At 40.7% G+C, this 54,520-nt stretch overlaps 6 protein-coding genes across 13 annotated transcripts; 3 read left to right on the forward strand and 3 right to left on the reverse strand.

The window, feature by feature from the left end:
• Positions 1-21,372: 21,372 nt before the first annotated feature.
• Positions 21,373-24,447, forward strand: LOC112198487 (GDT1-like protein 4). 2 transcript variants are annotated; one of them, XM_024339613.1, is made up of 13 exons: positions 21,374-21,534; positions 21,622-21,690; positions 22,206-22,265; positions 22,380-22,427; positions 22,582-22,670; positions 22,750-22,786; positions 22,877-22,912; positions 23,192-23,260; positions 23,344-23,388; positions 23,469-23,530; positions 23,641-23,713; positions 23,829-23,921; positions 24,088-24,447. In XM_024339613.1, the coding sequence occupies exons 1-12, from the start codon at positions 21,517-21,519 to the stop codon at positions 23,889-23,891; spliced, it is 669 nt and encodes a 222-aa protein (XP_024195381.1). In that variant the 5' UTR covers positions 21,374-21,516; the 3' UTR covers positions 23,892-23,921; positions 24,088-24,447. The 2 variants fall into 2 exon arrangements, 1 of the variants encoding a protein (XP_024195381.1); XR_002935993.2 differs by lacking the exon at positions 23,469-23,530 and having other exon boundaries at positions 21,373-21,534; positions 24,088-24,440.
• Positions 24,448-24,897: 450 nt separating this feature from the next.
• LOC112198488 (ATP-dependent Clp protease adapter protein CLPS1, chloroplastic) lies at positions 24,898-26,688 on the reverse strand. Of its 4 annotated transcripts, none has more exons than XM_024339618.2 (3): positions 26,581-26,688; positions 25,747-25,897; positions 24,898-25,474 (listed from the first exon to the last, which is right to left on the reverse strand). In XM_024339618.2, exons 2-3 carry the CDS (start codon positions 25,845-25,847, stop codon positions 25,213-25,215), a joined length of 363 nt encoding a protein of 120 aa, XP_024195386.1. In that variant the 5' UTR covers positions 25,848-25,897; positions 26,581-26,688; the 3' UTR covers positions 24,898-25,212. The 4 variants fall into 4 exon arrangements, with proteins under 4 accessions (XP_024195386.1, XP_040374476.1, XP_024195384.1 ...); XM_040518542.1 differs by having other exon boundaries at positions 25,747-25,911; positions 26,581-26,687; XM_024339616.2 differs by having other exon boundaries at positions 25,747-25,991; positions 26,581-26,682.
• A 1,445-nt stretch (positions 26,689-28,133) lies between these two features.
• LOC112196077 (lysine histidine transporter-like 6) lies at positions 28,134-31,598 on the reverse strand. 3 transcript variants are annotated; one of them, XM_024336365.2, is made up of 9 exons: positions 31,473-31,598; positions 30,671-30,776; positions 30,421-30,566; positions 29,923-30,306; positions 29,089-29,482; positions 28,895-29,000; positions 28,711-28,802; positions 28,541-28,609; positions 28,134-28,450 (listed from the first exon to the last, which is right to left on the reverse strand). In XM_024336365.2, exons 2-9 carry the CDS (start codon positions 30,695-30,697, stop codon positions 28,352-28,354), a joined length of 1,317 nt encoding a protein of 438 aa, XP_024192133.1. In that variant the 5' UTR covers positions 30,698-30,776; positions 31,473-31,598; the 3' UTR covers positions 28,134-28,351. The 3 variants fall into 3 exon arrangements, with proteins under 3 accessions (XP_024192133.1, XP_024192134.1, XP_024192136.1); XM_024336366.2 differs by lacking the exon at positions 31,473-31,598 and having other exon boundaries at positions 30,671-30,821; XM_024336368.2 differs by lacking the exon at positions 31,473-31,598 and having other exon boundaries at positions 30,421-30,563; positions 30,671-30,818.
• Positions 31,599-31,655: 57 nt separating this feature from the next.
• LOC112196076 (mediator of RNA polymerase II transcription subunit 25) lies at positions 31,656-41,269 on the reverse strand. Of its 2 annotated transcripts, none has more exons than XM_040517921.1 (15): positions 40,950-41,269; positions 38,488-38,518; positions 37,864-37,927; positions 37,110-37,240; positions 36,344-36,553; positions 36,179-36,244; positions 35,629-35,839; positions 35,327-35,394; positions 34,397-35,182; positions 34,178-34,231; positions 33,725-33,753; positions 33,443-33,511; positions 33,246-33,330; positions 32,681-32,767; positions 31,656-32,347 (listed from the first exon to the last, which is right to left on the reverse strand). In XM_040517921.1, the coding sequence occupies exons 1-15, from the start codon at positions 41,045-41,047 to the stop codon at positions 31,802-31,804; spliced, it is 2,535 nt and encodes an 844-aa protein (XP_040373855.1). In that variant the 5' UTR covers positions 41,048-41,269; the 3' UTR covers positions 31,656-31,801. The 2 variants fall into 2 exon arrangements, with proteins under 2 accessions (XP_040373855.1, XP_024192132.1); XM_024336364.2 differs by having other exon boundaries at positions 31,656-32,326; positions 40,950-41,267.
• A 4,393-nt stretch (positions 41,270-45,662) lies between these two features.
• On the forward strand, positions 45,663-48,381 carry LOC112198274 (programmed cell death 6-interacting protein). The gene is made up of 6 exons (XM_024339368.2): positions 45,663-45,988; positions 46,395-46,562; positions 46,813-47,074; positions 47,169-47,335; positions 47,521-47,670; positions 47,810-48,381. Exons 1-6 carry the CDS (start codon positions 45,944-45,946, stop codon positions 48,161-48,163), a joined length of 1,146 nt encoding a protein of 381 aa, XP_024195136.1. The 5' UTR covers positions 45,663-45,943; the 3' UTR covers positions 48,164-48,381.
• Positions 48,382-48,496: 115 nt separating this feature from the next.
• Positions 48,497-51,619, forward strand: LOC112198275. The gene is made up of 7 exons (XM_024339369.2): positions 48,497-48,853; positions 48,940-49,065; positions 49,165-49,323; positions 50,014-50,132; positions 50,390-50,581; positions 50,672-50,762; positions 51,422-51,619. The coding sequence occupies exons 1-7, from the start codon at positions 48,581-48,583 to the stop codon at positions 51,512-51,514; spliced, it is 1,053 nt and encodes a 350-aa protein (XP_024195137.1). The 5' UTR covers positions 48,497-48,580; the 3' UTR covers positions 51,515-51,619.
• Positions 51,620-54,520: the final 2,901 nt, after the last annotated feature.

The raw sequence follows: 54,520 nt of genomic DNA on the forward strand, positions 1-54,520 counted from the left end.
TGCACGGAGCAGAGGGTGTTGGGTTGCGAGCCCAATCTTAGCACCCAGGTGACGGGGGTCAAAGTACCTGATCAGGGTTGTCGTAGACTGTTGACTAGTCCCCGTGTCCCGTAGGGACATTCTGACCGTAACTCCGCGTGGCGGCGTTGTCAGAGAGGCGTGGCCTCGGGATCCGCCGCTGGCGGAAGTCCCCCCGCTAGATGTAGCAGGAAGCAGCGTCAAGTAGACGTGCTTGGTGGTATTTTATTGAGCGGTGTTGCGCTGAATAAAGTACGCAGCTTGTCAGAAAGGGGGTCAGCTAGCGGTGCGCTGTGTAGCGGAGGACGCCCCGTTTACCAAATGAGGAGAGAAGCTCCGCTGGCGGGGTTTCACTCAGTGGACAGTCACCTGGGAGATGACAAGTGAGGATCCGCTGGCGGGGTTTCGCTCAGCGGAGGCTCCGTCACCTGGAAGATAAGTGAGGATCCGCTGGCGGGGTTTCGCTCAGCGGAGACTCCGTCACTTGGGAGATGCAAGTGAGGGTCCGCTGGCGGGGTTTCGCTCAGCGGAGACTCCGTCACTTGGGAGATGCAAGTGAGGATCCGCCGGCGGGGTTTCGCTCAGCGGAGACTCCGTCACTTGGGAGATGCAAGTGAGGGTCCGCTGGCGGGGTTTCGCTCAGCGGAGACTCCGTCACTTGGGAGATGCAAGTGAGGGTCCGCTGGCGGGGTTTCGCTCAGCGGAGACTCCGTCACTTGGGAGATGCAAGTGAGGATCCGCTGGCGGGGTTTCGCTCAGCGGAGACTCCGTCACTTGGGAGATGCAAGTGAGGGTCCGCTGGCGGGGTTTCGCTCAGCGGAGACTCCGTCACTTGGGAGATGCAAGTGAGGATCCGCTGGCGGGGTTTCGCTCAGCGGAGACTCCGTCACTTGGGAGAAGCAGAGACTCCGTCACTTGGGAGATGCAAGTGAGGATCCGCTGGCGGGGTTTCACTCAGCGGAGACTCCGTCACCTGGGAGATGCAAGTGAGGATCCGCTGGCGGGGTTTCGCTCAGCGGAGACTCCGTCACCTGGGAGATGCAAGTGAGGATAGATCCGCTGAGCGGGGTTTTCGCTCAGCGGAGATTTGCCATGGTTGGGGGTTTACTTGTCAGGTGGTTACTTCCCTTGGAAGCTAAAGAATGATGACGGTTGACACGTGGCTAACTCCCAGAGGGTTAGCGTCTGGAGGCTTGTCTCCTAAGCCTAGCCGTCTTCTCGTCATTAATGCGAGTAATGATGGATTTCGTAACCGAGGCGACGCCTCGGGTAATCCAGGGAGTTAGTGAAGACGTGGGACACGTGTACGGTTGGTACGTGATGTAGTTTTGTAGCGGACGGCTCAGGATTACTTGATGTTGACATAAAAAGGGGGGAACTGAGCGAGATTTGACACTTCTGGAAAATCTTCAAATCTGAGTTGCCTCCTTCGAGCCTTGTTCGTCTGCGAATTGCGAAGGAGATCCCCGGGTTTGCGTGAAGTAGTCGGACTGGAGAGGACGAAATCTGTCAGTGAAGACGAGCTGCACTCCAAAGTCTTCGACGTGAGGTTGGTATTTCGGATCCTTTTCCTGTTTCATTGAATCTGCAATGGTGGTTTCTGGGTTTTGGTATCTCTGTTAATGGTATGATATTGCTTCTGTGTTATTCTCGGAGGGTGTAGGGAGAGATTTGAGGGAGGTTATGGTGTTTGACAGAAAGTTGGGGTTTTGGGTTTTGCTAGACGGTCAAATCTGGGTTGAGTGTGCGGTTGTTTTTGTTTTGGTATTTTTGTGGGTAATTGTTCTTGACATCTTTGGCTATATCTGATGTGAGAGTAGGCTAGATCTGTATTTGTGCTAACTGATGTGGGTTTTAGGGTTTGGGATGGCCAACGTCATAGAGATTTCGAGCAGTGAGGATTCCGGGTCTGACGTGTCGTTCAGCGTGGCGGATATGACTTTTATTGACTCGTTGCGTCCGTCTACCCATGCAGGAACCTCACTGCCAGAACCGCTTGAAGTTGAGCCACTTCAGACCATCCCCTGGGAAGTAGCTATGGGTCGTGGTTCGCGTCCAGAGAGCTCTAAGGCGGGTGAGGTTGCTAGGCGCGACGAGCGCTTGGCGAGCAATAGTGCTGCTAGCGGCTCCGCTGGCGAAGGGGAAGTGCCGGGCCAAAATGTCGAGTCGGCGTGGTACCTCTCAGATGGCACCGCCGTCGACGAGGCAGGTGGGCGGATGGATGCCGCCGCTGTTAACCGGATGAAGCGGACGTTCCGGTTGCCGGGCTCGGTGAAGCTGCGCCCCCCGACAGCGGATGAGAAGGCCTCGATGCTCCCAGCGGGATGTGCTGCCGTGCACGAGGCCATATTCCGCCAAGGAGTGACATTCCCGCTAGTGCCCAATCTCCAAATTCTTGTGTGCGAGTTTGGCCTTGCCTTTGGGCAGATCTGTCCCAACATGTGGCGGTTGATGTTGGCGATGAACTCCTTGTGGCGCTTGTCGGGGTGCGAGGGGCCTACCGTGGCGGAAGTGCTTCACTTCTACGAGCTAGTGTATGTGAAGCGCCGAGGTTGCAGAGGGTGTGTGAACCTGAGGCGACGCCAGGGAGCGCCCAAGTTGATTGAGAATCTAAGGGACTCAATGTCCTACTGGCGGGGGACCTTCTGCGTCGCCACAGATGGCTGGGAGTACCACACCAGGTCGAATGTGGAGGGGCCGACGTTTAAGACTAAGTCGGAATTCCAGCCCATCCGAGGTTGGCAACTGGTTTCCGCTAAAAATAACTGGCGGGTTCAAACTTTTGCAAACCTGCGGTTTTTGCTAATGATTATTGTGTTTGTGCAGCGGGACTAAGGTACATTTTGACGCGCGAAGAGGAGTGTCGCGTGGCGAGGATCCGTGGCTGCTGGCGGAACCGCAATTTGCTTGACTTCCGTCTTCTGACCGGTTGGGAATTGCTGGTCGACCTGGGGCTAACTCGCTCTATTGGTGAGAGCATTTCCGCCACACCTCTTTTTTTTGTAAGTGATCCGGACTGACGGGTGTTTGTGCTTTTCTTTTCAGAAACCCCGCCCGGTAACAAATCTAGTCGCGACGCTTTCGAAAAAGCAATGGATCGCGCCGAGATAGAGAATTTTCTTGAGGCTATGTATGCCGAGGGGCTGGCGGCCCAGCAGACGGTGGTGAACCCGGAGACGCTGGTGCTGAGCCAGTCCGAGGTTGCGGTGGAGCTGCCGATGCCGCACCACTCCCATCTGGGTGAGGATGGCCTGCCGGTAGTGCAGGCGGACGCCCAAGCGGGCGGCGGGGAGAGGGGGATTGTTGGTACAAGGCCGCCGGAGCGGATGCCTACCACCCGGCGCGGTCCTCAAAAGAAGACGGTGCAGCCGACGGAGACTGCCACCGAGTCCCGGGGTGAGCCGCCGGTGCGGGTGACGAGGACCGCTGCTGGGACACAACGGGCACTGGAGAAAAAACGCCGGCAGCCTGACTCCCCCGTCGAGGAAGAGGAAGAAGAGGTGGTGATCGGAGTCCGCCAACAAAAGAAGGCTCGACAAGCTGCGTCGAAGGTTGCAGTGGCGGAGGGAGAGGCGGCAGCCGTCAGTGATCTGGACTCCTTTGCCGAGTATGCACCATTCATGACAGAAGGGGAGCGGGCATTCCTTTTCCATCTGTGCGAGCGGCTGGGGTTCGGGGGTCTGGCGGGCATATCGCGCCCAACGGCAATTGACCAATCGCCCTTCAGCTCGGCGTTTGGTCAAATATCTGCGGGGTTACATGATATGTTCGAGGCGGCGTCTAAGCAGCCCCGGATTGAGGAAGAGCTCAGGGGAGAGATCGGAGGTCTCCAGAGGGAGTTGGCGGAGGCCAAGGAGAGACTGGCGGAGGTCGAGCGGGCACTGGTCAAGGCGGAGTGTGACTATGCGGACGCCCGCGGCAAGCTTAATGCGGCCATAAGGCGGGACCTGGAGAGGAATGAACGCGTCTCCCAGTTGGAGCAGGAGATCACATTGCTGCAGGAGCGGATAGCCGCTAAAGATAAGAAGCTCATTATTGTGCAGCGGGAGTCTGCCGCCAGACTGGATGAGATGCAGCGGCTGGACGGGGAGGTTAACCGCCTGAAAAATGAGCAGAGTTCTTCTGCGGCCGCCGCCGTTGAAGCGTTCAAGCTGTCGGCGGAGTATAAAAAGACATTGACCGAAGCGGCGAAGTCTGGGGCCCGGGCCAATATAGACATGTTGAAGCGGAAGGGCGCCATTGACTTTGCAAAGGCGTCACAGCCCGACGTGCCGGTGGTCGAGAGTGTCCCGCCGGAGACAGAAGTCGTGCCTGCCCTTGCGGCGGGTACTCATTCGGGCAGCGGGGAAAGTGGCTCCCATCCGCCGGAAAGGTCCCAGCAGACTCCCCAGCAGACCCCGTCGGAGGTGTCACGTGCCGGATTTCTGGAGGCACACACCCGGGCGGATGGTACAATGGAGACTCCCAGTCCGACAGCTCGAGGGTCCGATCAGGCGAGCCGATCGGTCGCGCCGCCGCCAGTTGAAGCCGTAGAAGCCGAAGACAACCGCTGAAGCTAGCTGAGACTTCCATAGGTTTTTTTTTTTTTTTTTTTTTTTTTTTTTTTGACACTTTGTAATAATGAACTATTTTGGGTGGGGAGTCCCAGCCCTGAAATGAAATTTCAGAGTTTGACGTTTGTCATGATGTGTTTGTACCGCTAGAGTTTTGACGTAGAGATTTTTCTTTTGCCAAGCAATGAAACATTAAAGGAATTAAAATTGGTCCAAGTGCACCACGTAGCGGACGTGGTCCGCTGACGATTCCTGGCGTTGCCAGTTGCCCTCAGTGCTAGACTTGGTAACAATGGTTTGAATAATTCCTCGTTTCATTGATAGCTGACTGATCAGCGTTTACAAAAGAGGGGTAGTACCCGTTGGGTAGCTTCCCTTAGCTAAATATTGAACAAAAATTTAGCTAAGTCAAGATGCTCTTGGGTAGCGGCATGACTATTTGTAATAATACCGAAGGTGTTCGGTATTCCAAGGGTGGGTCGTTGTGACGCCATCCTTGTCCATTAAGTAGAAGGTGCCTGGGCTAACGACTTCCACAATTTTGTATGGACCTTCCCAAGTTGGGCGAAGCTTTGTTGGCGGTGGAATGACTTCCTTCATTACCCAGTCCCCCAGTTGGAGGTTCCGGGCCTTGACTCTGGCGTTGTAGAAACGCGATACCCGCTGCTTGTTTTGCAGGTTGCATAGGTGGGCCTTGTGTCGCTTTTCCTCCAGGAGGTCCTTGTCCAGGTTGATGCCGTCAGTGTTGGTCTCTGGGCGGTAGCCCTCGACCCTGGCGGTAGGTTGAGAGACCTCAATAGGCAGGACAGCCTCCGTTCCGAACATCATGCAAAAAGGAGTTTCACCAGTTGCGGAAGTTGGGGTTGTTCTGATGGCCCATAGAACTTCCGGGAGTTTCTCCGCCCATAGACCCTTTGCTTTGTCGAGTTTTTTTTTCAGCAGCTTTTTGATTATCTTGTTTGCTGCTTCGACCTGACCGTTGGTCTGGGGGTGGGCGACAGATGCAAAACTCATCTTAGTACCCAAGTTGGCGGTGAAAGAGATGAGCTCCTTGTTGTTGAATTGTGTGCCATTGTCGGTGATTATCGTGTGTGGGACACCGTAACGGCAGTAGATGTTCTTCCAGAGGAAGTGAATTACCTTGGCGGTAGTTATTGCTGTTAGTGGTTCCGCCTCTATCCACTTGCTGTCGTAGTCGATAGCCACTATGATGTACTTGAACTGGCCCTTGGCGGTTTGAAATTTTCCCATCAGATCCAGACCCCAAGTTGAGTGGATCCATGGGGCGACGATGACCGATAGTGGTTCCGCCGGTGCATGCGGGATGTCAGCAAATTGTTGGCACCTGTGGCATGATCTTGATACCTGGCGGGCATCGTCGCCGAGAGTAGGCCAAAAATAGCCTTGTCGCATTGTGCGATTGGCTAAGGATCTGGCGCCTGAATGGTTTCCGCATTCTCCGCTATGAATTGCTGCCAGAACGACCTTTCCCTCCTCTGGGGTTAGGCAGCGGAGGTTGGGATGGGTGAATCCCTGGCGGTACAGCTTGCCGTTCTGGATGTTGTAGCGGGTTGCCCTCCGCTGGAGTTGTCGCGCCTTAACTTTGTCTTCCGGCAATGTGCCGTTGCGCTTGTACTCAATGACTTCGTCCATCCAGCTGGTATTGACCTCAATGTTGAAGATCTCCGCCAGGGTTTTTGTGATACTTGGCTTGTCAAGACACTCCACTCTTGTGTCCGCTGGACTCTGATGTGGCTGGGCGGTTGCCAGCCTTGCCAGTGAATCAGCCTTGGCGTTCTTTTCCCTGGGGATTTGTGTGATGTTATGAAATTTGAATTTCTTGAGGAGTGTCTTAACGTACCCCAAGTACGCCGCTAACTGTTGGTCCTTGGCCTGGAAGCTGTCATTGACCTGGTTAACGACCAACTGGGAATCACTGAAGATGTTGACGCTGTCAGTCCCTGAATCGATGGCGAGGAGTAGGCCGGCAATGAGTGCTTCGTATTCCGCCATATTGTTGGAGGCTTTGAAGTTGAATTTTAGTGCGTATTCCACATTCAGCCCCCCAGGTCCTGTGAGGATGACTCCGGCGCCGCTGGCCTTGGCGCTGGCGGAGCCGTCCACATGCAGGTTCCAATCTGATTGTAGGGGAGCTGGCTCCTTAGCGGTGACCATTTCCGTCCCGGGCTCATTCTCCTTGCTGGGATTGGGCTGACGCTCAGTGAGCTCGGCGATGAAGTCCGCTACCGCCTGGCCCTTCATGGCGGTTCTTGGCTTGTAATCTATGTCAAATTCACTGAGCTCGATGGCCCACTTGCTGAGGCGCCCTGAATGTTCAGGGTTCTGCATCACCTGTCTTAGTGGTTGATTGGTCAGCACGTGGATTGTGTGCGCTTGAAAATACTGGCGGAGGCGTCTGGCGGCAACGATGAGTGCAAGAGCTAGCTGTTCTAAGGGTGGATACCTTGTTTCTGCCCCGTTCATGCCTCTGCCGGCGTAGAAAACTGGGAGCTCGTCCTGTCCCTCCCGCCGGACAATGGCGCAACTCACCGCTGATATCGATACCGCTAGGTATATGAACAGTGTCTCTCCTTGCACAGGGATAGAGAGTAGTGGGACTGCCGCTAGGTAATCCTTCAAGCCCTGAAACGCCGTCTGACAGTCTGGGTTCCAGTTGATAACTTTCTTGTGAGTCGTTTTGAGGAGCTTGAAAAATGGGGCACACCTGTCAGAAAGCCTGGAGATGAATCGAGAGAGAGCGGTTAACTTGCCCTGGAGGCACTGGACGTGTATCTTATACTCAGGGTCCGCCAGGTCGAGTATGGCCTGTACCTTGTCCGGGTTAGCCTCGATTCCTCGTTCACTGACAATATAACCCAGAAATTTGCTGGCGGTGACGCCAAAGAAGCATTTTTCTGGGTTGAGGCGCATGCCATAGGCCAGGAGGATGGTAACTATGATCTTGAGATTTGCCACATGTCCGCTGGCTTTTATACTTTTGACTAACATGTCGTCCACGTAGACCTCGATTATCTTGCCCAAATGTTCAGCGAACATAGCATTCATCAGCCGCTGATAAGTTGCACCGGCGTTCTTCAGACCGAAAGGCATGACATTGTAGCAGTACAGCCCTTTGTCGGTGGTGAAGGTGGTACACTCCTGATCGCTGGGATGCATCTTGATCTGATTGTAGCCGGAGAAGGCGTCCATCATGCTGAGGAGTTCATGCCCGGCGGTCGCGTCGACCAGCTGGTCAATGCGTGGCAGAGGGAAACTGTCCTTTGGGCATGCCTTGTTGAGATTTTTGAAGTCGACACACATCCGCCACTTGCCGCTAGGCTTCCTGACCATGACCAGGTTGGAGATCCATTGGGGATAGATTACCTGGCGGATGAATCCAATGCCCTGGAGTTTGGCGACCTCTTCTCCTATGGCGCGGTATTTCTCCTCGTCGAAGGCCCTTCGCCTCTGCTTGATGGGATGGAAGGATGGCTTAATGGTTAGTTTGTGTGTGATGATTTCGGGAGAGATACCTGGCATGTCCGCATATGACCATGCGAAAACGGCGGCGTTATCCCGCAGGAATTGAGTGAGTTCTGCGGCCACCTCTGGGTCTAGCTGAGCTCCTATGCGGACTGTCCGCTCTTGGTGCTCGTCAGAGATGCTGATGACCTTCAACGATGTTTCCGGATTGACCGGTTCCTTCCTTACATATTTCTCCTCCTCATCCCTAGGATCCTCGAAGATATCTGGTGGCGGTGCCTGATTTCCTACCGTTAGGATTTCGTGGCGGCGGGTTGACCGCGCAATGGTGGTAGAGTAACATTCTCGTGCCAGTTGCTGACTTCCCCTGACACAGCCCGTGCCGTTGGGTGTGGGGAACTTCATGAGAAGCATGTATCCGGCGATGATGCATTTGAGCTTGTTGAGTGCCGGCCGTCCTATGATGGCGTTATACGAACTGAAACAGTCCACAATTATAAATTCGGTATGTACCTCCGCCATACATGGACTGGAGCCGATGGTTAATCGCATGTAGTCAGAACCCAGCGGCTGAGTGATATCGCCGGAGAAGCTAAGCAATGGCTCATGGTCTTGTAGTAGTTTCTTGTTCCGCTTAAGGTTGTTGTAACAACCGCTGAATATGACATTGACAGCAGATCCGCTATCCACCAAGATTCTTCCTACTGACCATCTGTCGAGAATGGCATCGATCAGGAATGGGTCGTCATGGGGTAGATGTACTCCGCGCTCCTCCTCCTCTGAGAAGGTGATGGGCTCCCAACCAGACTTTGGGAGTTTGGTGGATCTCTCGTAGCGGATGTTACAGACTTCCTTTGGGTGATTGGCGCGTGTGTAACGCTTTCTTGCCCTGTGAGACATGTTGGTGATTGGAGCCCCGCCGTCGATGGTGTTGATGCGGCCCAGTGGCTCAATGTTGGCAATCACAGGTGGCGGTTGGCGCACCTTGAACTGATCCATCTTGCCGTCACGGTATAGGGTCTCAATGGTTGTTTTGAGAGCGTTGCAACTGTTGGTATTGTGACCGCTGTCCTCGTGATACTTGCACCACATGCCGGTGTTTCTTGGCTTACCCCTTTTGGGGAATTTCGGTGAGGGTGGTGGTGGTATTTGATCCTTACACTGATTGTAAATTTCCTCGTACGAGGCTGTGAGGACGGTGAATACTGCATATCGCTGAGAGGACTCCGTCTGCTTGTTGCGATTGTCCCCATGGGATGGGCGGTTGCCCTTGTAGTGGTTGTCCTTCTGCCTCTTGCTTTGATAACTGCCCTGCTGCCACTCCCTCTTCTTGTCAGCTGGCGGTGCAGTGGGGGCTTTGCTGGCGGTCTCCTGATGGCTGGAGGAGGGTTGAGATGACTTTGTTGGTGCTGCTGGTGGCGGTGGGGTTTCTCCATATGTGATAAACTCTGCCTGGGCATGAATGACCGCCTCACTCATAAGGTGATCGTACGCCGCATTTGGATGATTGTAGTTGAGGTGATAGAGGAATGGTCCCTTGAGGAGTCCCTGCTTGAAAGCCGCCGAAGCCATTGTTTTGTCGAGATCGCGGCACTGAGATGCTGCCGCTCGCCATCTTGTGACGAATGCCTTCAATGATTCGTCCCCTCCCTGCCTGACGCCAAACAACTGGCTCGTGTTGTGATGACCGGCGGACAACAAGATGAATCGAGAGAGGAAGGCATGAGATAATGCGTGGAATGAGTCGATGGACCCTGGCGGACACTCGAAAAACCAACTCATTGCCTCACTATCCAGCGTTTCGCTGAACAAGTGGCACAGGGTGGCGTCATCAAATCCCTTGTTGTTGGTGACCTTCTTGAACGTGTCCATGTGGACGAAGGGGTCGATCTTACCGCTATAATGTGACATTTTTGGGGTCTTTGCAAACGCTGGCCTGACGGCTTGCAAAATTGTAGCGGTGAATGGGCCTGGTCTGGATGCGAAGAGTGGGTTTGGGGCTGGCGCCGGGGTGCCTGCCTCCGCCAGGATTAGTCTCCGCTCTAACTGCTGCATCCTCTCCAAAATTTGGGTGGTCGCGTCGCCAGCGGGGCCCGCTTGGGCGTTCCGCGGAGCGAACCCTCGCCCGGGAATGGGTAGATTACCCTCAGTCCTTATTCTTGTCCTCGAGTGGTGGGTGCGCAGCGATGACTCCGCCTCCTGCTCTAGCAGTTGTGGGATAGGGGGTGGTCCCATTCCTGCCAGCTCAGGTGGGTTTAGTGGTACTTGCATTTGGACGATGGGTCCCATACCAGCGGTAGGCCGGCTGTGCCTGGTGCTGTGTGACTGCTCACTTCGTGCGGGGTTGGCGTTTGCGTCCAGTGTTCGCCTTAGCTCGTCGAAACGTGTCATCAGCGTGGCCACTTGGTTTTGGGTCTCCGCCTTCTCCTTGCGTTCCTGCTCGCGCTCTCTGTTTGCTTTGTGGAGGTCCGCCAGCGCCAGCTCATACAAGGCAGTGAGGTCCTGACCTGGGGGACGGCTGCTGCTTGGATTTGTTTCGCCGCTAGGGTTGACCGGGGTGTTGAATAGTGCGCGGTTGATGCTTACCGCTGGGCGGGCGGGTTGGGGAACGGCGGACTGGTCTGCCTGTTCCCCGATATTTCCCCTGCTACCGTTAGTCATGGTAATTGTGATGGGATGACCTTCTGTTCAAGGATTCCCACAGACGGCGCCAATGTTAATGTTTAAAAGTCTAGCGGTAGCTGGACCTTAGTTAACGCTGATCCGGCGGGCGGATCGATACCTATGTTGTGAGTGGTTCCCGTTACCTGTCAAATAAAATACAATGGGCGTCAGAGGGAGACCGCGTCGGGCGGTCTTCAACTCTCCGATGCCTAAGTTAGTCAATGTATTTATGTTGACAAAGTAACAGTAGGTAAGTATTGAATGTGTCATAAATGAGGAGAGAGGAGAGGACCTTTTATAGGTGAGGAAGAGGATGATCTTCTCCTTGTTTTCGATGTGGGACTGATGTGCTTCAGTTCCCAGTTTCAGTAGCTTCTGATGCTACCTTGACAGGGCGCGTGGCGGCGCGTCGGCGGTGCTTTGGGGTTGATCCGGGGCTCAGGTGGTAACCTAGCTAGCTGTCTTTACGCCAGTCACTCATGAGGTGGGCGTTGGTACCCCTGGCGGTACCCTGAGCGTGGCTCATTATAGCTAATTATGCTTGCAAATGCACATGTATGTACACAAAGTTCCTGATATCCTTCTTCATGTTTATATATAAGATTACAGAAGTCATTTTGAATTTATTTCATCCACCACTTCAATGCATCAATAATGCATATATGCAAACTACTAAAGCAGACAATCTTTTCTCACACATATCTTGGGTATGAGTATGAAAATTAATATGATCATAAATGGTAAAGCCTTATACAATATATCATATTTTGTGAGTATATTATTAATTTTCTCCAATATTTTTAAAACAAGTGAATTCGAATTCATGACAGCTTAGACTAGGGTATAAACTAAAAATAAACACAAAAAGATTATCATAAACTTTCATAAAAGAAAATTAATTATCACAAACTGTTATGTATTCTTTTATGCATGTGACATAAGTTGCATGCACCCATCAATATACATTTTGTATGATTTATACGACTCATCTCCTTTGTATTGCACTATTCGATCAACTATTTTCTTGGCACTCATAAATTAACCCACTCTCAACTCCAGTCGTCCAGTTCACTCGACTTCGACTAAGGGCGTATTCAATTATCCAGTTCGTCACCTCCTCCAGTCCTCCTCCTCTAAACTCTGGCAGAGCCTGGCTTCTCCACTTCAAGTCTCAGAGATCAAGACATCAACAATCCCAACTCCAGTCGTCCAGTTCACTCGACTTCGACTAAGGGCTTATTCGATTCTCCAGTTCGTCGCCTCCTCCTCTAAACTCTGGCAGAGCTCGGCTTCTCCACTTCAAGTCTCAGAGATCAAGACATCAACATCAAGTCGTATCTACTTCTCTTACTCTCCCTCTTCAATTTGGGGCAATGAATTCAATGTAAGATTTTGTTTAATTGAATCAATCCAATTTGGGGTAATTTATTGGGTTAAGGATTGATGTGAAATTCAATTTCGTAGGTTGTATTGGATTGAAGATTTCATGGATTGAAGAATGAAGGTTGTCTCTTAGTCTAGAAAACTGGTATGCAGCATTCTCTCCGTCTTCTTGGATTTGCAAATCTGCAATTTATTGTTGAATTGATGTGGGTTTAAATGCAAATCTGAGTTTCTGCTGTGCAAATGTGCCATTCTTGTGGGTTTAATTGATTATTTAGTTAGTTTAGGTTCTTGTATTGCATTGCACGTTTATTTTGTTGTTGATTTTGTTTTTTAGTTTTGTATAGATATGCATTTGAGGGAGCTCACTACGTTCCCCCTGACTAGATGTACATTTTTTTAAAATTAATAAAATTCTCTCGCACTGTCGAGATTCTCCATAATATATATATATATATATATATATAATTTTTTTTTTTTTTAAGAAATCCAGCCCGCCCAAGATTCCAATCCTGGATCCGCCATTACTTGGAATAACTTATATACATATTAATTATAAGATTCTTCTGCTAGACGCAACATAAGCATGTCATGTACATTAGACATGCACAATCACTAGATTTTATCATTTTGTCAATTTGCTGATTCCGCCCTTCACCTTTTATTATTTTGCTAAACCTATCACTCCATCTACTTGAACATTACTTAAATTTCCCGTCAATTTTAGCGTCTTTCGTCAATTCAACCCCCAACACGAGAGAGATTAACAGTAACAAGAGTAAGGGTTATTGACAAGTTGTGGCTGTCGTGCCATGCAAAGTCGTAGTATAATTTGGGTAAATATCCCATTAGAAAAGATAATCCTTTATTTAATTAGACTAATACAATTTGTTTGGCTCCTAAACCCTAATATCTTTTGGCTCTCGTGAAGATAATATTCTTGTACTCATATCATTTGTTTAATTTGCTTTTAAATTGTGCTTTCCCTGTCCAGGTATTATATATATACTAGGAAAGGCAACCGAGCGATGCCGTGGGAATTGGATTTGTTAGTTGTTAACAATTTTTTATGTAGTGCTTAGTTGTTAAACAATTTTTTTTGTAATTCTGATAAAAAATGTAATAGATCATAGTTACATAAGTTTGAGAAATACAATTTTAGATTGTGGCTGAAGCAGATTATAGCCGATTCATAAACTAAATCTCTATAGTGCAAGTTTTAATAAGCTGCTTGAACAGATTACACATTTGCGAGAACTACAATTACAAAAATATGATTAATGAAACTCTTCCATTTTTAAGATTAAAAAAAAAAAAAAAAAAAAACTTACTTTAGGTATCATTTGTAGAAATTTACAAATACAAAACAGAATTGTTCTCCTATAAAAAAATAAAATATAAAAAAAAAAAAACCGAAAAAAAATGGCCAAAAAAAAAAAAAAGACATATTATAATTTTAGTTAAAAGTTGGGGGCAAAACCGTCATTTCACTGTTACATGAACAGTGAATATTGATGAACAGTATCTGCTAGGAGGCAGAAGGGAGGAAGATTGAGGGAAAAAAGGGCAGTGGCAGAGTCGTAAAAAAAATTCAAATGAGGGCAAAATTGTCTTTTTAATAATGAACAGTAATTAATGACAGTTTCGTAGTTTTCTATAAATTCGAGGAGTAAAATAGACTGTTCACTGTTCTTAGCACAGTGTAACAGTGCTTCCGCGCTTTATATATGTATAATATGTTAGGAAAAATCCTAACTGTAATACAAATATATGGTCGTTTTCAGATCAATAATTAAGGATTTCAATAAAGAAAAATGCATGCAATAAGGACAAGAGGGAGATCCAAGCTTAACTTTTGCAGTAGATTACACTGACGTACTAAATCCCTAAACTTGATTAATTTGTACTATCTTCTTGTCTTATGACCTTGCGATTGCCAACTGCTATCTTATCATAATATCATTGATAATTATATTGGTTCCCTATGTTCTCCGTCACTGAAAAGTTGCCATCCTCCATTCCTCCTCCATCTACGTAGCTGGTCGATATTTGTTTAAGTTAGCCAAATAGGGTTTGTATATGGGATTGACTTGCATCCAAATAATCGCTTTCGATTCGAAGGGAATACAAAGCTAGCTGGTAGTTGGAAACTTGGAATGTTGTTGCTTAATTAATTCAGGGTTGATGGATACTGCTAATTTCTTCTGGTTTTAAACTCAGCACCTAACTAGAAACGTGAACTGGTTATTAGATCTATCAGCCGTGCTCTAGGCTTATTGTCAATTGTATTTATATTTTTCATGCGTAAATATTCTGGTCAAATCATAATTTTAATTGACGTACGCATTTTGAATTTACGACTTTTAAACGGTATGTCAATATGTGTAACAACATTTGTTAGGGTTTGTTCTAAGTCATTAATAAACCCTAGTTATTAGGGCTAAGTAGTTAGTGTTTGGATCATTCATGTTTTAATGTACCACGTTTTAAAGTCATGCTCTACGTGGGTTGTTGTTTGTTTCAATTTTCTTTGTAAAGGCTATATATGTCTGTACTTGATAATAATGAATAGGGAGAATTCCACAAATGGTCACTCAACTATGACTCATTCGACACTTTGGTAATTGAAGTTTCAAATATATCACTTTGGCCACTCAACTATTACATTGTCAATCACTTAAGTCACCCAAAAAGTATTTTTTATAATTTTTTTTAATGAAAAAAATTAACAAAGTGACTTAAGTGATTGACAGTGTAATAGTTGAGTGACCAAAGTGATATATTTGAAACTTCAGTGACCAAAGTGTCGAATAAGTCATAGTTGAGTGACCATTTGTGAAATTTTCCCTAATGAATATGCATAAGGTATTCTCCCATCTTGTGTTGTTCAGTTGTAAGCTTTTGGTACTTCAAATCTGGTATCAGAGCTCCCTCAAGGGGCCTGATTGGAAGAAACAAGAGAGTGATTAGAGAAGATTAGAAAGAGAGAGAGTGGTATGTGAGGAAAAGAAAGAAAGAGTGAACGAAGTATGGCAGAAAGCAATGTCGTTTAGCCAGCGATACCAAGGTTTAATGGAGAACTTCCTTCGATCGAAGGAGTACTGACATCTTGTGGAGGTTGGAATTCCTGCAGCAACAAAGAATGAGGCTGAATCAACTGAGGGACCGTGTAAGACAAGAGAAGATGCAAGGTTGAAGAACTTGAAGGTCAAAAACTATTTGTTTCAGGCCACAGACAAGACGATCAAGGAGACCATCTTGAACAAGGAGTCTGCAAAAGCCATTTGGGATTCAATGAAGCAAAAATACCAGGGCTCTACCCAGGTAAAACGTGCTTAGTTACAGGCTCTTAGGAGAGAATTTGAAGTTCTTGGTATGAAGGAAAGTGAGAAGGTTGATGAGTATTTTGCCAGAACATTGACTACTGCAAATAAGATGAAAGCACATGGAGAAAGGATGGAGTAGAATGTGGTTGTGGAGAAAATCTTGAGATCGATGACTCCCAGGTTCAACTATGTAGTATGTTCAATTGAAGAGTCCAATAATGTGATCACCATGACCGTCGATGAGCTTTAAAGCAGCATGTTAGTCCATGAACAGAGAATGCAAGGGCACAAGGAAGAAGAACATGCCTTAAAAGTTAGCAATACTGAGAGAGGTGGAGGAAGAGATGAGTACAAGTTTGAAGGAAGAGGAAGGGCTCGTGGAGCTTTCAGGGGAAGAGGCCGAGGCAGAGGTCGACAGTCCTATAACAAGGCCCTGATAGAATGCTACAAAAGCCACAAACTAGGGCATTTTCAATATGAATGCCCTAGTTGGGAGAAAGGGGTGAACTATGCTGAACTAGACGAGGACGAGGAGATGCTCTTGATAGCCTATATGGAGGGAAATAATTCAAAGTGTGAAGATGTATGGTTCTTGGACAGTGGATGTAGTAATCACATGAGTGGCAACAAGAAATGGTTCAGCAATCTCGATGAAGAATTTAGACATTCTGTAAAGATTGGTAATGATACAAGGATGGCATGCTTGGAAAGGGAAACATCAAGATGGAGGTCCATGGCAGAACTTAGGTAATCAGTGATGTGTATTACATTCCTGATTTAAGGAATAATTTACTTAGTGTTGGTCAGTTACAAGAAAAGGGTGTAGCCATCTTGATCCAACATGGAGAATGTAAAGTTTATCATCCAAGAAAGAGACTTATTATGCAAACTCTGATGTCAGCTAATTGGATCTTTGTCATTCTTGCTAATGTTGTGTTGTCTGAATCCTCAAATTGTCTCCAAGCAACCACACAAGACCTAGCTTACCTGTGGCATTGTCGATATGGGCACTTAAACTCCAAAGGGCTGAGAACTTTGTACTACAAAAAGATGGTACAAGGGCTGCCACTACTCCAAGCCTCTACAAGGGTTTGCACTAATTGCATGGTAGGGAAGCAAAGAAGAGATGCCATTCCTAAAAGAAGTATGTGGAAGGCTTCACAAAAGTTGGAGTTGATACATGCAGACATTTGCGGTCCCATTTCTCCTACTTCTAACAGTGACAAGAGGTATCTTCTTAGCTTCATCATCGTAGGAAGATGTGGATTTATTTTCTAAAAGAAAAGTCAGAAGCCTTTACTATGTTTAAGTACTTTAAGAGCGTTGTAGGAAAGGAGGCAGGTTCTTTCATTCTTTGTTTAAGAACTGATAGAAGAGGAGAGTTCACTTCTCAACAATTCAATGAGTTATGCAAGATCAATAGCATCAAATGCCAAGTTACAGCTGCCTATACCCCTTAACAAAACGGGGTAGCCGAACGAAGAAACAAGACCACCATGAATCTTGTATGAAGTATGTTATCTGAGAAAAGAATTCCCAAGAGTTTCTGGCCGGAAGCAGTTAATTGGACTACTCATGTGTTAAACAGAAGTCCAACACTTGCAGTGCAAGATGTCACCCCTGAAGAAGCCTGGAATGGAGTAAAGCTAGGAGTCGATCATTTTCGACGGTTGCATTGCACATGTGCACATTCCTGACGTCAAGAGGACAAAGCTTGATGATAAAAGCTGCAAATATGTTCTACTAGGAGTGAGCGAGGAGTTGAAAGTCTATCAATTGTACAATCCCATTTCAAAGAAAATAATTGTTAGTAGAGATGTTGTGTTCGAAGAAGATGCAAGTTGGGATTGGGGGAGGAGTGTTGAGCAGGCTAAACAGGATGTGTTAGTTTGGGGTGACAATAAAGAAGAAGAAGAGAATCATGAAGAAAGTGAAGGGGAAGAAGAGAATGTTGCACCTGCTGAATAAGAAGAAAATGTATCTAGCGCATCTTCAAGTAACTCTTTACAAGAAAGTCCACAAGTTCTAAAAGAAGAAGAAAGAGTCAGGAGGCAGCCAATTTGGATGCAAGATTACGTTAGTGGAGAGGGTTTGGGGTTGAGTGAAGAAGACTTCAGCTTGATAACTTAGCGATGTTCATTGCCAATGAAGATCCAGTTGACTTTGATAAAGCTGTCAATCATTCAAAGTGGAGAGCTGCAATGCAAAGTGAGATTGATGCCATCGAAAGAAATGATACTTGGGAACTTACAGTACTACCTCAAGGAGTGAAGAAGATCAGGGTAAAATGGGTGTTCAAGACCAAGTACAATGAGCGTGGTGAAGTGGACAAGTGCAAAGCCCGATTAGTTGCTAAAGGGTATGCATAACACTTTGGTGTAGACTACACTGAAATCTTTGCACCAGTTGCAAGATGGGACACGATTCATATGATCATTGCCTTGGTTGCACAAAAGAACTGGAATATCTTCCAACTAGATATGAAAAGTGCATTCTTGCATAGTGAGCTAAGTGAAGCAGTCTATGTTGAGCAGCCTTTGAGAAGAAAGGAGAGGAAGACAAAGTTTCCAAGCTCAAGAAGGCCTTATATGGCCTCAAGCAAGCTCTGAGGGCATGGTATAGCATAATAGAAGCTTATTTTGTCAAAGATGGATTCGAGAAATGCGATTTTGAACACACATTGTTCATTAAAGCTAGAGAAGGAGGTAAGTTTCTGGTTGTGAGCTTATAAGTAGATGACTTGATTTTTACAGGTAATTGTGAAAGCATGCTTGCCAAGTTTAAGAGCTCAATGAAGCAAGAGTTTGACATGAGTGATCTAGTCAAGATGAGATACTTTATTGGGATTGAAGTCATGCAGTGTACTGAAGAAATTTATATTAGTCAAAGGAAGTTTGTTAGAGAAGTGTTGGAGAGGTTTGGAATGGAAAGGAGCAAGTTTGTGAACAACCCTATAGTTCCTGGTGTCAAGCTAGCAAAGGATGAAGAAGGTGTTAAAGTAGACGCCACTAAGTACAAGCAAATGGTGGGAAGCCTTATGTATTTGACAGTGACAAGGCTGGATTTAATATATGTGGTGTGCCTTGCTAGTAGATTCATGGCCAATCCAACTATGCTTAACTCACAAGTTGTAAAAAGGGTGCTGCGTTATGTGAAGGGCACTGTGAATTTGGGGATATTCTATAAGAGAAAAGGTGATGAGAAGTTGCTGGCTTATACTGATAGTGATTACGCAGGTGATATCAATGATCAAAAGAGCACATATGGCTTTGTGTTTTCGTTGAGTGGTGGAGCTGTCTCATGGAGCTCAAAGAAGCAACCTATTGTCACATTGTCAACCACCGAGGCAGAATATGTTGCAGTAGCTTCATGTGCTACTCAAGGAATATGGATGAAGAGAGTGCTGGATAAGCTTAGTCACACTCAAGGCAAATGTATCACAATTTTGTGTGATAACAGCTCAACAATCAAGTTGTTAAGAAATCTAGTCCTACATGGTCGAAGCAAGCACATCGACGTTCGTTTTCACTTCTTGCATGATCTAACAAGAGATGGTAAAGTGGAGCTGGTTCATTGTGGTTCTCATGATCAGGTAGCAGACATTATGACCAAGCCTCTTAAACTTGATGCATTTGTGAAGCTGAGAGAGCTGCTCAGGGTTTGTGATGTTCCAAGTTTAAACTGATTGCTTGCTGCATATCAGTTTAAGGGAGGACATGCTAGGGTTGTTCTAAGTCATTGAAGTCTGTTATTTATTACTGTTAATAAACCCTAGTTATTAGGGCTAAGTAGTTAGTGTTTGAATCATTCCTGTTTTAATGTACCACGTTTTAGAGTCATGCTCTACGTGGGTTGTTGTTTGTTTAAGTTTTCTTTGTGTTAATGTCTTAAAGTTCAGTGGTACCTAAACCTTTGTTAACGCTGGTCCGATGGGCGGACCGCTACCTATGATATTCTCAGAGTTTCCGCTACCTGTCAAGTAAAATACAGAGGGCGTCAGAGGGAGACCGCGTTAGGCGGTCTTCTCTTCTCCGATGCCTAAGTTAGTCAATGTATTTATGTTGACAAAGTAACAGTAGGTAAGTATTAAATGCGTAATCAATGAGGAGAGAATAGATAACTTTTTATAGGTGAAGAAGGAGCTGATCTTCTTCATGTTTTCGATGTGGGACTGACATGCTTCAGTCCCCAGCTTCTGGAGCTTCTGATGCTGTCTTGGTGCGGCGCGTCAGCGGTGATCTGAGGGCAAGCCGGGGCTCAGGCGGTAGCCTGCTTGGCTGTGTTCCCGTAGGTCACTCCTTTGGCGGGAGTTGGTACCGCTAGCGGTAGCATGAGCGTGGCTCATTATAACTAATTATGCTTGTAAATGCCTATGTAAGTACACTTTGTAAAGGCTATTATTACATATTCTAAAGCAGAATGGGATGTTGTACTGTTCATTCAACAGTGACATGCCCATTTTGCCCCCTATATCTTTTTTTTGACGCTTTTGTCCTTTTTTTTTTTTTTTTTTAAGAAAAACACAAATATTAGCTTAATTAGATTATTGCAAATAGAAATAAAAGATGATTATGATCTTAAAATTTATTTGTTCTTGAATCCATACTTTTAGCTTAGTAAGAATATATAGACTTTTGATCCGTCTTTATATATGGTTTAGATTTGTCAAATGTGAAATAACTTTAGCCTTAATTCAAGTTGATTTTTGAAGTAGAAATAAAAAAAGTCGGTAAACATGGTTATATAGATGGGTGTCTTGAGTAATTCTTAAAAATTAATTTAGAACTTTATATGTTTATCACAGATCAGTAAATTGTTACACATATTTTTAAAAGTTTCACTGCTAAATTTCATATGCTGCTTCTTATATTATGTTTTTTCTTTCAGCGATAACCCATATATCCAAAAGCAAATGAAGTGTCTTCAACACCATATGAACCAATAAGTGATACATCAGAGAATGATTAGTTCCAACTTGAAATGTATGATATTTTGGTGGGTTTTAACTACTTTCTTAATTTATATGTAAATTCGTTAAAATATCTCTTTCCTTTGAAAAACATAAATATAAAAGTTTACTTAACATACCAGCTTATACTCAACACTTCCATTTTCAAAACATGTACATATTAAAGCCAGATTAAAATACCAGCTTTCATGATATGCAAAGCGATAACATATTCAGTTAACATTTCTTATATTATCATATCTACCCTATTACATATAAACTTTAAGACAAAATTTATAAATCCGCAGCATCGCGCGGGCAAGTTGCCTAATATATGCCTGTACTTGATAATAATGAATACGCAGAAGGTATTCTCTCATCTTGTGTTGTTCAGTTTGCAAGCTTCTGGTACTTAACAACATTAAACTAAAAAAAAAAAATGATACATTTAAATGAAAGGAACAAATGTCGCAACTTGCATGTAACTTCAAATGTGTTCTTTCAATTTATATGCTATTCAAATGTATTCTCTCATCACAAACCTATGGGTCACTAACCCCATAAAGCCCTATTCTTCTCAGCACAAACTTTTACCCCATACCTCCTTTTTCTTTTCAACTTTTTTTGTAATATATTTATTCTCCCTTTGAAAGCTTCCTCTCTTAGTCTCTTTCATCAACTTGCCTTTTTTTTTTTTTTTTTTTTAAACAAAAAAGAAAGAAGAAAATACCCCTTTGATGACTTGATCAGACCAAAGAATAAATTCAAAAATCTCCAAAATGACGTCAAAAAATGATGCTTCTAGTAGAGAAGAGTCAACGTTGAGACTGTTCAGTAGAAAGAGCATCTAATTCTATTATCTAAATACCTTTTTTATTTCTTTTTTGAGGTCCAATAACAATTGGCAAAAGTTGTCTTTCTAATTTTCATTTTTTATATTAATAATAGTTTCGCACGCGTGACACGCTTCAGCTGCGTTTGTATTCTCCCACACTAGTAGTTAGCCGGGTCCGAGAGAACTCTAAGACTCCCAGTCACCCCAATTCTGAGAGAGAGAGAGAGTCGGAGCCTCCGAAACTCTGACTTTCTCGGCCGAGAAAAATAGTCGTCGATTTTTCTTCAGCAGCTCCGCTCCGTCAAAATGAGCACCGTCGTCCAGGTTATTCGTCTCTCTATTTTCTCAGACCGCGCACTTCAATTTCGATTTGTTTTGAGCTAATTTGTGCGGGTGGTTTCTGTGAATTAGGGTTTCACCAAGTCACTTGCGATGACTGTGCTATCGGAGATCGGCGACAAGACCTTCTTCGCCGCCGCGGTCAGTGCATACTTGATACTTGTTTCCTTTTTTTTGTCATATTTTGCTGCCAATTTCCGAGTGTTTATTTGAGGTTTCGATACTCTAAATGTGATTGGTGATTCAGTTTGAGGTGGTGTGGAGTCGTAAACAGTAGGTTTCAATACTAATAAGAACGGCAATAGTTTCTGCTAGATTATTTTGTATCAGACTGTTAGGCAGGGCTTGGACTCGGGACTTTTCAGCTGCGTGATAACATAGAATTTGGGACGACCTACTTGATATACTGATGAGTTATGTTCGTCTATTGTTGTAATAGTTTCTCTTTAGGAATTGAGCCCATGCGATATGATATGAGGCGTGTTTATGTTGTATGTATTTGTCTATTGTGTGTATATGTTTTTGTCTCTGTGAGTTTCTGTTTGAAAGTTGTATGAGTAAGTATCACAAGCCGGTTGAAGATCCTAACAGTGTGTATCTGTGTATCTATATACCATTTTTGTGTGGTAGTTTAACATTGCGATGTTTGCTTGAAGATCCTTGCGATGCGCCATCCCAGGAGACTTGTTTTGTCTGGTTGCCTAGGAGCTCTAATTGTAAGCATTTTCTTGCCACTTCATATATGTTTAGCAAGTTATGAGTGTGATCTTGGATGTTTTTTTTTTTCGGAGACTCAGCAATCACATACCTCAATTTTTGTTGCGTTTTAGGTGATGACTATTCTTTCTGTTCTTGTTGGCTGGGCTGCTCCAAATTTGGTAAGTACTCTGACTCTGCCACCCCAAGTTGCTTCGCCTACATAGTCTACATCATCTATTTAAAGTTGTGGATCATTCTGTTAGCCTTTGTATTACTTCTTTATTCTCATATGAATACTGAAAAGTGAAAACACTCTGATCTTAACTTACACAGCTCTCGCGGACATGGACCCATCACATAACAACAGTGTTGTTCTTTGGGTTCGGCCTATGGTCCTTATGGGATGCTTTCAAAGGAGACGGGTAATGGATTTATTATTTTGTGGACTTCAGTTCATTGTTTTCTGCTTGTGGTAGAGTTTAATTCTGGTTTACTAAACAGGGGTGATGATGAACTTGCAGAAGTTGAAGCGGAATTGGTTGGTTTTTCTAGTTTTACTTTTACATTACTTACAACTAGGTACTCAGCTGCTTTCTGACTTAACATGTGTGGTGTCATCACTCATCAGGATGCCAAGGCGGGATCCACCAAACAGAGTAGTAAGGTGATCCGACAGTTTCTCTATCTTTTGCACTTGAATGAGTGCTACTCTCTCTTTCTCTCTCTCTCTCACACACACACACACATGTATATTATGTGTTTCAATCTTTCAAAGTTTCAATTGGCTAGTTTTGCATATTTGTTGACAGTGTTCAGACATCTTTAATTTCATTTATCATTGTGTCCCCCATAGTGTAATACGATGTGCAAAATCAAATTACCATTTGTAAGTTAATTAATAATTATGCTCATTTGTGTAACTATGGAAATTTTGGCGTTCCAGGATGACGATGAATCCAAAAAGCAGAATCGTTCATTTATCTTGCAATTCTTCTCACCCATTTTTTTAAAGGTTAGTGATCTGTGGATTATGAAATTCCATTTTTTTTTAGGCCTTTTCTATTACCGGACACTGAAATCGTTCTCATTCTGCAGGCCTTTTCTATTACTTTTTTCGGTGAATGGGGTGACAAGAGCCAGGTGAGCATGTGCCCAACTGACTAGATCTTTAACGAATTTTTGCTTCTGCACTATTTGGTACTAAACTTGCTATCCTTCAGCTAGCTACTATTGGTTTGGCTGCAGATGAAAACCCATTAGGTGTGGTTATTGGTGGAATCATGTAAAAAAACCTATCCTTGTACTCATGTCTTGCTCCATTATGCTATTTCCAATTAAATTCTTTACTTCTTCAGAGTGAGGAATCATGTTTCTTTTTAATTTTTCTTTCAGAGGACAAGCGTTGTGTACCACTGCTGCTGTCCTTGGTGGAAAGAGCTTGGCATCTCAGATATCTGAGAAAATTGTAATTACGTACACCTGAATCTGTAGACAAATTATAGCCCTGGTTATATATAGTATATCATATCTGTAGACAATCTGTAGCATCAAAGTTGTAAGTTGTAACTGTTATGTTTCAGGTTGCATTATCAGGTGGAGTTCTTTTCATTGTTTTCGGAATCCAATCCTTCCTTTCGGGTTGAGGCTTGATACTTAGATCTGATTAATGATCAGTAAGTATGCAGTACCATGTAGAATACACACACACACACACACACACACACACACACACACACATATATATATATATATAGTCCAGTGCATCAGTTTTTTTTTTTTTGGTTGAAAGTCCATCAATTGGGAATACAAATTTTGATGAAGACTCTGCCTTCTGTTCAGGGATTGAAGGATGACTCATTGAATTAACGAACCTTCATCTACGCATTGCGCAAGGGGTGTTTACAACTTACTAGGATTGCATCATTTATCATAATTCATACATGAGAGCAGTGTACCAATCAGAAAAGGAACTGATTCAAAGAGTTATTGTTTACAAGATCAAAGCCGATATTGCACCCTCGCATCCGTGGGAGCTACACTATTGTTGCATGCATGTTTACTCTTGACTATAAATTTAAAGCATTTGATCTGCAATTTCACGTATCAACATTTCTTTTTCTCCCCTCCCTGTATGATTCAAAGACACCACCTGGATGGAAACTTTACATTATAATGGATAATATTGGCCACAAAACGTAATCCAAGCGGGTTATATTGAGGGATCGTATCTCCTAGGTACATTTTTCTTCCCCTTAAATGAACACATTTCAAAATATTTCCATTTTCCGCACATATGTTTCTTATTTCATCACAAAATTAAGTGTGATCGTTTCACCAACAGCAAATGATAGCCATATGTGAAACTATATAAGAGGACAGATCCCTTCAAAAAAAAACAAAAAAAAAAAGGAAAGAGGACAGATGAGCAGACAGACCTTCAGGAGACTTGTTTTACAGCAAAGAGGATGAACCAAGTCCAACTTTTAGGCTTAAACAGGCACGGATTCGATAAAGAGAGCCTATATAACCCTTGAGCCCAGTTACAGAATTCGTAAACCTATCTCCACTCCTGAAAAGAACTTCACCGGAACGTGCATTTAATCTCCTCCACCTGTGGGAAAGTCTAACATTCCTGTTCAGGCCTTTTAAGAGACACCGCCTTGCTGGAAACAGTTTCTGCTTTCGATTAATGTATCACTTTTCCTTGCACCAGAGAGTATGTTCCCGGTGGTATTCCATCTGCATTCTGCACTTTGGTACAAATTAAAGTGGAGATGTAGTAATTCTTATAAACTGATATATACTGATCCCAGTTATTAACGTACTGTAAACTACAACTTTTTATTTGAGATACCACCTCTTGTCTCAATTAGACCACAGGACAAGAAGATTTTATATATTGGGCATTGTTCTTATGTACAGTATCTGATGTGCAGAGATACTCCTGGAAGCACCTTGATTTTATTAACATCCCCCACTTGCGGGTTCAATCGAACTCAGAAGCCCATTGTGCCTGAGTTGCGTGCAGTGTTCTTCGGCATCAGCCTGAGCACATATGATCACCACTGACAAGCCATTGTGGTGTGCTTCTTGCATGATATTAACAGCATTGTCAAGGGTCATGCCCAGGATGACCTTCATCAGCACTTGGACTACATATTCCCGTTTATTGAAGTTGTCATTGTGCAATATCACACGGTATGGAGGAGATATTTGCCTCGATTTCCTGAAAATTGGATAGTTATATAACATTTCTTAGTTAACTTCACAAAGAAAGGAAAAATAGTGTAGTGCACCCTAGAAGAAAAAGAACAGGTATTGAATACCAATTGAACCAGGTGAACTTGAAAGGAACATGAAGATTGTAATACTTTGTAAACGATTGAGCTTGAGACAGTTGGACAGTGAATATGACTGATGTAAAGAAATAGCTTCAATATTTCTAAGAGAATATTATAAGAGTCGGTAAGATCATGAGAGGTTTAAATTAAGCTATACCTGAGATCAAACTCAGACTCACGAGCGGGAGAGGTTTTCTCTATAACAGGCCTTTCTAACAATCCTCCTCCTTTACCAGGTGCTGCTGTTGATACATCCATGGGAATGCAATGATTGGTGCATGGACCTTTACAAAGGAAGTGTTTGTCTCCTGCTAAACATGTTCTATCACAAGTTTATCATCATTCAGAACCATTCTGGCATCCATATATAGATGATAAGGGAACACTCCAGCAATGCACTATCTATTGAAACCAAGCTTTGATTTAGAGAACGGCAACAGAAACAGAACCAAAGAGATATAAAACATAAGATGCCATCAGTTCAATATCAGAAAAAAGGTATATCAGGAAACAAATACCATGAAACTTACATCAAAAGAATCTAAAATCACAACATGTGTCTTTCACAAGCAATGCACAGACCCAAATCTTTGGAAGTGACTACATATAATGAAAATCTAGCGAAAGCACCCCAAACTGGTATAAAAAAAAAATCCCAAAACAGAATCTGTCCTATTCCTCAAGATACTGAAAATGTGATGCAATTTCTTACCAACTGCAAAACTGACATATTCCCCAACAATGAAAAGCTACACACAAACATATCAGAACATAAACCCCAGGAGACATAGAAAATTCTAGTGTACAAAAAATAAATTTCATAATTAGTCTGTAAATCTAGAAGGCAACAATTTCAACACATAGTAAGTAAACAATTTAAGGGAGCTAGAAAATCTGCATCTAGTTCTACAGCTGCTTATGAAATAAAAGGATTTGAATGCAAAACCCAAAATCTGAATAAAGGGTATGAATTGATTGCAGAGGGAAAAACCTGGTTTAGGATTGAAGGCGTGGTTAGGTGAGAGGGGCAGACTCCCACATACCGCAGTCTCCCTGACTCTTTTTTATTTCTCAGAAGGAAAAACATCACAAATGGTGTATGAACTTAGAATTTCTACACTTTGGTGTACCAACTTTCATAACTATCAGAATGGTGTATCAAGTTTGCTCCAATATTTAATTTTGGTGTACGCCGTTAAATTTTCCGTTATTTTTACCAAAAAAAAAAAAAACTGACAAAACTAAAGGAAAGATAACGAATTTTTTTTTTTTGGTAAAAATAACGGAAAATTTAACGGCGTACACCAAAATGAAATATTTGAGCAAACTTGATACACTATTCTGATAGTTATGAAAGTTGATACACCAAGGTGTATGAAATTTACCTAAATTTCATACACCATTTGTGAAGATATCCATTCTCAGAAACAATCATTTCAGTTTTCTTGTTTAAAGTTTTGTTTTTCCTCCGAGTACGAGGTAGGCCTGTGAAATGGGTCTGCTTGGGCGGGCCCTAAAGAGTGATGGCCTTTACCCGGCCCAGGGACTCATCTAGCCCTAACTATTAAAGTACTCCAGACATCATGCGGGGCTAGGCACACAAAAAGATATGATGTGATTTGCTAATATTCTTGTAAGAATTGACTCTAAAACTTTTCTAGAAAAAAAAAAAAAACTAATAATAAATTAAATAATTTTTTTCAAATCATGAGTACGTTTCACCCAAAACTGTTGATTATAGCACATGTAATTTTAGACAAAATATCATGTTCTTACTTTCTCACCAAATTCTCCTTGTTGGAAAACCATGGTTTTTAAGAAATCCTAGAACTGATGAACATCAAAAATCTCGATCCATTTTTGTTTTCCATTTTTCATAGACAGAAAACTAAAAAAAAAAAAAAAATTTTGGCCAAATATTATTTGGTCTAGTGGTATAAGTCTTACATTTGTAACTGAGAGGTCGTGAGTTCGACTCACAATAGGCTATACAAGTTGTTCATTTGATAAAAAAAAAAAAATGGTCGAGATTTTTTAGGTCCATCACTTGGAGCAGCTTAAAATCATGTTTTTCCTAATGCTAGGATTTTGGCACACAAAAATTTCATATTTGACATGTTTCAGGCTTTCAGCATGTCACGAGTGCTTTCACGACATTCCTAAGTGTCAAACTATGCCAAGACTCTTATTTTTTTTAATCTTTTCTTATGACATAATCTCACCGTTGATAAACCATAATTTTTAGAAGACAGACCTCAAAAATCTAGAATGAAAATTTCCTATTTCTGTGGGTTTTCCGACATCCAATACTTCGGCAACTTCGACTTGAGCACACTCTCAGATTTCCTCTCGGTTAGTCCTGAAAGTTCACTTTTCTTCCCCAGTCGTTTACCCTTTAATGTGGTGTCATTGTTTGCAATGAATTGAAAGAACGAAAAAAAAGAAAAAAATTAAATTGAAAAGCCCTTCTAGTATCAAAGAAGAGATTAAAGAAAGTTTTATGGATATGAAATTTGCTGCGCCATTTTTCTTGACAATTGTGCATCTCAGAAAGTCAATTGATATATAGTGTCACTGCTTTTGCTCGAGCAAACCCACAAGTTTCCAACCAAAAATGAAAAAGAGAAAAGAAAAAATGATGCACGAACTACTTGGTAGCTTGGTGTAGACAGGATCCATACAATTCAAGTATAATGACTATAACCAAGTAACTTGATAACATATTTGAGTTTGGTCCGATCAGTGACATGATTTGGTTATAATTAAGTGTAGAAACGATATGTGGATGCATCAGTGATGATGTTCCTCAAACCACCAACTGTGGAGGCCAACATAATGAACACTCCAATGAAAATGGAAACCTGCACAAAACAGAGTCGTAAGTAGATGTCACTCAACTTTTCTGTGTTTATATTTCTATTGTTCCAAAGAAATTGATCTATTTTGCTTACCCAGTTGATGAACCAGTTGGTGCTGAATCTCTTTGGTTTCTTGATAATCAGCCACATTATACTAGGAAGCTGTAAAATTTTCATGCTTGAGATGATTAGTTTCTTGCTGATGATTTGTAAGAAAAAAAAGAAAAGAAAAGAGAGGGTGAATTAATGAGAGAAAGATTTACAAAGTATGAAGTCGGGGCAAAACCAAATCCGCCGAAGAAACCAAGAAGGTCTCCAAAGAAAGGGAAGGTGACTCCGACAAACAATGTGAATGCTGAAAGAGACAGAAGTATTTGAGGTATTGGTCAGATGATTGATCAAAATTAAACACATATTATGATTTACGCAAACGAATGGGAATCTGACCAACATAAGCTGATCTAGCAACTAGTCTAAGTGCCACTCCAGGTGGGAAGTTCAGTTTTTTCATCATCATCCTCTCTAGCAGGTCAAAAACCGGCATAGCATAAACCTACACATGCAATTTTTCAGTCACGTTCATGTTGGTAGCGAACATAATTTGATAAACAAATTTGGTGAGCGTAGTAGTACTCTTTTACCTGATAGCTGCCAATTACATGGACAACAACCATTAAATTTGCAGATGCAATGAGCCAAGCAGGTCTCTTGAGACCTACTAGAACATTATCATCAACATCTTGCCCAAAAGCCCAGTAGCCGATGAGGGCCACCGGGAAATAGCAAATTGCATTGATAAAATAGGCTCCGACGGCACCTTTCCACATCGGTATTCTTGAAGGCCTCTCTGGAGTCGAAGGAATTGTGGCCTGAATTTCAAGAGCCACAGCATGTCCAGCAAATGCAAACGAGATTTGACCAAGGGAATTGAACACCCGGAACATGTAATCAGCTGGGCTAGTTTTCTTGTATGCATAGCTAACATTGTCGACCTGGCCTCTACTTAAGCAACCAGCCCAAGCTATTGTTGAATAACTGCACAATAATAAGAACTTCAAATGAGTACATGTTTTTTTTTTCTTTTTTTTCTTGGTGATAATTTGCATCAAAGCCAACTAAAAGAGTTAATGATGCTGTGCTTTGTAATGAGTAGGACTATATGATCAACAAACTGCTAATAAAAGCTACAGTATAACTTCGTTAAATTAATTCATCAATAAATTGATATATCGCTACATTAATATAGTTAAGGTGGTCCCAAGTCTCAGTATTATTAATTTATAAAGGTCATAACTTAAGAATTTGCGTCTTAGTAACTTTTTGCGATTACTTCCTATAATCCTATTACAAACAGATTTGTTGCGACTAATAGACATTTCTCAGTTGGGAGTTGCAACAAATCAAACCTACTCGATGGACTCTATTGAATTCCAAGAGTAAAGTTGGAGTTAGAAGTTAGACAAAGAACTCTATACCTTAGTGACATGATAGCTGCTGCTAGTGAAACACCAGCGACAGAGTTGAAATTGGGAAGCTGGGAGAGGACGAAATGAATGGAACCAAAGATCAAAATCCAGTAGGATTGCTTGACTGGTGTGCAACTGGAACATGCCATTTCCAAAAACTGCTTCAGACACTTTCCCCCAGTGACCATGTACACTATGTCACACCCAACTTGGACAATTAACTGCTGTGGAAGCACGATCCATGGCCCGAGTTTAGGACCGAAGGCGTGTCGACCAAGGTCTATGTATCGGTCGAAGCGAACCCCTGGAACACATTCATGGAGTTGTATCATCTGCCACATTGTGTTCAAGGTCATGCACCAAGAGACTGCCAGTACCATTGTCCCTGGACCCCTGACATAGAACAAACAATGAAGTAAAAAGGTTTTAATACTTTGGTGAGTGGTCTATAAGCACAAGAACCCTGTTTGGTTAAGTAGTTTGATTGAGTAGTGCTCAGTATAGTACCATCCTAAGTAGGCCATGGCATATGGTAGGCTGAGGACACCGGCGCCTATCATGGCGGTGACGGTGTGGAAGGTGGAGTACCACCATTTGGCTCGGCGCGTGGTGTCTGCCTCCTCCTTCCATTTGTTATCTGAAAGAGCTTCCTGCTAGAGTTTGGAACATGGAAATCAGACAAACAAAGAGTGAGAATCGAGAAACAAGTACCAAGTGTATGATTGATGTTAGTTAACTAGAGGGTGGTAATGCTCACCTTTGGAGGAGGAGAAGTTGTAACCATCTTTTTAGCAAGGAAGACAGAGAAGCACTTTCAGTGTGGGAGTTCAGTGATCATCATCATCTATATAGGGCTTAGTGACCTGAAAAAGCTAAGCCAAAGTGTTAGATTAATGGAACATAGAAAGAAAAGTTGGGTACGTGCATTGCTTACCCCCACAAGTGCTTTTTTAGATTAATCAGATAAGTAGAGGAAATCAAATCATGCAGGAAGCAGTAAATATTTTAAGTTGAGACAGCAATCTTTTTGTATACATTGGAAAAAGATGGCAACCCACTACTGAACTAGTTTACTGAAGCAAAAAATTGTGATATACTCCACCCACTAAATGACCCAAACCAAGGAATCTAAGGACCCCATTTTGAAAACACCATGAAGCTCACCTATCCATTTTCTTTCACATAAAAGACCTTTTATGCAATTTTTTTTTTTATCCTAGTTTAAAGACCAATGATGAAAATTGTATGTTGGTGGGTGAATGGATCCTTCCTAATGTCAATCAGTATAACACAATAGCTTTATAAAGAGGGCGTTAGTTTTAGGGGGTGATGATTAAAGGCAAAGGATGCTCTTCATGCTTTGTTGGTGGTGTCTTATTCTTCTTCTTTTTGGGAGGCCAGAACTGACTGCAAGCCACTGCTTACCACAAAATTAAAGCTAATCTTACGCCGAATTAACGTCATGTTTATATCACTTACAATAATGACCGTACTAGAAATGCAACTGGGGATTGAATTTTACAAACAGATATCCCAGAAAAACTGTCCCTATCAATTACCTACAGGCAATGCCGTGGACCGAGAAGTGTGACTTCTGCTTTAGTTTTCGTCTGTTTTCCCGAACATTGGCTCAGGGCATTTTCTCTACCCTTCTGGCTCCCCAGGATCTATAAGTAGTACTAGACTACTAAGCCCTTGGTCATTTCCCATAAGCTCCCTCATGTGTGTTAAAACGGGGATCATTGATCAAGGCATCGAACACCAGCATGTTTGCTAGTGCTAAATATATAAATATATGAAACTTGTTTAGATAAAACTGTGATCCATAAAATTAATATATAAATATGCCAGTCTACTATACTACTACTTCTAACAAGCAACACTGTTGTTAACCCATAAAGCCTCCTCCGGGCATATTAGGCCCTTGTTGTGATGAAACTTGTCCTTGTGAAAGTAATTGTGACCGGCCTTGACCATAAGCTTGACCCATTCCACCCCCAACCAACTGTTGCTGTTGGTGTTGTTGCTGCAGTTGCTGCAGTTGTGGAATTTGCTGTTGTGACTGGAGCTGCGAGAGCTGCTGCTGTTGCATCTGTGGATGCTGCTGTTGCTGCTGCATCTGCGGAAGCTGCTGCTGCTGCTGTTGCATCTGTGGATGCTGCTGCTGCTGCTGCTGTTGCATCTGCGGATGCTGCTGCTGTTGTTGCATCTGCGGATGCTGCTGCTGCTGCAGTTGCGGTTGCTGTTGCTGTTGTTGCATTTGTGGATGCTGCTGCTGCTGCAGTTGCGGTTGCTGTTGTTGCTGGAGCTGTGGTTGCTGTTGCTGCATCTGTTGTAGCTGCGGCTGCTGTTGTTGCATTTGTTGCATCTGCTGCTGCTGACCGCCTACTTGTGGCTTAAACACAACCATATCCTGAACCGATGGTAGACTTAGCTTTAATAAGAAATTAAAACAAAGTTACAATGCCGAGCCACAACCTCATTTTGGAGAACCCCACAGGCCTCCATTTAAATTGGAACAAAATACAAATAAAAATTGCATTTTATGCATGGAACCTTCAGCATCAAAAGCAACTTGTACAGGCAAGATTCCCATGTTCCCGGAAATACAGGGTTACTATTCATTTTGCAGGTTGCTTTTGATATTGAAGGTGCCTCACATCTATGTTGAGGATCTACAAGCTCAGGGTGGTGGCAGTAAAAACTTTACTTTGAAAAAGGAATCACAAAGCAGTAATAAACTGGCATAGGTACATAACAATCTCACCCCTGGGAAAAGCATTCCAATCAAGCGGCAAGCTTTGTCCGAAACAGAGAGCAGTAGTGTCTGAGACGGCAATTGGATGACAGCACACTGAAAAAGTGGAAATCAGCTTTAAGACAGTTTGTATAAGAAAAATAATCATTAGTTTCTTATTTACATTGCAATAGACTAATCAAATAATATAGAATACATTGACTAGCTTTGACCCTGAAGCTGCAAATGAATGAGCACCAGAATCCAGAAATCACCCCACTTCAAGGTGAGCATTATCCAGCCAAAAATACCAGTAATTAACTCAAAGAGAATAGTTTTTATCACAACAGGATTAGAACAAATATTAGGAATTATTTTGTCCTTTCAATGTTGAGGGCAAAGTTGAAAATCCTCTTATTCAACAGTAAAGAAGGTGCTTACTTTATTCCATACCCCCCAAAAGGGAAAAAGAGAAAAAGAGAAGAAAAGGTCCAGAATGTAATGAAAAGCTCAAAATTTCATGTACACTCACATTGGAATATGTTCACTGGGGTTAACAGAAAGGAACTATCACAGAGAGAGAGAGAGAGCTTACAAGCTTCTTTTCTTGCAACTGCCCAAGAAATCCATGCTGATTCATTGCCCGAAATACTAGAAAGTCTGCCCTTCCCACATATTGCCTGAAATAATATAATAACTTGGAATAATCAGGAAAACTCAGAGACAAACACCTCGACTGGATGATATATAGATAAAATACAAGAGGGAAAGTTTTCACTAAACCAAAATTACTTGTTATTCATGTGATCCTGAGATATGAGCCTGACTATTTGCATTGTCGGTGGCCAGTTTGCTGCAAGCCTGAGGAGTGCAAAGACATATGTCAACTAAAATAGCTAAGATGCCCTAAATATGTTCTTGACATAGCACTAAGGACATTTAATATAGGGCCAGCATACTACGTTGCATAGAATCAGGACTCTGACAGTGGAGGTTACTTGAGAAAACACATTCACCATATCATCCAATAGCTTTCTAATAAAGGTGCCAAAAATCAAGTCAAGTATGACTTACGTCTCAGATGCTGTAGCACTTCTGTATCCCTGACAAAGAGAGAGAGACTTTGTGAATATATTGACCAACAGAGTAATTGGTGTTATTGTAAACGATAAATGGGTGAAACACTCCATGTGGTTAGGTCCTGAAACAGACATCTCTGTGGTTTATTTGATGACACTCCCTCATAGTTTACTAAAATGTTTTCCAATAGGCATCATTGCCATACACATGCTTATTTGAAAAAATAATCACTAGTGGAATGAAAAAACTTGCAGATGTATGTGTGTCACCAACAATTTTCCTAGAAGTTGAAAGTAAAAGGCACACAACAGTATATGAACATAATATAACAGTGTAAACTTATTAACTGGGGGCGGGGGCGGGGGTGGGGGAGAGGAGAGGATTGGAATCCTTTTAACAAGTGTAGAAGGTGTGAAAGGGAAATTCATGAGGCATCGGGATACATACCTCCAATCTAGTAATAAACACAGGTTGCCCTTGTCTCTGCCCAGATAAGTTTCCCTGCATGTGTTGATCATCCAATAACATGTGAGAATCACATATAGAGAGCCAACCTGGAAGTCATGATTAATTAAAAATCTCCCTGACTATCTAACATTAAAATGTTTCCACCAGCAATTTACAAACCCAACTTTTTTGTTTTCCAAAAGTATATACTAGACTTACCTCCCACACTTTCACATATTTGGATTGTGCAGACTGCAGAGCACTTGACGTCTGTTGTGACAACGGCACATTAGAAACTGAACTATTGTTTGCACCAAGTGACTGCATCCCAGATTGTGCCTGTTGAGACATGCCTGGAGTGGGAATCATTGTCCCAGTTCCAGAGGAGGTACCTGATGAACCAAGGCCACTCATCATGTTTGGAGTCATTCCAATGCCACTTTGAACCATCTGGGGTCCTGAGAGATTTCCTTGACTCATGCCAGGAACAGATTGGCCAATGCTAACACCACCTTGGAGGTTACTCATTGGTTGCGACATCCCAAGGTTAGAATTTCCAGACACATTGGAAGTACCTGAAGTAAATGAACTAAGACCTGTGCTCTGAGCAACCTGTGCAAGAGTGTGAGGCCCTGAAGATGAAAATACATTTTGAGTAGCAGCCACCGAAGATGCCATTCCACTCGATATCATGTTTGATACATGCATGGCCATAGGATTTTGACCCATGTTTTGGAGACCTATAGAAGATCCTCCAGATAAGGCTGCAGAATTCATCACGCGTGCTTGAGAGATATTATTGAGGATGCTACCCACAGGACGTAGTTGATGTGTCACATTACTCACTATAGGTTTCAAATCTGGCACACTCTCATTGTTTGTAATCATCTCACCAGAAGATGGTGAAGAAGTTTGCAAGGTTGGAACTCCTTGGGAAGGAGGACGAACAGATGGAACGTGTGCAAAAGGAGGTCCAGCTACCATTGAACTTACAGTGCTTGGCTCCTAAAAAAAAAAATATATATATATATATATATATATCAGAAGTCTACAACTACTTGAGTGATTCCGATAAGGAGAAAAACCATAAAGAACTTCATTTTTATTTTAATAAAGCATGAAAACCAAATGGAAGACTAAGAAATTTACCACTTTCACTGTCGCAGGAGGCACATTGTTAACAGAAACTGATGGCCGATTCATAACAGATCCATTCACTAAAAATTTGAAAAAGAAAACAAAAGAAAGGGGGTTAAGTCACGAATATGGCTGGATAAACAAAAGCTAACTAAGGATAAGTATTTTCATTTCTGTTTTGCCCAATCAGAAGTACTTTCATTGAATGTTCAAAAAAAAAAAAACTTTCATTGAATAAAACAAAAAATAACTAATGTTTAGTATAATAAAATGGCAACACAAAAAGGGATGAGCATATCGACTGCATATACTACCAGATGGCATAGAAGTTGGAGGTGGCCCTGTCACTGATGCAACAGGAGCTATGTCCATCTTTACAGTACTCGGATTTGAGGGCAAAGTTGTACTTCCGGGACGACTTAAAGTAGCCCGCGCCTCCATAAAATTCTCTGAGATTAGAACGAGAAAGTGGGGGTTTTTCACATTATCAATCGGTGGATCTGCTGCCCGGGGGTTGCGCTTTCCCTGCATTGGCAAAATGGTCATAATCGTGCCCAGTTTCTAGTGAAAATTGGAAACAAAATATTCAGTCTGGCAATATTTGAGCCATCTCCCTATTGTATCGTCAACATTCATTGCATGTCATTAACAAAATAGCTAGTGTTTAAATGTATATGATACCAGAAAAGGAACTATAATATTGGTTCATGATGTCTAAGCTTTTAGAGTCCAGCTCTAAAGCTCACCAGAGAACTATTGCAAATAAAGTTTCATCAAGATGCTGACTTAGCAAGATATACAGACAATAAAGTAGGCAAAAGCTTAAAATGAAGGACGATAAATAGAGTTAAGCCATGATCATACCGCATTGTAAATGGCTCTGAGTTTAGGAAGCTGTTTCGGACAGATGACTGACAGAGAAACAAGGCACTGGATAGAAAATTAAAGAATTAAGGCCCATAGTGATGAAGTTCCACCCTCATGAGAAAAGGAACAGCTACATTAACATAAACATTAGGAACAAACTACCTGTGCAAATGATTTAGCAACAGCCTCAGCATCATACAGACGGCTTTCGGTTTGTGCATCAATATTTTCACTCTTCTCCACATTTTGAATTTGTGGTCTATAGACTGGAGTGGGCAGGGGATGAGGGTTACTAGCGGCAACAAGAATGCAATGCTTTTGAAAATCCACATTTTGTTGATTTTGGCTTCCATTTTGAATGTTAGTGAACATCTGAGTAATGCATCAGTAAGAATAGTAAATGTTAAGCACATTACAATGAGAATGCAATCATTTACAATCCTTAACTTCAATTTAGTTCTAAAAAATCAAAAGATTACAGCATATACTATTTGTAAGTTAAAATTTAACTCAATTCTCCAAATTCTTTGCATAAAACAAATTGTACGCTTTTTAATTCAAGAACTTATCTTTAGCAGTAAGACATGCTTTCATCTCTCCCATGGACTAATAGTCAGCAGTGAAACAAAGATTTTTATCTCACACAATACATTTAATATATGCATGTGGATGCTTGCATCTGTACCATGGACTTATCTTTAACAGTAAGACATGCTTTCATCTCTCCCATGAACTAATATCATCAGTGAAACAAAGATATTAATATCTCACACAATAAATTTAACATATGCATACGTATGCATGTGGATGAGTGCATGTATACCTATGGCTTTAGTATAGATGGAAGCACTGCCAACATACATCATTACTTTAGTTTTTCTATAAACATATACATATAGGTGGTTTAATACGGACTAAAATGGCATACCATTAGGGCTTCAGAAAGCCCTTCTGCAATTGCAGCATCACTAAAACCACCACCTGCTAAGGGAATAGCTGACAGCCATTGTAAGAAACGATCAACATCTCTTGTCCAACCACTCCGTTGTACCAAGCAACCTGCATTCAGTATGTATGATTATATAAAGATACTAAGCTACAGATTACAGTAAAAATGTGGAAGTCTATAAAGACACTGAAGACATTGAATTTTCTGCGCATCATCCAGCTGCAATGCGATTAAAATTCATAACAGGCAAGGCATGATATATCTTACATAAGTGACAGTTATTACTAGAGAAAATTCCAGTTTATAGCCAAGTTTTCCTACTAAGAAGAAAGGAAAAACTGTTTTCCTTTTTCAGTTAAAATTCATAACAGGCAAGGCATGATATATCTTACGAAGTGATAGTTATTACTAGAAAAACTTCCAGTTTATAGCCAAGTTTTCCTACTAAGAGGAAGGGAAAAACTTTTTTCTTTTTTCAGTTCATGCATCTATTTGTGTTCCAATATCAAAGTTGCATATAGACAAGGCGATATCATGCACAAAGAGTAACTACACTTGTATAATGTTTACTAGAGAATTATTTGACTTTGTATCAGCGGTTTGAATGGTGTTAGTATACAGGAGGAATGCTAGCCAGAATCTTAATTCCACAAGAATTTGTCATCCCAGAAGAAATTATAAATTACAAAGTGATAATTGGGTAATAGTTAATAAAGTGAGTAAAACTACATACCGGAATAAGATCCATGAGTATTGAATGTGACCAAAGACATCTCAACAATAGAAGTGGAGGGCTTCTGCATTTCCAGAGCAATAATGCGTGAGTACAAATACAGCTAGCAAGATAGAACTAAACTTATTGAGGAATTCTTAATGCTATCTTCCTGTTACTGTTGCTGGTTTACGACTGGTGACAACTGATAACTTATTATTCACAATGTATTATTTGAATCTAGTCAAAGAAGGCACAAACACTAAACACATCTAAATTGCAGGTTGACCTAAGTAATAACAAGGAGTATTGCTTGACTTGAACCCTACAAAGGCAATGGATGACACCTAAATGCAATCTGCCACAGGCCAAACACAACATGGATACATCTTCAGATAAAGTTAGTGCTCTGATGTAAAAGGCTGACTTTAGATCAACTGAAGAATATAAGAACAATTAACAACCCCCCCCCCCCCACCAAAATAAAAAATTCTTCTTTAAACAGCATGACCAATTACGAGTTCTTAAAGAATGCCTTCAAATACAGATATAAAGATAGACAAGAAATATAAAGTCCAATTCAGGGAGAGATTTTCTAATGCCTTAAAGGAGATTCAAGTATATTAGTAGAAAAAAGAAGTATACCTGACCACTTAACTCGTTTCCAGAGAAAGACCTGCAAGCAAACCTAAATCAGAACTGGCATATAGATATAGTATTACCTACAATGTCATCCACGTTAACGGTACAAATGATATTGAGAGTATAGCAATGGCATGTTTAATAAACATTAAAATTCATAAATGCCTCTAGAAAGAGGAATAGAATTAATCAGCATCGTTAATCTTCCAAATATAAACGCAATAAGGTGCCATACAGCTGGCCAATTATTAACTCTTTGAGCTCTTAACCATCGCTATCTGGGTTTGTTATGTGCAAGAAAAAGAAACTATAGGTGGAAACTGAGCCTGATAAAATCCATCATCTATACAACTGAGGAGAACTATGTATACCAAGAATGTATGACTGAGATGAGTTTTCTGGAAACTGGTATATACCCCAACATCCAGAAGTTTATAAGATAGAAAACACAGCCAGAAACTGTTAGAACTTACAATCTGGTTGCATGACAGTACTCAAATGACCTAGACCATACCCAAAATGATTACTAGTAACATTAGTTGGTATGAGAAAAAAAATCAACTTAAAAGATGGCAGTTGGTAAACTCGTGAAACAATTAAGATACTGCTATTCGGCATACAAGTCTCTTTCTGTCTTTTTTATTTGTGCACCAAACTAAACAAGATATTAGGACTCTCCAATCTTTCCAGGTAGTCCTTAAATGCAATAATCACAATCTGCCAGAACAGTTACTTGTTTAAGCCTACTACTATATGCATCCTTCAAATCTCTTAGGAAAAACAAACATCAGAAGATTTTTAGTCAATTTTTGACCATTTCAAGTAACTAACTATTCTCCAAATATTATTATAATATGTAAAAAGGAGATTTCCAAGGATTTGTCTTTGTGCAGGTAGTAGCTGAAAATGAGATAACCTAAACTGCTGGATCTCACAACTAATCGGCCAAATTGACTTACACATCTCACAAGTTACAGAACTGATAAGGATACAAGACAGATCAAAAAACATATATCACAATTCAAAAGTACTCCTTAAAATGATATGAGAACTTGCAATTTCTACAACCTACATCAAAATGGAGAGAGAAAAGAAAAGCGATTCATGAATACTCAGCGAATACTCGAGGAGAAAATAGAAAAATTACTAAAAAACAAATCACCAGACCTCACAATCTTGTCTAAATAATCTAAAACAATGGGTTTCCAGAAGGGGGCCATTGCTGCTGTGCCTTCAACAGCGATGATCAGTTGTTTCTCAGCCATGAAGGTTTCTGTGTGATAGAATTGGGGATCCCCTTTTTGGGATTGCATTGGCAACCTCGGGATTATTTATCTTAATTTCATTGACCAGCACACGTGTTTCCTTTTTCTCTAGTTATTGACATGTCTATGAAAGATTTTAACTTTATGGACTATCAAACAAAAAGGAAAAACTATCTATGCATTATCGACCACATATAAGATTTAAGTGATTAATTGCTGTATTATAGCAATAATAATAATAACGTAATGATAATAAAAGGGGTCAAAACATCGACTATAGATGTTGCACCAGTATGCTCGCTCCAATAAAATGGAGCATGATTCCAGCTCCAAGATGTCTGAGGATTATTCCTCTCCTATATTTGAGTGCGGGAGGAGACGGACAGTTGGCTCAGTAAATCACTTGTCAACAAGCAACAGTTCAGCATCGCGGAGGTGTTCACTGCCTGCAAGCTTCTGAGTGAATTTAGGATAACTAATGACTTGTCATGTATTACATTTATGTCAAACTTAGGTTTAAATTACCATAAATGTCCAGCTCTTCCACAGAGAGCTTATAAAAACCACAGCTTAGAAGTTTTCTAATTCAAGTCGGACAGCTTTGTTAGTTGAACTCACATCTACAACAATAATGTACATATCATATACAACCCAGTTTCCATCACTAGTTGTTCAAAGTCAAACTTGGTACATTCTATAGTTAAGCCTAGTCTATGTATGGTTAGTTTATCAATAGGGATTCAATGGTTCATTAAACACTTTTATCACCTTCCTAAATATGCCAACTCAGAACTGAACTACAATTATGACTCCAATTTTCTAAAGCCGCAGAAACAATCACCCACTGGATCGGAGTCCCTAAGATCAGCTTCCGTCACTAGCTGTATATGGTCAAACAGTGCATAAATATGACATGCCTTCATATGGTCACATGGAAATTCTACAGTTCATGCTAAACAATTCTATCAGGTTCCTCTATACCCTACCTCCAGTTCCAAAATTGAACTAAAACTATATGATTCCAAGTTCACAGCCCTAAGAACGAATCACAGAGTGAGCATGTTCAAGTAACAAAAGCGAAATTCCCAAAATCAAGTTCAATTCAAGCGTAAATAGCAATCAAATGACTCAAAGAGAGAGAAACCGAAACCCTAGCCATTCAACGAACAAAACGATAGACTGAGTATAAGAAATTACGACCTGATGATCTTCTCGACGTAATCGGAGACGACGGCTGACCAGTAAGGCCCGATGGCCGCCGTGCCTTCAACGACCACGATCAACTGCTTCTCCGTCATCGTGCGGTTGGCGAAGACCGTCAACCGTCTCAGAAATGCGCGAGAGCTGAGAGAGCCGGAGACGGAATCGGAAGACGAAACGCCGCCGTATGAGGCGGGGACGTTTGAATTTCCCACCAACTAGTAGGAATACTAGTAGTGAGAACAGGTTGGGGCTCTTCTTCTTCTTCTTCTGTGGTGAAAATGTAGAGCAGGGAATTCGAGACCAACCTGGGAGTCTCTCTATAAACGGTAAGTCTTGCTGGACCGAGACCAAAACGCTGCGTTTCGGCTGTGGAGGGCTGGAGGCTTTGCTAATGCATTGTATCCGTACATGATGGAAAGTAAATATTTATGTTGACATTAACTCTCTTTCATCTTGTAATTTTTGGTATTGAGTTAATTGTTTAAACAGATTTTGCATAATAATCCTTAAATGGTTAATAATGAGATTGGCAGAGAGAGAGAGAGAACAAATGTGTCTCTTGGAGCAACTCCAATAGTTTTTTTTATAATTTCTATATTATAAGAAAGTAAAAGTCAAAATTTTAGCATTTTTTTCTTCTCCAACTCTAATATATTTCTTATTTTACAGCAATATCTAAAATCTCTATAATTTATTCCTCAGCAATCTTTTTTTTTTTTTGCAACTCTAACAGATTCTCTACTTTACAGCAATCTTTAAAATCTCCATAATTTTTCCTTAAAATTTTAGAGATTGTTATAAATTTAGAGAATTTAGTTTTCTCTTTCCTCACTATCCCTAAAATGAGGATAGTTATAGAGAATTTTATGAAGCAAAAGATGTTCATTCTTCTCTAAAATAATAAAAAATCAAAATATGTGGAAATTGCTAGAGTTGCTTAGTCTACTAGATTTCGAAGAACCGTAAATGACTATAGTCATTAGATGTCAAATATCGGTCATGACTTTTAGTTGTTTATATGACGGTAGTCATTCCAACTAGTAAAGTCATAATCACTTACGGGTGGGGTGGGGTGGGATTAAATACAAATAGACAACTCGTGTTCTCGTAATCCTTAGATGGTCAATAATGATCGAGATTGGTAAGGAGATATAAGAGATTGGTACACCAAAAAACATTAAATGACTATAGTAATCAGATGTCAAAAGTCAATCATGACTTTTAGTTACTCATATGATGATGGTCATTCTAGATAGTAAAATCATTATCACTTATGGGTAGTGTGGGATTAGGTTGAGAATTATTAATTTTTTCTCAAAAAAATAATAATCACTTATCAAAATCATAAAATTTTTAGTAAAGAGTTAACTGTTTGTCCAAATTTCATATATATAAATACAAAACTCGTGTTCTTGTAGTCCTTAAATGGTCAATAATAAGATTGATGCAAATAGAAAAAAGATTGGTATGTTGAGAATATATACATCTCACATAGAAAAAATAGGATCTTGCATATGGGTTTAAAAGACTTTGGACTACTTCATCCATTGTCAATTGATTTTGGATGTGAACCCCACATTATTATCATGATATCAGAGTGGGTAACCCACATGTACATGTCTCACGGCCACACGAGCTCTACGTCACTCAAAGTTGTTATAAAGTTGTGTGCATGCCTCACGGTCATATGAGTTCCACGTCACCTAAAATTGTTATGAGACCTCCACGTCACCCAAAGTTGTTATGACACCTTGCCTTGCCTATAGGTTTATAAGGATTTGGGTCACTCAATCTATTATCATTTAGTTTTGAATGTGAATCCTAAATTACTTTAACTAGAGAATTGCACCGAACCTCATGAGACTCAACTGAATATTTTGTACACGTTCATGTCTTGATGCTTTGAACGTTTGAAAAGTCTTATTTTCTATTGTATTGCGCTTTTGCCAAGTTGACGTATATTCTTCAACTATATACATCATTTTTTTATTTTTTATTTTGGTTTGCAAGTCGCGTGAGTTGTACAAAACTCTTATAAACAACTTTTCCAAGAAGTGGATGTAGCATTGGAGAGAATTTTCTATTTGATATTATTTTAGTTAGAATCTGTCAACCATCGATGTCGATATCCAAACAAATTTCCTCTCAATTGCATTTTTGATTAAAAAGAAACTAACTATTTTGCCCTTTTTTTTTTTTTTCAAAAAAGAATTGTAATTCAATTTCCCTAATAAAAATTATTAAAATCAGTTGACATTCTTCTAGAAAAATAAAAAGGGTTATTATCACAAATGGTACCTGAACTATACCTCAATCTTATCGATGGTACCTGAACTTCAATTTTGATCACAACCAATACCCGAACTTTTCGATTTTATTTTAAATGGTACCTAGAGCCACCTCCGATCACTATTCCGACTAAAAACGGCATGAGAGGCGATCATAGTGATGATTTTTTATGATTTCGAGGGTTGCGATCATATATAGTGATGATTTTTTTTGTAATAGACTAGCCTTGAACTTTTTTTTTATTTTTTGTTTTTTTAGATTTGGTTTTTTTGGCCTGAATAGTGATCGAATGTGGCCTTAGGTATTATTTAAAATGAAATAAAAAAGTTCAGGTACTGGTTGTGATCAAAATTGAAGTTCAGGTACTATCGATAAAATAGAGGATAAGTTCAGGTACCATTTGTGATAATAACCCAAATAAAAATGAGAGAGAGTAGTGGAGCTAAAGACAAATCTGAATGAACCAACATAGTCGGTTCAATTGGTATGTGCGTGTCTATGGTTGAGTCCCAATTCAAATTTAATTTCTGTTGCCAACATTTTTAAATTGGGTCGCATGACTTGTAAGTTTTCAGCGGAAATTCATACATGAAGGATATAGAGACATGTACGTATCCTACGTCAGTCTTTTAGAGTCGAGATTGTAGATCTGCCCTGATACAGAGGTGTATGATAGATAACATTCTCTCTCTAAACTTTTTGTAACAAAAAATAATAATAATAAAGACAAATCCGAATGAAGAGCGTGTGTAGGGATGTCATTTGTACCCATTGGGTATTACCCGCTGGGCATTACCCACCCAATAATAATTCGCATATCAAATAATTAGCGGGTGTGGGTATTTACCCACCCATTTACCCATTTTTAATATGGGCAGTTTTTTTTTTTTTTAATACTTGCTACTATTTTTTTTTTTGACCAATACTTATTACTACCTTATTGTTTTTCTTTAATCTTAATATTTCTAATTTTCTACCACTACAAACATTCACCCATTTTCAATATGGGTAATTTTTTTTATTTATTTATATTTTTTTTTCTTTATACTTGCTACAAACATCTACCACTACATTATTGTTTTTTTTTTATCTGAATATTTCTACTTTAGTGTTAAGTTAGTAGATAAAATTAAATTTATTTTTCAACACCAACTCAGATAATGAAAATGAATAAGTATCTTCTAATTATAACTTCAATGATTAGAAGAAAAAAATTACAAAATGAGAATTCTAATATCTAAATAATAAATTTCGGATCGTAAATGAACCACCCTCATGGATCGCCTTTTGAATCGTCTTTTCACAATTATATGATGATCCAACGGTCGGATTCTCACGGATCGCCTTTTGGAATCGTCTTTTCACAATTATATGATGATCCAACGGTCGGATTCTCACGGATCGCCTTTTGGAATCGTCTTTTCACAATTATACGATGATCCAACGATCGGATTCTCATGGATCGCCTTTTGGAATCGTGTTTTCACAATTATACGATGATCCAACGGTCGGATTCTCATGGATCGCCTTTTGAAATCCTCTTTTCACAATTATACGATGATCCAACAGTGAGATTCTCACGGATCGCCTTTTGGAATCGTCTTTTCACAATTATACCATGATCCAACGGTCGGATTCTCACGGATCGCCTTTTGGAATCTTCTTTTCACAATTATACCATGATCCAACGGTCGGATTCTCACGGATCGCCTTTTGGAATCGTCTTTTCACAATTATACGATGATCCAACGGTCGGATTTTCACGGATTGCCTTTTGGAATCGTCTTTTCATAATTATACGTTGATTCAACGGTCGGATTCTCACGGATCACCCTTAAGATCATCCTCTCAAAATTATATGAAGATCCAACGGTCGGATCCTCACGGGTCGCCTTTTGAATCATCTTTTCACAATTATACCATGATCCAACGGTCAGATCCTCACGGATCGCCCTTAGGATCGTCCTCTCAAAATTATACAATGATCCAACGGTCGGATCCTGATAGATCGCCTTTTGAACCAACTTTTCACAATTATACGATGATCCAACGGTCAGATCCTCATCCGAGACCACACAAAGTCATCGCAACACCCAGTATAGGTTTTCTGTTTTTTTTTTTCTTTTTTAGAATAAGAAAATTATAAAAATGTCCCATATGTTAGTTGAAAAATACTAGTTCTCAATTAAAAAAAAAAAATTTGGGTGTGATCTACAATTTTATATGGGTATTTGGGTACCCACGGGTATACCCATACCCCACCCATTTTTATACGGGTATTTTGTAATTACCCATACCCATACCCATACCCATATCCATAAACTATGGGTATTACCCATTAACAAATACCCAAAGGAATAATTACCCGCGGGTACCCGTACCCGTGGGTTTTAATGCCATCCCTAAGCGTGTGTCCGTGGGTAGAAATGTAGAATGTAAACCTTCGCTGAGAAGGAAACGAAACCAGTACGAAACAGTCTCAGAAAACGACCCGAATCAAACCCTGTGTAGCTTTCAATAACCAGAGACGATCCTCACTCTCCAAGTTCCTCAAGCTTCTATATTTTCTCTCTTCTGATTCTTGCTGGGTTTTAATCAGAATTTGATTTATACTAGGGACTCTTGGGTTTTGAAGATTGTATGATTATCTAAGAGCTCTGTGGAGGTTTTAGGGACTCGTGGGTTTTGCTTACTTGGAGAAGATGATGCTGCATTTTCGAGACCCAGCAAACCTGAAGACCAAGAAGGTAGTTTCTGGGTGCCTTTTTTTGATGGCTTTTTGTACTGATTAAGCTTCTTGGGTCTTCTTGGTTTTTTGATTTCATGGCCTTACTGTATACACTGAATCAAAATTTCTGTTCTTTTGCATAGACCCCAGTTGGGTTTGCTTTAGTTTCTTGTGTGAATAGACTTGTTTAGGACTCAAAGAGTGAGTTTATAAAAAGAGAGTAAATTTAAAAAGAGAGTAAATTTGATGATATGACATTGTGAACATCCTTGATTGGAAATCTAGTCCATTTGGGGGAGATGGGTATTGGAGGTTTTGGGGGGAAATACACAAAACTTCATCTCTGTTTCATAAGTTATAAACTCAGCATTATAGTTGTTGTTTATGTAGTTAATGACTTCCCAATGTTTTGTTAATGGGGACAGATTGTGTTTGAGGAGGCGTATGCTGCTTGTGATTCTGCAACACTTGAACAGCTGAAAGAGTTGAGCTCTAAGCGTAGGATTCTCGAGGAGTCAACTAATGAGAGCAGCCCCATTACTAAGGCCATTGCAAGGGAAATGTCTGGAGGGTTAACTTCCCAGTCTCAACAGGTAATTTTTCAGTTTACGGAAATGTTTTGTTTATATATATATTTTTCAATTCTCTGTTTGTATTTAGTCTAGTATGAGTAAATCGTTGTCCTTCAATCTTCACGGCATTTAGGTTGTGTGATAATGTTACATGAAGAACTTGCCTGCATTGGTACTATTAGTTCTTTTTGTTTGCATCTAGTGCTTATGTGATCCAGTCACTAGTTACTGTTATACTTATTCTAGTATTGTTTCTTCCTTAATGGCACAGGTTCTTCAAAAACTAGAACTGTATCTTCCAGTGTTGGAAAATTTATTCTTCCACATTGATTTGATCAGCAGCAACGAACAGATAGTTCAGTGGACTTCAGAACTCAAGATACAATGGACTAGTGCTCTTAGTTCATCATCGTTCTTTAACTTTGGAGGTTCTAAATATTTTCAAATAGATAACTTGCAATTTGAGATTGTTATGACTCTTTTCCTTTATGGTGCAATCCTTCGGGAGAGAGCATCAGAAGTTCTTCCATCAGGTAGGGGATGCCATCTTACCACCATATTGTACTGTTTGTTTTCTATTATGACCATAGATGCAATGACTTACCATTTTCTTTGCCTTTGTTACAGACCTATTGAAATCTGCGACCCTTTTCAGAGAAGCTGCTGGTGTTTATCACTATCTTGCTCATCAGGTCCTTCCTTCTCTACAGCCTTCAGTCCCTGTGGAAAAGCCACCAGAAGTTGTCCCATCTGTGTCCACTGTCATGAGCCTTATTTGTTTGGCTGAGGCCCAGGTCAGTCCTTCGGTCTTCACTCGCTTGAACTTGTTGTGTTTTCACTACAGAATCATGGGTTTTTTCACTCCATTTTCTAATATATGAACGGATCAACAGTTTTTTCTTAACCATTTTTCTTTCTGATAGTTGAATTTTTGTTTTTTGGTCAGAAATAATTGAAGTTGTTTATTTGACTGTTATAGGCAGTAACAATAAAGAGGGCTGAAGAGAAGGGTACTACTGTTGGTCTGTTGGCAAAGTTGCACCATGGTGTTGTAGAGTTGCTTGATGAAGCCGCATGTGCTTTACATACAGCTTCCATGGAATGCAAAGATATTTCTTCGCGCTTTGTGGTATGTCACATTTGCACACTGTATGTTCATTTCAATTTTGGGAGAAAGCTCAATAATGTTTCCACCTTGAGTGAGAAGTTCTGAACTGATAAATTGTCATTTTCTTTTCCTCTTTGGATGCTGTTTCTGGTTTGTGCAGGAATTCATCACATCTTGCAAAGCGTTACATGAGTTAAAAAGTCAGAAATACTTGGCTGAAAGCCTGAAGAATAATAATGATGGCCAATTCGGGGTTTCTGTTGGACTTCTTCGACGTGCACTGATCAATGCGAAAAGGAAAATACCAAGTGAAGAATCTTGGAAATCTGTTTTCAAAAAGGAAATTGATGATTTTGCCGAATTACTCAGGAAGCATGAACATGAAAATGAATTTGTCTGGCATGAGAAAATCCCCTCTGGTGATGAGTTGCCAAAACCCGAGGGTACCAAAATCGCGAGTGTTATACCTTACAATCCCAAAAGATGGGAAAGAGAGCTCGCCTTCAAGATCTAAATGTATAGAAAAACTAATTGTAAAGTGTTCTTGGCCTCCTTAGGCCTTCAGAGGAAACAAATGCAAATTAAGATCCTCATTCTTTTATGGGAGTGGTGGATGTAATGTTTAGAGTTAATATCTCTCTATAATCTCTATATTTATCTCTTTTGTGCATCTCATTCTTACAAAACAGATAAGAATTTTCTTGATGAATTATTAGAGTACGTAGTTTCTCATACATATGAATTTGGTGTTGACCAGGAAGAGAAAAAAAAAAAAAACAAAAAAAGTCTGTTTTGTGTTGTTGTGGTATGAGCAAGTGGCAAGTGGCAGCATCAAATCCATTTGAAACTTCCTGAACTTTGGGGAGAGAAAATGAACTAATATACAATTGATTCTTCCTTAAAGACACTCTAAATTCGCGGGAAGAACACCATGGCTGTTGCTCAGTGCAGCTCTGTTTTCAAACCATGTTCAAACAAAACACCCTTATCTCCTTTTGCAAACTCTCCTATTCTTTCTACTATTAGCACCACTCCAATTATCTCAGGTTTCAAGCCACTGAGGCTTTCAATGTCCAGGTCTCTTCTCTCTAACTCACAAACTTACAGGAGAGGTAAGGTTGCTTCTGCTTTGGTTTCTGAGGAAAACGCAATCACCTCTAGTTCGTCTGATGATACTGATGGCTTCAAACTCACTTACTTGGAGGTGGGTTTTCATTTTCTTATTGTTCTGTCGTAAGTTGATTTATTCTGGGCATTTCTTGATATAAATATGCATTATTTTCTGTATAGGGAAATAGTTGGTTGTGGGATGTGTGTGGAGTGAAAATATTGGTGGATCCAATCTTGGTGGGTAATTTGGATTTTGGAATCCCCTGGCTCTATGATGCTGCCAAGAGGTTTTTGAAAAATTTCCAGGTACTCTTTCAGTTTGGAATTTGATCTTTTATGGCTAAATTAACCTTCTTTTGAAGTATTAGCATGCAATTGATAAGTTGGTGTGGAACTTTAGCGCAGCTAAGTGATGTTCCGGAAGTTGATTGCTTACTGATTACACAAAGTCTTGACGATCACTGCCATTTGAAGACGTTAAAGCCCCTCTCCGAAAAGTACCCAACTCTTAGAGTAATAGCTACACCAAATGCAAAGGCATTGTTGGATCCCCTTTTCAGCAATGTAAGTGTATTCAATTTGAAACGGTGTGTTCTTTTATCGGCAGAAGTGAATGTCATTTTATCTTCTAATGTTATGGTTTATTCAATTGAGATGACAAAATGACATGAGATTCAAAGTTGTGACTCAAAAGAATCTATGTTTAGCATAGACATCAGTCCTTTCCCGCCAATCTAATCAGAAAAGGAGGAAGAAATGCTTCACTGCACATATCTATCGGCTTCCTTTTGGTTTCCAAAAGGTTGAGATATCGATATTGTTTGTTACTGATCTGTAGTTAAGATCTATATGCAACCTGTAGTGTCCTTGCCAAGAAGTGGTCATTATCTCAATGGGGTGATATTTGAAAACTGAATTGCTTTCGAGAGCCATTTCCAGTCAATCAGTGGTAGTGGGAGATGTGCCTTACTGAAAAAGATGATAATTACTGTTTTGTTTAGGAGATAGCAAATGGGATGTAGATTATGGTTTACACGGTGCATCTGTTCCCTCTCAAATTTTGGTTAATTACACACGCAAGTATGATGATGGACAATACTTTTGTGACAACTTTCATGGGTTCAACTTGGTTCAGTTGGTTTCTGAAACCTGCAATACTTGCAGGCATGCAGCATTGAAGATAACTTGAGAGTTGAGACTATGCTCATCAGATGCATATTCTAATTGGGACTCACTCTAATTCATCCTTTCCAGGTTACATATCTCGAACCTGGCGAGAGCTCCACAATTGAAGCAAGAAATGGTTCTGAAGTCAAAGTTCAGGCCACTCCAGGTCCAGTTCTAGGTCCTCCTTGGCAGCGCCCTGAAAATGGGTAAAGTTTCATTCTTTTACTGCCGTGTGAGACTGGTGAATTCCATTTTCAAAGAATGTTATAGCTGCTGTAATATGTATCTATAACTTTTACTCACGTACAATAATATCTAGAACTTAGTCCTTATTTGCATAATATGCGGTCCTGACTTGATCCTGAAATCTATTTCCCCGTAATTCCTTGAACTATCTGTATATTTCCTTCGACATAATTTTTCTGGTAATTAGATGGTAATTTTCTATTGTAATGTGGACTAGGTATCTCGTCATTTCTCCACAAGAGAAATTTACTCTATACTATGAACCCCATTGTGTATACAACACTGGTTCACTGGGGAAGGAAAGGGCTGACATTGTCATCACACCAGTCATAAAGCAGCTTCTGCCATATTTTACTTTGGTCTCGGGACAAGAAGATGCAGTTCAACTTGCAAAGCTTCTGCATGCCAAGTACAAATTCTTTGTACCTCGATCCTGACTTATACAAAGATGGTTTCATTGTAAGCATGCCAACATATATCTCTGCTTTACATTTTGTAGGTTCATTGTCCCAATGAGAAATGGGGAGTTGGAGAGCAAAGGGTTGCTTGCCAGTATAGTCCAGTCTGAAGGAACAATAGAATCATTCAAGGTTGTGGTCTTATACTTATTGCTCTCATATCGATTTGAGTCATTATGAATCTATGATTATGAAGTATGATCATATTGGATGACATGAGATGGGGGGTCAAGAAATTCCAATATGCCAATTCTCGCTGTGAGATGCATTCGATGAGTAGGGCCATCTTGTTTTGCAGCAAATTTCAGACTTCTTTCCTTTATTGCGCTCCAACTTAAACGCAATGCAAGCTTTCAGTGTGGATGTACAACTAGAAGTAGCCTAGGCCCTGAATAATCATTTTAATAAGTTCGTAAAATTAGGAGATGTTCAATTCTTTGCATACTTTTACTTCCCTAGATAAACCGATTCTCAATTCTGCATGAAACCATAAGAAAACATAGATACCATTAGAGACTACTTACGTTTGGCCTGCTGATCATGCTGTGCATTCTTACAAAATCCATGTTGTAAATTATATGTAAATCTTATACTATATATTATGTTGAAGGTTTGTTATGTCTACATTTCATTACCACTGTAATGTTATTGTGCAGTCATTTGTACTATTTGTATTATTAAGAATATCGCATATCATGAACTGTGAACCAGCACAACTTCTCCTCTTTGGTTGCTCGAGTTTATGATTTTTCCTGCAATATGCTAATTGAATCTGTGGTTATCTAATGCAGGAACTTCTATCGAAGGAATTACCAGATGCACAAGTACTAGAACCAACTCCTGGTGTACCGCTAGATGTGCCACCACTTTCGATCCTTCAATAGTATATTTACTTGCAGATCCACACTATAGTTCCTTCAAGCTGAAACTCTGTACATTCATCCAACGTGTGATATGTAAATGAAATCTTCTCTTCCTTGCATGTTTCACTTGGTTTCCTCTACCATTTTTAGGCCCAAGGGGCTTGACCACTAAGCTACATATAGAAGAATAGACGTTAGTATTTAGGCCCCAACATTCAGAATCAAGTCTCAAAATAATGGGAAGGTTGCTTTTTTAGTTTTAGAGGTTCTTTTTTTTAAATTTTTTTATTCATACCCCTCTGTAAGGAATTTGAACCCTATCGTCATCGGGCTTGTTCTACAATGCTGCATTATATTTCTTTGGCAGATGAATTACATTGTCATACTCATCAAGCTCTGTCAAATCCAACAACTCAGGCCCCTGTCCCAATCAATTTTAACACTTCCTTCTATAAATGTTCACTTTCTTGTTTGGGGCCGTGACCACTTACTCAAAAAAAGCCCAATAGGAATCCAAACACTCCATCTAGAGATATTTGTGCTCACTTACCCAAACTAACAGTGCAACTCTGGACTCTGAAAAAAAAAATTACAAATGTGCCACTATCCACTAACGCCACGACTCTATTCTATTTTCTCTCTCACAAGTCAAAACAGTTTGCTCTCTCTCTCTCTCTCTCTCTCTCTCTCTCTCTCGGTAAATGACCATGATACTCACCGAACACCGGCGATTAGGATTCAAGGTCAGGCAACGGTTCTATTTTCTCCGGCTTCGGAAATATCGAAAGAGGTCAAAATTGAATTTTCGATTCGTTTTTCAAATTTTCAAGTTTTCTGTGAAATCTATTACATAAATCTCCGATTTAAACTTGCTGATAGCTTCAATTTGGTTCATATCTGTAAAAATGACTTTGCATGTGCGAAAATCTGTGAAATCTAGGATTTCTGGTTCATATGTGTGAAATACTGTTTTGAAAGTTGTTTTTTTTTATTATAAACTGTTAATTGAGTGAAAATGCAGATTGATTGAAAGCCTATTGTGGAATCCAAGCAAACAAACAAAAAAGATTATTGCCACCCAATAGACTTACTATTGGGGGCCAATAATCACTGCACTATTTATTAAAGTACACTAATCTGCTATTGAATGTAATTAGAGTGTTTTTTTTTTTTGTGGTCTATTGGGGGGCAATAATCTGTTATTGCCCCCCAATAACGTCATGACTATGGTTCATTAATCATTGCAATTGGGGCTTTGAAAATTTTTTTGTTGTTTTGTGTTTATTAAAGTGCAATAATTTGTGAATGATCACGTGGAGTGTTTTTTTTATTGTTTTTTTTTTATGGTCTATTGGGGGAAAATAGACAGATTATTGCCCCCCAATAATGTCTTGATTGTGGTTCATTAATCATTGTAATTGGGGCTTTGAAAAGTTTTCTGTTGTTTTGTATTTATTAAAGTACAATAATCTGTGAATGATAGAGAATGGTGATTTTTTTGGTGGTCCATTGGGGGGCAATAGACAGATTATTGCCCTCAAATAATGTCTTTATTGGGGGTGAGTAATGTTAGGATGTTTGATTATAAAATGATCATTTCGGTTTGTTTTACACGCAGAACAAAAGATCAGCAGTGATTGCGGACCTTTTATGCTTCATTTCATGGGGAGCATAATAAAGGGGGAGCAACCAAGCGAGGAAGTTGGGGACAGCATGAGGAAAAGAATGCTAGAGAGAATCATGACCCTTGATGGAGCTTGGAGAAAGTGAAGACTGAAGTCCTGAACATGATATCTAATGTACTGTAAAGTAGGATCTTCATTTTGAAAGTAACAATTTAACTTGGGGATTCAAAAAATACATATTGTAAATTCTCGTTTTAAACTTATTTTCAAATTATGGTGAAATGACATGATTTAGATGATATGAAATACTTCTGTTGCCTTCAAATTATTACAGGTCCTTTCAACAAATTGTTGATATATTCAATCCACAAAATAATTAGGTTTGTTGGGGGTTCATAAAAATAAAGTTTATTGCCCCCCAATAATCTTTATAAAGATGGTCAAAAGTAACTCAGTTGGGTTTTAAGTTAGTTTGCAAAAGTATAGTTGGGTTTCATATCACATGATGAACTAATGTCCCCAAATAATCAAGTTTATTGGGGGGCAATAGACAGATTATTGCCCCCTAATAAACCACTGTAAGAAGTCATTGCAAACTGAAACTTGTTCAAAATTTAATCCATTTCTCTAAAAGCAACAGAAATCAAATTAAAAGTTAATATCAATCATCCTCAAAAGAAAAATGGTTCAATGAGCCTGAATATAAACAATTATTGCCTCCCAATAATTTTATTACTGCCCCCCAATAGAAATTGTAAAACCTAACAATCCTTTGCATAAACATGTACTACTGCTGAACAAGAGGTTTTGTGCAACTTAACTTGTTATGACTACCCATTTTGCTGCAATGGCCACAACAAATTAGCTTCTTTTCAATCTCTCCATTAGACTTGAATCACTTCACCCTAGGCCTCCCGGGTGGCCTCTTCGCAAGGGGAGATGATATAAAGTCAGTAGTAGATTCAGAAGAAGACATATCAACATTGGTTATCGGCCGAATAGGAAAACTGTAGCTCTTCTTATACATACAACACAAAAGTATTTCACAAGCAGGAACTGAATACTGAACCTCAAAACATCACTTGGCAAAAACTGGAATGTATGGAAAATGTCTTCACACAAGTCAGAATATATAGCTCATACATTGATTCAGAGGAATCATATAACATTTTCAGAATAAATGTACCTAGCAACCAAAGGATCAGCCATATTCCAGCAAAAAAATAACAAAACAAAGCTATTATTGCCCCCCCCCCCGGGCAATAGACAGATTATTGCCCCCTAATAAACCACTGTAAGAAGTCATTGCAAACTGAAACTTGTTCAAAATTTAATCCATTTCTCTAAAAGCAACAGAAAACAAATTAAAAGTTACTATCAATCATCCTCAAAAGAAAAATGG

This window comes from Rosa chinensis, chromosome 4 (genome assembly GCF_002994745.2).
Source record: "Rosa chinensis cultivar Old Blush chromosome 4, RchiOBHm-V2, whole genome shotgun sequence".
Lineage (NCBI taxonomy): Eukaryota > Viridiplantae > Streptophyta > Magnoliopsida > Rosales > Rosaceae > Rosa > Rosa chinensis.

Coding starts and splice junctions, on each gene's coding strand:
- LOC112198275 (XM_024339369.2), top strand. CDS start 48,581: ATGGCTGTTGCTCAGTGCAGCTCTGTTTTCAAACCATGTTCAAACAAA. Junction 49,066..49,164: donor GGTTTTTGAAAAATTTCCAG/GTACTCTTTCAG, acceptor ACTTTAGCGCAG/CTAAGTGATGTTCCGGAAGT. Junction 50,133..50,389: donor TGGCAGCGCCCTGAAAATGG/GTAAAGTTTCAT, acceptor AATGTGGACTAG/GTATCTCGTCATTTCTCCAC.
- LOC112198488 (XM_024339618.2), bottom strand. CDS start 25,847: ATGGATGTATCAACAGCAGCACCTGGTAAAGGAGGAGGATTGTTAGAA. Junction 25,475..25,746: donor GAGTCTGAGTTTGATCTCAG/GTATAGCTTAAT, acceptor TCCAATTTTCAG/GAAATCGAGGCAAATATCTC.
- LOC112196077 (XM_024336365.2), bottom strand. CDS start 30,697: ATGGTTACAACTTCTCCTCCTCCAAAG. Junction 29,001..29,088: donor ATGTAATTGGCAGCTATCAG/GTAAAAGAGTAC, acceptor TTGCATGTGTAG/GTTTATGCTATGCCGGTTTT. Junction 28,610..28,710: donor TTGCCCCGACTTCATACTTT/GTAAATCTTTCT, acceptor AAAATTTTACAG/CTTCCTAGTATAATGTGGCT.
- LOC112196076 (XM_040517921.1), bottom strand. CDS start 41,047: ATGACGGAGAAGCAGTTGATCGTGGTCGTTGAAGGCACGGCGGCCATC. Junction 37,241..37,863: donor TACTCATGGATCTTATTCCG/GTATGTAGTTTT, acceptor TACTGAATGCAG/GTTGCTTGGTACAACGGAGT. Junction 34,232..34,396: donor AATATGTGAAAGTGTGGGAG/GTAAGTCTAGTA, acceptor CAACACATGCAG/GGAAACTTATCTGGGCAGAG.
- LOC112198274 (XM_024339368.2), top strand. CDS start 45,944: ATGATGCTGCATTTTCGAGACCCAGCAAACCTGAAGACCAAGAAG. Junction 45,989..46,394: donor CAAACCTGAAGACCAAGAAG/GTAGTTTCTGGG, acceptor TAATGGGGACAG/ATTGTGTTTGAGGAGGCGTA. Junction 47,075..47,168: donor ATCAGAAGTTCTTCCATCAG/GTAGGGGATGCC, acceptor CCTTTGTTACAG/ACCTATTGAAATCTGCGACC.
- LOC112198487 (XM_024339613.1), top strand. Junction 22,671..22,749: donor GATGCTTTCAAAGGAGACGG/GTAATGGATTTA, acceptor TTTACTAAACAG/GGGTGATGATGAACTTGCAG. Junction 22,913..23,191: donor CCACCAAACAGAGTAGTAAG/GTGATCCGACAG, acceptor TTGGCGTTCCAG/GATGACGATGAATCCAAAAA.